Source organism: Chamaea fasciata, unplaced genomic scaffold (genome assembly GCF_029207755.1).
Source record: "Chamaea fasciata isolate MVZ Bird 193981 ecotype frontalis unplaced genomic scaffold, bChaFas1.0.hap1 SCAF_19, whole genome shotgun sequence".
NCBI lineage: Eukaryota > Metazoa > Chordata > Aves > Passeriformes > Sylviidae > Chamaea > Chamaea fasciata.
This window is the reverse complement of record NW_027094104.1, coordinates 3,799,851-3,870,317: the sequence shown is the minus strand read 5'-3', so window position 1 is coordinate 3,870,317 and position 70,467 is coordinate 3,799,851. Positions and strand designations below refer to the sequence as shown.

General features: G+C 52.1%; 1 protein-coding gene across 1 annotated transcript; it reads right to left on the bottom strand.

Annotated features, from left to right (window-relative positions):
* Positions 1-14,685: 14,685 nt before the first annotated feature.
* MAP2K6 (mitogen-activated protein kinase kinase 6) lies at positions 14,686-69,888 on the bottom strand. The gene is made up of 12 exons (XM_066200870.1): positions 69,696-69,888; positions 44,398-44,464; positions 43,177-43,225; positions 40,315-40,428; positions 38,822-38,941; positions 37,966-38,082; positions 37,120-37,171; positions 35,056-35,183; positions 33,852-33,929; positions 32,211-32,350; positions 28,935-28,980; positions 14,686-25,830 (listed from the first exon to the last, which is right to left on the bottom strand). The coding sequence occupies exons 1-12, from the start codon at positions 69,709-69,711 to the stop codon at positions 25,753-25,755; spliced, it is 1,005 nt and encodes a 334-aa protein (XP_066056967.1). The 5' UTR covers positions 69,712-69,888; the 3' UTR covers positions 14,686-25,752.
* Between the last annotated feature and the right edge of the window lie 579 nt (positions 69,889-70,467).

The following is a 70,467-nucleotide window of genomic DNA, read 5'->3' as shown; positions in this document are numbered from 1 at the left end:
CCAGCCTCCATCAGGGATGGGAAAGAAGCTCTGAACAAGGAGCTTGGGGCAGGCAGGGGTAGGAGCAGACTCCTCTGGGAAAGGAGCTCCCAGGTAGAGGCTGAAGATTTTGGGTGATTTAAACAGCCCTTGGCCCAGGTGCTCCTCACCTGAGAAGACTCCAGGGTCCCATTTCTGCTCCCCCACCCAGCAGATTTTGGAAGAAGCCCCACAGCCAAACAGGGAGGCTCTGTGGGAATGCGGTGCCCAGGCTCACTCCTTGCAGTAAAATTAGAAGTACTGATTTTTTCTGCCCCACACTTCTAGTCTTAGTGAGGCTTCCCCAGTTCATGCCAGGGATGTCCCTGAAGGGGATTATTTGGGGAGCCTGGTTCTGCCCAAACTGCTGGAGGCATCTCCCCACCACAGCAGCCCAGCTGGGGTTTTACTGAATCAGGGCTGTTAAAATTCCTGCTGTCCCTTCTGCACCCCGCTCTGGTCCTTTCCAAACCCTGCCAATCCTTGTTTCCACCCAGCAGCAACGATAAGAATCGCCAAGGTAAAAATCTGCGGGCAGAAAAATCAGCTCGCGAAACCCATTTACATTTTCTCCTGAGAAACTTCAGAACACAGGAAAGAATCGACACCCAAACAGAGAAAAAAAGAGGAAGAAGATTTATGTCTCCTGTGCTGAGAGGATCAAAACCAGCCGTGATGTAATCTGTGATGGAGCCCACAATCCCCTTTTGATGTCTGCAGGAAGGAAAGAAGATGCTGAGAACTTTCTCAGCTCTCTGGACGTTATTTCCACAGCCAAGGTCAAGAGGTGGTGGAAAGAAAAATAAAGTCCCACGGGGAAATGAGGAGTTGAAAGAGCCCTTTCCTTCCCTGGGGCTGCTGGGCAGGGGCAGAGCTGTGCCCAGGGCTGGCGGGATGGGCGGGCAAATGTTGGGGTGAGTGGGAACCACCGTCCCATTCCCAGCTGTGCCAGTGGCTGTGCAGCACCTGCACAGTTGAGGGCCCCTCAAACAGCTGTGGGAGTTCACAGAGGGATTTGGGAAGGCAAAATGTTGTGGCCACAGGTTGACCTGAGTGTCCCCACCACATCCCCTCCCACAACAGTGTGTGATCCCACCAGGCCACTCACAGGGAATCCCTAAATTTAGACCCACCAGCTGTGAGAGGCATGAGAGGCATTTAAGGGGCTATAATTTTAGACAAAGCATAATTGTGAGATATATTTAATTGTGTTCAGTGGGGGGCTGAGCCATGCCAAGTATTTTCCATGGTTATTCCTGTAGGTCTTGACGTGAGTTAGCAGCAGTGATCCCTGTGCAGAGTCTGTGTCACGGGGACAGGAGGCAGAGCTGAATTTTGTGTTTCACCCCAGCTGGGGTTTGTGAGGGAAGCACTCCGGCATCCAGGGGAGCGGGGAAAGGAAAAATCCCCCCTGCAAAGGCCAGGTGTGAATCCTCGGCAAGGCTTCAGCTCCCAGCACTTCCCAAATCCCCCACCCGGTGCGGGATGAGCAGGGCAGGCACTGGAGCTCCACAACTGCACTTCCTGAGCTGTCCCGACTCCCTCCTCTTGTCCCCCTCCCTTCTTCTTCTCATCTTCTTGCATTTCAGGAGAGAGAGGAGGAGGAGGAAGGGAAGGGAAGGGTAATTTTGACTGATGATGAGGAAACGATTTGGTGTAACTCGAGCCAGGTTTTTGTCAAACACTCAGCACCCAGCATCATTTTCCCCAGCCCGGGGAGGCTCATCTTTCCCGACTACCTGGAGGGTGTTTAACCTCCCTCCATCCCCCCAGCAGGTCAGAGTTTTCCAGACATCCAAGAAAGGGGGAAATCTGTGTTTTGGGTTTTTGGGGTTTTTTCGTTTGCCTGTTTTCCAACACCACTTGTCGCCTCTGCCTTAGGGCAGGCTGGGGAGGAGCTCCTGAGCTGGTCCCACTCTGGACCCCTCTAAGCAAGAAAAAAAAAAATCCCAACACATGGAGAGCCTTAAAAATTGCCATTTTAGCTTTTGTGCTGAGTTACCTTCAGCAGGGCACAAAAGGGGGAGTGTAGGCCCGAGTACTTGTGCTGACAGGAGAGACCAAAGTGGGGAGAGGGAAAGGCTGGAGAGCCACAGCTGCACTGGAGGGACTTGATGCATCTCCGGGAATGGGTTTAATAGAAGACAGGACAGAGGGAACTCAGATCAGGAGCCTAGGCCAGCTCACATGGGCCACAGGGTAAGAAAACTCCCTTTTTTTCTCTGAGGGCAACTGAACCTCATTTTTGGCATCTGTGGCCCCTCCAGTTCAGCTCCTGGGGCTCCCCCTTACCTCAGAGGTGCTTTATTTCCCCAGCATCTCCTCAGTGATGGGGGCCAAGGCTGGGAGCTCCCCTAGCCCCGCTCTGGCCATCCACTGCCCTCACTCCATGTCCACAGAGCTGGATGGGAACAATCTTGGCTGATGAAATCTCCTCCAGGAAGGTCTGGACAGAAAGGTGAAGCAGCTCAGAGGAAGGACAGCAGGAAGAGGAGAGTCACTGCCAGCTCCTGAGTCACAGGTCCAGGCAAGGCATTTGCCTGCATTGTGAAGAACACCTCTTCCTTGGCTGACTGAAAAAGGATGAATTTTTTTAAAACCCAACTGATTTTCATTATTAATGTCCTACCTGGGTGCCTCACGCTTGCGAATAAAATGGATTTGGGTTTCACATTTATCTTCAAGTGGCTTCACATCAAGTGTTACAGAGATAAAGAGTGGCCTGCAAAGAAAGCAGACTTTTATTTAAAATATGTTTGCCATCGGATGGTTTCATGGACATGTTGTTCTCAACCCATAGAATCTCACTAATTTCAGTTTTCATATATGATGTGTGTTTTGAATACAAAAAAATTGGAATTTTGGGGGTTTTTTTAAATGATTTGGGACAAATAGAAGTACACAGCATCTGGTAAAGCTGTGTGGGCATGTGGTTCCAACCTGCCTCGGAGCAGTTGCAAGTGTGTTCTGAATATTTATCAGGTATTCTAACACAATCATTCACTGCTAGTCAATAAAAAAGGAATTATCCCAACAGCTTCCCTGTCACGCATGGGATCACAGCGAAATTAGGAAGGAAGAGCCCACGGTTAATCACTCCAAATGCCTTCTGGGTGTTTTACAAGGTACCTTTTCCAGGGAGAAGTGGCATCCTGAAGATGCTGTGCCTCTGGGCCAAGGAAAAGGTGACAGGATCAAAATCAAGCCAGTGTCACCTTCCTGCAGCGCTGGCAGGGGCATGAGCCTGCCATGCTCTCCAGCCCCTGCTCCTTTGCCACAGAAACCACTGGGAAGGGACACAGCCCAGAGGGTTTGGGACCTGAACGACTTCTGCAGGTGTGGGCAGACGTGCTCCTGTCTCACAGCCAACACACAAGAAAACTGAAGCCGAATCCCTCGCGTTAATCCCGCGACGGAAAAAGGGTTTGTGCAGGGAAAGCAGAGAGGGGCTGAGGGTTTAACTGGAGCAGAGAGGGCCAGCAGGGATGGTGCCTTTTGGGGCTACCTGAAAACAGGGGCCAGACAGAATTAAGGGAATAAAAAGCAGTTGTGTTTATTGAAGGGCCTTCAGGTACATTTAGGGCAGGTGAAGCCCACCCAAAATGGACAACAGGTCACGGGTTTTCACAGTTTGATAACTTTGGTCCATTTGCAGATTGGGGGTTAATCCTCCAGTTACAGCTTCAGGTAATGAAGTCATTTACCCCAGGTTTGCTGCCCCCAACTCACTTTTCTTCCCATCCCTGGGGGCCTGAGGCAGTGAGGTGTCCTCGATCCCCAGGCCTGGAGGGGAATTGTTGTGTCTGCCCAAAACGGGGAGGCGGCAGCTCACACTGTGTGTGGAGTTTAGAGTTCCACACTAAAGAACTGCAGGAGTACAAATAGATGAAAACCATAAAAGCTAAATTCCTGAAGGCATCCGGGATGACCCGGACAATGGCACAGAGCTGCTCCCTGTCCCTGCAGGGCCCAGGGGGTGACACCGGTGCCGGGAACAGCAGCGATTCCCAAAGAGGTGCGGGGGAAGCTCAGTGAGGGGCTGCAGGCTCGTTGTCCCCGTGGGCTGCTCGGGTGGATGTGAGAGAAGCCCCTCCGTCATCACCCAGCTCCGTTTCCTCCTTTCCTGCCCCATCCCGGGGCGCTGGGATCGCTGTCGGAACTGCCGCTGGCCCGGCTGGGGGCCTCCGCCCGGGCTCCTTCCAAGCACAACAAAAGCCTGGACCACCAGCCCCAGAAGTCTCTCCTAATTAAAGGCTTTGGGGATGGATGTTCCAAGAGCCGCCGGGATCCGGTGGAAGCGGGACAATGTAAACACCTCGGGAGAGGCCGCGGCTTCCAGACGAGCTCCCCACACCAGGGCCAGAGCCACCGGAGCACACCAGCAGGGAACGGCCTGCATTGGCCCTGGTGCTGCTCAGACGGCAGGGAAATGGAAAAACTCCTTCCCTCCTGATCCCTCCTGATCAGCAGAGGGCCAGAAATTTGGCAGCTGGGAGCTTTTTTCCCCTCAGCTTTTGTGTGTGTCTATTACTGTTACTCATTCCCCTCCTCGGGCACCGAATTCCCGGCTCTAGGATGGCTTATAACACCTAAAAAGCAAAAGCTTTCCTTGTCCTGTGGGCAACAGGGATTGGGAACACTTGGTCCACCTTTTCAGTGTTGTCCAGGGATTTTCCTCTCTGAGGGAGGCTGTGCCCTTGGGCATCAGGGGCAGTCCATGATGTTGTCTTCCATCAGAGAGCACTGAGGCCGTTTTTACAGTCATTAATTAAACCCCATGTGCTGCCCGCGAGGTGGATACAGGCAATCCACCCCAAATTGACCTGGAAAAGGTTAATTGGCTCCTTGGACCTGCCCAGCACCCAGATAACCTGGGACCAGGTTATTCGTGCTGGTGCCATTCCCTCGAATCTATCACAGACCACACAGGGGAATCAAGTGAGCAACACCAAAAAAAACCAAACCCTCCTGCCTATATCCATCATCTCCTGCTTCCCCTCTTGCTTTTCTTAGCATCCAGAAGAAAGAAAGGGGGAAAAAAAATTAAAGGCAACCTGAAACCACTCCACACTCCCAATGAGAAAATAAAAATGGATGTTGCAGGCTCATGTGTTCTATACGTTTCCAAATATTTCCATCTGCTCCTGAAATTTCCATTAGGAGTTGCCAAAAACTCTTACAGAATTGTTAACACGATGGTAAATTTAGATTCTTTTTATGGAGAGACGTTTCCCCACCCTCATAAAAGTCTGGTATCAATTTGTCCTGTCACTGATAAGCCAGAGGTATTGCTGGATTTGCCCTTTTGCTCCCTGCGATGGGATCAGGGAAGAGAGGCAGCACCCATGATGCCTTGGGAAGGCTGAGCTGGAGCAGAGGCTGGACAGAGCTGGAGAATAAAGCAGAGATTTATCCAAAGGCCTCCAGGATCCACCTTGGGCAGGACAAGAGCCTGGCCAGGGCTACACCCAAGCTGGGCCCAAAATGGTCCCCAAATGGACAAAGGGTCACCAGGTGTGACACTTGGATGAGTTTTGGTCCATTTGCACCTTGGGGTTGAATTGTCCAATGGCAGCTGCAGGTTGTGAGGTCCCATCCTTCTTGTTCCTCCCTCCAGCCAGCCTTGTTTGTGCTTTGGGGCTGAAAGTTGTCCTTGGTGTCCCTTTGGGAAAGGATTTGTTCTGTGTCCCTGCTGTGTGCAGAGCTGAGTGACCCTGACTGTGAGCTCAGAGCTGCACCCCTGGGCAGCACAGGACCTGCAATACAGGGAAGAGAAAACTTCAGGCGTCACCCACACTTTGAGTCTGGGTCTGTCCCCTCCATCCTCTGGTGTCAGCACAGAAATACCTTCCAAGGGAATCACCATCCCCAGCTGCTCTCCCCATGGGTTGTTCTTCAGTTTGGAAGCTCCCAAATCCCACAGGAAGGTGGGCGGCTGTTGAGGTGTCCTGCCCATCCACCACCCAGACCCTGATTAACACTTTGGTGTTAATGAGCAGGTTTCACACTTCAGGTGGATGCAGGGCAGGAGTGTGGAGTGACAGGACAAAGGGAATGGCTTCAGGCTCACAGGGAGCAGGTGGGGTATTGGGGAGGAATTCCTCCCTGTGAGGGTGGGGAGGGACTGGGATGGAATTCCCAGAGCAGCTGTGGCTGCCCCTGGATCCCTGGAAGTGTCCAGTGCCAGGGTGGACAGGGCTGGGAGCACCCTGGGACAGTGGAAGGTGTGAGTGCAGCTGGGAACTGTGGGATCTTTGAGGTCTCTTCCAACCCAGGTGAGTCTGTGAGGGCTCAGGGGTGACGGAAACCCCAAAAAAACCCCTCAGGGTGAGGTGGAGAAAGCAGAACGAGCCCTGAGCATGCAAGGAACACTCTCATGAGCATTTCCAGTTGCAGCGACACATCCCTGAGGGAGCAGCCAGGGCTGTGTCACTGGGCTGCTTCGCCAAGGCTGGTGGTTTGGTTCGAACACCATTTTTCCAGTGTAACGGGGCATTCTTTCCTGTCAGAAAGGGCCTTTTCGGGCTGGCTCCTGTGCCTGCTCCATCTGGTGAATTACCAGTGCCATCACTCAGGGCTGATCAAGCTGTTGTTGGAGTTACTGAGCGAGAGCACAGCGAGTGCTCTGCTCTATTATTTTAAAGCACTTAACTCCCTGCGACCATTTAATAATAATCCCGTTCCCACAGCAGAGCAAATAAGGGCCCTTTTCCAGAGGAGGCACTTAGTGGAGATTAAAGATTCAGAGCCCACACAAAGAGGCAGAAAGCACCAATCCCTCCTCTGGGCTGATGTGAAGAACCCACGGAGCCTGAGCCTTTCTTAACCTCGCTTTGTACCTCCAGACAAACCCCCGTGGCTCAGCCAGGTGAAATCCCTGCTCTGCCCGAGCTCCTGGGTGACATCAGAGCCTTTCCCTGCACTCCTGGCAAGGTTGCCCCATTTTCAGGAGCATTTCTCCACGTGGAAAAGGATTTTTCTCCCCTCCACTAGCCCCAGGCTGCCGCACTCCGTCTCCCAGGATTCAAAACGCTGCCCCAGAGCTGATCAGCAAAACCCCCCAGAAAACCCCCTTTAGTGGTGGGGAAGCCCTGCTGGAGCACCCAGAGGAGTGGGGTTGCTGCATGGGCACTGCGAGGGCTCTCTAAGGCACTTGGGGATGTTCTAAATCATCACCTAGTTAATCTGAGTTTTACTCTGCCTTATCTTCCTCGAGGAAGGAGGGAGAGCTGCGAGCCTGGGTTCTTGCTGCTGGGGGAACAACACAACAATGGGGTCGGGGAAGGGCAATTAAAGATGCCTCGTTTCATATTTTTTTCCACTTTCAGGATACTCCCTGATGCCCCCCCAGGGTTTTACCCATCTCCCAGCTGACTTCTCCACTCAGCTCCTGGCTCCACACGAATTCCAGGGGCTGGGGACAGGCTGGGGGGGGTGACAGGGAGAGAAGAGCCCTTCCCACCAAAAAGGAAACCCATCTGATCTCCTCCTGACCCCTTCCCTGCAGTCACATTTCCCTGCTGATGGATTCCTTCTTCGAGAGCAACCTCCTCCGTCCGGATCCCGGGGCTTTTCAGGGAGAGACACCATCAGGAATAAACGTATTGCCACCTGCAGCCTGCTTGGAAAAGAGCTGCTGGAATCAGCCCTGCAGGCTGCTCTCACAACCTGCTGCTTCCAAACCCCTCGGTTTTTCAGGGAGGACAGGCAACAAGCCTCGTTTTGTCGTTGTAGAAGTTAATTAGTTTATTTTATTTCTAATTTTATAGCTTGATCCTCGTCCTGGGGTGGGAGCTCGCGGGGGAAAGAGGGAAGTTTCCATCTGGTGATGTTATTTACAGCCTGGGCTGGTGTTATCCAAACCTTGCTGTAAAAAAATGGGGTTAAAATCTCCCTGGATTTTAATGTTCGTTTTTATTTTGAGACCAAAACTTCCCTGTTTTCAGTGTTAAATTCACCCAGGGATCCACAGCAGCCTCCTCGGATCTGCAGAGACGGGAGCAAGTGTGTTTATATGTATTTTAAGTCATTTTACCTTTAAAAAATGCAATGTTATGAAACATTAACAGTTAAAGTATTAGTGACTGAGCTCTTAGCCAGATCTGCTTTGTTGGTTTTTTTAATACATGTAGGAAAAAAAAAAAAAAAAAAGAAGAAGTCGTATTTTCCTGAAGAACACGTCAGAACTTGAACAGATGGGAGTTTTTACCAAAAGGAGTCTGTTTTGCTCAGACATCGTTCCCTTTCCAAAACCTCAAGTAAAGTTTCATATCTTTCAGCAAATCTTGGAGTGGGATTATAAATTCAAAAATAAAAATACAGAAATTTCCTATGGCGAGCTTATAAATGCCACTTTACAACATTTTCTGGTGTCTTAATGAGAGCCATGTGACCAAAGCTATATATTCTAGGAAATAGCCAAAAGGCACATGTGCTTTTACAAGCCCATTTTAAAATGTAGGGGACTGATTTTCACAGTTTTAACACAAGAGGTTATTATCCTTTTTTAATTAAAAAATTACTGGGTTGTTTTATTTTATTTTATTTTTCCATTTTCAACAAGCTTTGCACTGCCAGAGAGAACTGAGTTCTGTCTCCAGAGACCCAGTGCAGCGCGGGGATGTTGATATTCCCCTGGCAGCTCCCAAAATCTCAAAGTCACCCATTTTCCATGTTTAAATATCCCTGGCAGCTCCCAAAATCTCAGCCTCACCCATTTTCTATGCTGATATTCCTCTGGCAGCCCCCAAAATCTCAGTCTCACCCGTTTTCCATGCTGATTTCCCCCTGGCAGATCCCAAAAAAGTCACCCGTGATCCCCTCAGTGTTGCTTTGGTTGTGTGAGTGTAGCACCAATGATGATTTGGGACTGCAGCAGCATCATTAAACCGGATTTATTTTACTTAAACCCTGCGAAAAAAGACAGTGACCCTAACGGCACATAATGGTGTCAGTGGGGGAAGACTCGGGGCTGTTCCTAAACCTCTCCAGTTGTGAATTGTCACTTTTGGTGTCACAGCAGGGCTGAGCTCTCCGCTCCTCCCAGCCTGGCCCCGGTAATTGCCCCCAGCCCCTTTTCTGTTGTCAATAGGGATGTTCGTCCCTATTGAATGTCCCCATAATGGGTTGTAGCCTCCAGCCACCCTCCCTCCCCATTCCCAGCTCCGGGAAAACACGCAGATGAGGCCAGGCACTAAAAGGGTGGGAGGCTGTGGGAGATCAAGGCACAGAAAATTCTCAAAACCTCGTTCATGCAGGCCCAAATACAGCAGAGAATACAGGGCTCCACCTGAGGCCTTGGAAAAGCTTTAGAGACCATAAACAAGAATGTGGGTTTGTAGTTTAGACAGAAACATGTTAAGCCAGGTAGTGGAGAGTTACAAGGTTTTAAAGTTAAGATACAGAAGTAGTTATAAAGGTAATAAAAAGTTTTAAGGTGTGGTTCTGTAGGATTGTGTGTCACTACATGGTTGGATAAAATTGCAGCAGGACGGGTGATACAGTTTAATTAGCCATTGGTGTGAAAGTTGAAACAATCTGAGTGGCAGTAGATTATTGGCTAACAAACCTTTAAAAGACCTTGTAACCTCTGGTCTTGTGACCACTGGCCACGAACTCTGGTGTGTGTGGTGAAGATGTTCTCGCCCTTCGTGATGACGCCTTGGGAAGGCTGAGCTGCAACAGAGACTGGACAGAGCTGGTGAATAAAGTAAATATTTATTGAAAGGCCTTTATGATACACCTTGGGCAGGACAAGAGCCTGGCCAGGACTACACCCAAGGTGGACCCAAAACGGTCACGAGGTCCTCCCTGCTGTGTGAGGCAGCCCTGCTGTCCTGGGGATGGCTGAGCCCCTGCCTGCCATGGGAAGTGGGGAATGAATTCCTTCTTCTGCTTTGCTTGCATGTGTGGCTTTCGCTGTAGTTATTAAACTGCCTTTATCTCAGCCCAAGAGTTTTCCCACTTTTACCCCTCTGGTCCTTTGTGGGGCCGAGCTGCTGGGGCTGGGGTTAAACCAGCACAGCTGGGAAGGAGCCACAGCTGGAATCTGTGCTGGCACCTGGAATCTCCGAGTGCGACCACGAGACCAGCACGTGACCCCCAGACTGTCCATAGGAGCCTTCAGTGGCACCAATTTAATTGTTAAATGCTTGCATGTTTCCAATTAAAGCTGAGCCCAGGAGACTCTGCAGGCCTGGGATGGGCCATGGATGTGTCCTGTGCTCCCCTCCAGCACTGCCTGGTGGGCCAGGGAAGCGCTGGCAGTGCAAGAGTTAAGGGCTGGGGGCTGGGAATTAATTAACATCTTCCATCTTCATCTGATCTCAGGTGGATACTTAATGTTTTTGTCTGCAGAGGTTTATTTTCCTCCAGATTGATTGGATGAATTGTGTTCCCAGAGATCAGAGAGTTCAGATGGCAGAGGATCCTCTTACCAGAAGATGAAAGCCAACATAATCAACTGCACAACTTCAAAACATGCAGCTTGTTCTTGTTGGCTGTGCCTAAGTTTTCCCTGCAGAGAAGCTGTCGACAATGATTTGATATCAATCCAGTAACAATCCCTGGTTTCTAATAATAATTTGCACTTCAGTAGAAATGTTCATGTGAGGCTCTGAGAGCATTTAGCAGATGGTCATTAGCGAAGCTCCCCAGTTCTCCTGCGAGGAAGAGATAACAATTACGAGCCTTGTTTTACAGATGGTGACACCGAGGTGAGGCACTGAAAGGTGAAATAACTCTCCTAATTTTCCATAATGAGCCAGTGGCAACAGATCCATGAATGAAACCCAGGCATCCTGCTGAGATTACTCCACAACCCCTATATCCTTATCTTTCACAGGAAAACGTGGTCAAGGAGGTGAGCCTGGAAAGCAAAAAGCAAATGACTCAAAGGCAGGATTCATGACACATTTCTGGAAATAAGGAATTAGGTCTGGGTCAATAAATAACTGGGAAACCAGGGGGACGCAATCCGAGAGGCATGTGAAACGAGGATGCATGGAAAAGAAAGAAGATAATGGAAGGGAGGGGAAGGAAAACAGAGCAGCTCTGACTTTTTATTTCCACTCTTGGTTTCAATCAGCCTTGTAAAATTAAAGGTTAGGCTCTGGGAGAAAGGAGAAAGCTCCATCTGCTCCCGTGGGGATACATCCAACGGGTGAGGCTTCAAACAGGAATAACAAATCCCTCTGATGGCTCGTCACTTTGCAGCCAAGTGCCAGCTGTGGGGACATTGCTTGTGTTTGGGTACCTCAGAGACCCTGGGGAGGGCAGGGAAATGGGGCTGGAGCTCTGGGAACACTGGCTGGAGCTCTGGGAACACCGGCTGGAGCTCTGGGAACAGCGGCTCTGCCCCGTGGCATCACCCACCAAACCGTGGCGGGGCTGGAGAGCGCTGCAGGCTGGAGGTGTGAGGGCTGGAGCTCCAGGGGCTAATTTTAGGCTTGCACTGACACTGCCTTTGCCTTTCTCACCCAGCAGGGCCGCCCTGCCAGCGCTGAGGCACTGGCTGGTGCCCCGCGCCGCCCCGCGAGCGTCGCGCACACGCCGAGGGGAAGGCGGCCCGGCCGTGCAGTTTATAAAACAGCCAAGTGGAAGCCAAAAGACTTGAGTCTAATCCCTCCAGTTAAGTCATCTAGATTCCTTCTCGCCACCAGCCATCTGATCTCAATCAGCAAATCTTGGCCTTCCTCTCCTGACCCAGCCGAGAGTCGCGGTGCTGAGGCCTGAAGTAATCTGCATGCAAAATGCTTTAGAAATGATTCCTCCAGGAGGGGCTGCTTTGATTGTTACTTCCCAAAAGCCCTCCGATGTGAAAGGGGTAGGCAAACAACAAAGGTGCCTCGGTAATGTTTGCCATCGATAATTTGTCAATGCTCTGAAATGTTCCTCCATTTATTTTCAGCCCCAGTGGTTAATAGGAGCCTATTGAAAGAGACCTATTTATATGCAGGCCTTAAAAGCAATCACTGGGTATTAAATGGGATGTGCTTTTAGTCTGAAGGTGCTTCCAATTGTCTATTAGTAGGATTCAGCAAGTGAATGAAACAGAATTGAACATCTGTGTTTTTATCATCCATAAACTGCTGCACCTCGAGGTGCAGTGTGTGCTTCAGAAGCGTTGCAGTATCTTCACAGATTTATAAACTCACAGAATGCTTTGGGTAGGGAGGGGGCTTAAAGATCATCCAGTCCAAAGACACCTTCCGCTGTCCCAGGGCGCTCCAAGCCCCAGTGTCCAACCTGGCCTTGGACACTGCCAGGGATCCAGGGGCAGCCACAGCTGCTCTGGGCATCCTGTGCCAGGGCCTGCCCACCCTCACAGGGAACAATCCCTGCCCAATATCCCATCTCTCCATGAGCCTGAAGCCATTCCCACTTGTCTAATCACAATTATGTTGATTTCACCATCACTCCAAGCACTTCCAGCACCAGAACTGGAACCAAAATTGTGTTGGAGTGGCAACACCAGGAAAAACTGGGAAAGCAGCGGCAATGTCTGACGGGCAAGATCTTGACTGGAAAGACTTGGAGAGCCTCAACCATGAGCACAGCCATGGGCGCTCCCATTGCAGGTGTCCCTCAGGGGCACAGGAGCTTGGTGGAAGCTGCTCAAAGGCAGCTGGGTGGTGTGAGAATTGGGATGGGGATTCTGGAATGCTACACTGGCATGTTTGCACTTCGGAAGCCAGTATTACTGCCCATCCAGGAGGGCTCCCAAAGGAGAGGAGAAAGGAGAGGATGACGAAGGGCAGCTCTGTTCAGCCCCAAGGACCCCAACTTTCCCTCTCCTTTTCTTCACACCTCAGCTTTCCCTGTCCTTTTCCTCACTTCCCTGTGATGTTAGTTGGGATAATGCAGGAATTACTTCACAATTTCATACGTGGAACAGGCAGGGGAGGCAGAGGAAACAGGATCTGCCATTTCCAACCCAGATAATTACATTACAAAGCTCAGCACGGTTTTCATTATTGTGCCGTGTTCAATCAACCTCCATCCCAAAGGTGCACACAAAGATCTCAGGCTATTCCAGGCCTTGGCAGCTGCTTCGCTGTACTTGCTCCTTTTTTATTTATTTTTTTTTTTTTTTTTCCATCTTGGGGCTTTTAAAATTGATGGGAGGCTGAAGGCAAGAGCTGATGCATTGTAGATGACAACAAAAGAGGCTCCATAAAATTGCTTTTGGCATCTCGTGTGCGTTCCGTCTAGATCTTATAAATTACTGCTGCATTACAGCGATAAAAATAGGTTAGTATTTGGAATTGATTACAGTGAGATAAAGCTCTAATAAAAAAAAAAAAAGCACTTATGCATAAATATTCTGAGCATACAGGGGTAATTTGATTTGATAAAATAAAAGTATGGCTCTTAATTTCTTCCTTTTAAACAGAACACACACGCATGGGCAGCGCAGGGACAGCTTCAGCAGCTGTTCAGTTTGGGATTCTCAGAAATGGGTCTGTGCCTCTTGCAGCTCTTCCCTTCAGACATTTTTATGGCAATCTCTGCATCACCAGCATTCCCACTGCTGGGTAACAGTCCTGCTTCAATCCCAAAGTGTTCAGCCCCGGCCTCTGTGCTTCTTCCTGGTGATAAACATTGATTTTCCTCACACCTCAACTTTTCCTGTTCTCTTCCTCACTTCCATGCCACATTAGTTGTGACAATGCAGGAATTACCTCCCAGTTTCATATGTGAAACAGGCAGGGGAGGCAGAGGGAACAGGATCTGCCATTTCATCAGCCCAAATAACCGCATTACAAAGCTCAGCGTGGTTTAAAACCTGTGCCCCTCAAAGCCCTTTCATTGACCGCGCTGTTTCTCTGGAGTTCACTGCGCAGCACATCAGCTCTGCAGCCAGTGCTCTCGCCTTCCCTGGGACTGCAGGATCAGCAGAGGGAGCTGGGATATTGTTTTCTGCTGTTCTAATATAAGTGGAAGGATAATTTTATTTACACGAGGAGGAGGGAAGCAGCGATTCATGTTTCAGCATGACCAGCCCAACACACTTCACTCCAGGAAAGCGCCTTGGCTCGGACCATAAATTCAGGGTGAACACTGGCCTCGCATCAGGACAAAAGCACGGCCTGAGAGTCTCCTTTTAAAGAGAGGCAGGTTAATAGCAATGGGGCTGGTAGGGGAATGCAGGATGCAGGACCGGGGGGAACAGAGCAAAGCACCACATCTGTTCTGCAGCCCAGCAGCTGCACCCAACCCCTTCGGCCACATCACCACGAGGCGCTGAGCCTGCGAGCCCAGCAGAGCCCAGCCCCAGGAGCAGCGCCCCGGAGCAGTGCTGGGCACGGGGCTGTGTCCCCTTGAACCCCTGGAAAAGCTGGGTTTTGGGAGGGTTGGGGGCAGGAAGCCGCTGCTCCCATCCCTCTGGGCCGTGCCTTTGATGTGGGCTGGACGGGATGTGGCTGCGCCTGCTCCCGCCAGCCCGAGCAGGGAAAGGGAAACCAGCGGCAGCAGGGCTGACAATTATCCCTGCCGAGCAGCTTGAGCAGCCCTGAGCTCTCAGTAATGCATGATAAGCTGTTGGGCGTAAGATGATCCCCAAAAACCTCCCAGAGGAATGGCAAAAGCAGCCCAAAGCGTGTCTCGACACCACTGGTAGCACTTCCCCTGAGGGAAACACAGGTAGGCCGAGAGAACGTTACTTTTAAATTTCATTTATTTATTTTTGTGTACATTTTTCCGTAATTCGACTGACATACCATTGCTATAAAGATGCCCTGCTCTTTGAATATTTCCATCCAAGACCACTAGTTTCAAGTGTGGTTATGAAAAGTCACGGCAAACATATGACTGGAAAGAGGTGGTTGGTTTTTTGACTTCCAGGCAGTTGTTTGAAGCATTTCAGAGATGCACACGATATTCAGCAGAACACACGCACGCACAGTGCTGGGTTACACACACACACACGCACACACACACACATCTGGAAAACTGTTACAGTGGTTGAAGTCTCCAAAAAGGTCTCCTGTCCCCTCTGAGCAGCAGTGAAAAACCTCTGGGTATCCTGAGAAATCAAATCAAAGCGCAGTAAAGAGGAGTAACTTATCCCATCAGCAGGGTTCGGGGTTGTTTGGGTTTGTTTTTTTTTCTCAAGTCAAATGTATTTTGCCAATCTATATGAAGTGAAGAGGGTGGGGAGAAAGAAGCTGTGGCAGTGAAGGTTAAAGAAAACCAATTCAGCACGGATCCTAAAAGCATCTCGTTAAAACAACACGGAGTTAAAACCTCTCAGACTGTCACTGCTACTGCTGCTCGTCTCCAGAGCGCCAGGAGCAGCTCTGAGATGGGTGAACACAACACAGGGTGGAGGAGGAGCCAGGGGAGGGGATGTGCAGGTGGGCAGGAGGGCAGCCAGGTGACCACGGAAGGGAGAAAGAAGCCTGTGACCGATGGAACCTGGCAGAGTCTGCACCGGGCTGGGAACGGGAGCTCGGGGTGGCAAAGCCCCCAGGACAGTGACAACCACCCAGTGCCACCTCTCCCCCACATCTGCACCTCCTCCCTCTGCAGTAACACCCTCCAAGCTGCTCTCTCTGGCCAACCCACCCTCCCCAAGGCCGTGACTCGGGGTGCTGCCTTAGGGTGTGGGTTCTCACACGGAAAGAGCTCCCTCGACAAGGCTAAAAGTTGAGAATCACCCACGCCGCACTGTGCCGCCTTTAACCTAGCACACCTTTCCATTTTCTGCACTGCCTGCACCCCGGGGCCTCTCCTGAGGGGCTGGAGCTGCCCCGGGCCCTGGCTGCGAGAGGGGTTGTGTGAGGTGACGGGCTGCGAGGAGCAGCGGAGGAAACCAGCAAAGCCTGAGACAACACAAACAAACACCAAGCAATTAAAAAAGAAGGACGGGAGATGTGGTCTGATGTACTTCTGCCAAGAAATAAATATTTTACGCTGTCTTTTTTTTTTTTTTTTAGAAAAAAAGCACTTGCATTGTGTGGGTTGTTTTAATCTCAAAATGGTTGAGTTACCCCCTGCGCCCCCCCAAGCACAACACGTGCTCACACACGCACACAAACACACACACACACCTCTCACACCCTCTAATGCACGTAATTCCAGCTTTGCAGAGCTACTGGATTCACTTTGAGACAAGTTCCTTGTGCATTTGGACAATTTACTTCGAGACAAGTTATTTGCAAGAAGGCAAAGTTCATGCATGGCTTTGACAGCTCCACTTTCTCATAAATGGTTTTTGAAAAGCAGAAAGCAAATGAGGGCCAAAGCTCCATTTAAAGTTCACCTCGGATGCCTGAAAAGCATTTATACCCACATCCTTCTGAGGTCCCTGCTTTATGAACTTCTAATCAATTCCACATTCTGCTACCCAACGTTTCTTATACGTTGGGGAAAGAAAACAAACCAGAGAAGCAGCGTGAGCTGTCTGAAAACAGCTGCACCACAGCACCCGGGCTGCCCAGGGAAGGGCTTCAGTCACCCTCCCTGCAAGGGTTTAAATCTGTGGATGTGGCACTTGGGGACACGGGTTAGTGGTGGCCTTGGCAGAGCTGGGGTTTTTGGTTTGACCCGATGATTTTAAAGGTTTTTCCACCCTAAATGACTCTGTGGTTCTCTATTATTCTTTATCAGAAAGGCTGGGGAGGCTTTTGAAGCACCTTTCCAAGGGGGGAAAGGGGATAAAAAGAACAAAACCTGATGGGTTTTGAGCCCCCAGTCCTGATTCTCTCCCAAACTTCAGGGATTCCTCTCAACATCCCCTACAGAGCAAGAAGCTGCTCATGAATTGCTCCATTATTTCTGCAGGACACGTGTCCTCCCTCCCCAGAGGTGACACTTGGCTGTCCCCAGCCCTGCCTTGGCCAGTCCTGACCACCCAGGGCTTCAGCAAACTCCATGGAAATGTGACAGAGGAAAGCCTGGCACGAGCCTTGGACAAACCAAGTTTGTCAGCAATCAGATTTGAATTTTCGGGTGGAAAGTGGTTGTTTTGTCAGAATTCAGGGTGATTTTGATGATGTGACACAGAGCTTTTTACCAGTTAAAGTGAACCCTGGTGCTACTCAATCCCCTCCCAAAGGAACAACTGAAACCCACCTCGTGCTTCCCTATAAAAACATAAAAGTGAGCAGGTTTCTTCAGACACCCTCAAGGTGGTAAAAGAAAACTCAAAAAAAAAAGAAATTTAAAACCCGAGATTCTTTATCCCCATCCCTAATTCTAGAGCAAAACAGGACACTAAAAAGAAAAACAAAAAATCTAAATTGCTATAAACATAATTTAGAATCATAATTAGCTGTCTACTGCCATGCCAGCTGTTAGGAGATACCACAGGGATTCCACATGGGAAATACCTTCAGCACCTCTTGGATAGTACCAGAAAGGGATAAATAATAAATAAGAAGAACATGAGGAAGAATAATCGGCCTTCCACGGGGATGGAAAAACAGAGATTTTCACAGTTAAGAAACCAAATGATGTTACTGTTAAAAAAAATCCTAAAAATAAAGTAAAATAAGGACTTGCATTACATCAGGTTGGAAAGTCTTCCCCTTCCTAACACATTCATGTGCCCTCCTCAACACCAGAGACCACTGGGAACTGGGTGCTTTTCCATTTTTTGCTCATATTTTGGGGTTTGGGTTATTTTTTTTTCCCAGCCAAAATGATGTAGAAATATCCTTGTTACAGATTTCCCACCATGTCGAGAGAAAGCTTCACACCTCAAGACAGAAAGTCTAGAAATGCCATATACTAATGCTAAACACGAATCTTTGCCAATGAAACTGTAATTCCTTCGATTGAAGGTTTTGGACAATTTTAGAGAGTTGTTTCGTTTTTCCTGCAAGAAATGACAAATTTTACTCCAACACATTTCCAGCTTACAAGAAGCTACATTTAGCAGCTTCCCCTCGTTGTATTGCTATTAAAAAAAAATGCAGAATTCCAGCTATTTTGGATGTTGTGACTGCTTCCAGCAGCCCCTGGCACAGGGACAGCTCTCACCAAGCACAAACCGCTCGATTCACCAAAATAAAAACAGCGGCCAAGCCCTGGAAATTCACTTTACACACGGATTTTAAAGGGAATATTCCGAGCCAAATCCTGGGGTGGGGGATATTGGATTTTGAGCCCCAACCTGCCAGAAACCCCCCAGAAGGCACAGTCCATGCTGCAGGTGTTTATGCAGGATTTGTGACTAAATTTGGGCTAAATATGGATGGAGAGCTCTGCAGCTGTTACCTGGATTTGGGAAAACTTGATCCTGGCTCAACAGCTCTGACACAGACTGGGATTTATCTTTAAACACACCTTGTTTTTCTTTTTTGGCTTTTACCAGGCACTTAATCCACATTTCTTCACCCTGGCTGTGCAAATCAAGGACACCTGGCCCTTCCTGACTTTTCACAACACCCATCCTAAAAAAAAGAAAACAAACCCAAAAGCCATAAAAATGCTGGAGGCTTTTGGGTGTTCTGGGACACACTCTGAGGTGGCTGAATGTTCTCTCCTAGAGGGAAAAATCCCAAGATATGGCAGAATCCAGCACCTCCATCCCACAATTCCTGGGGAAAGTGTGTCTGTGTGAGTTTTTGGAGGCCACAGATACTCCAGGCTGCTCTTCCAGCCTCCAGACATTGGCTCCTCTCACTGGAGCATTTATCTCCATCCACCTCCTGGAATGGTTCGGTGTGTCAGGTCACAGCCTTTTGGAAAGATCCTGGTCTGCTCTCTTTTATTTCCTCAAAAAGGATCATTATCTAGGGGCAAAACCAGACTGAATTAAAGCCTGAGCTGGCCTGGAATTATTCCTGGAAGATAAACCAGGAATCAGCAGCTTTCCTGATCGGTTCAGGAATACTCGGGGTGTGTTTAGTCTTTATTCAAAAATTACACCGCTCCGAGTTTCCTGGATTTATAGCTAAGCCCAAAAGCGAAAGTAACAGATCAAAACACCCTGAAATAAAACTTCTAGGAAGGGTTTTCAGGTCTGGCTAAGACCAGAGAGCTTTGGAAATGGCCGAAAGACGTCTGATCTGCTGAGATTTCCATCTCCACTTCCAGCGCGCTCCGGGCGCGTCCAAGCTTTTCCCGGCTTGTCCCCGCGGAACCTCGCGGCTGCTGGACGCTCTCCCCGTCCTTCAAAACCTTCTGGAGGAAGGGATTGTGGCCCGTCCCGGCTGCTGCCTGGGCTGAGCCACCTCGGAGCAGGGCTGCTGCAGCCCCAGAGCTGCCCAGCATTCCCAAAGGGAATTGCAGTGGAATGGCAGCAAAGGAAGGGATGAACTCCGGAGAGCTGCAGGGCGGCTGTGTAAGTAATTCCCAGATGTGGAATTAGGGAGCAGGGAACTGGAGAGGACAAGGCGGCTCCTTTCTCTCCCAAAGCACTCCGTGGACAGCTGGCTGCAGGCCCCTTCCCCTTCCTGCTGGCTGCCAGTAAAATCCCAGACATGACAATAAAAACGTGGAGGTGCCCGGGATGTCAGGTGTCCACAGGGGCCAAGGGCTCCCCAGCATCCCAGGGCTGCTCTGAAGGAGCCACACCACGACCATCCTGCAGCCCCAAGTGCTCCCTGGTGAATTCCCTCCTCCTGGTGGCCTGAAAATTGGCTATTTCCAGCATTCAGCTGCTTAGAGACCACCTTCAACATTTCCCCTCTCCTCTCTCAGCCACAGAGGCCTCTCCCAGGCTTTTCCCACCATCTAAGGCCCTGCACCGTGCCTGGGGTTCACTTGCAGGTTTTCCCCTTGTGGGGTTTCTTTTGGGGTTTAGATTTTGCTCCCCTTTTTGGAACTGGGGGACCCACTGCCCACAGACCTGGGCCTGAAGGAAGATGTGGGGAGGGAAGGGGCAGCCAGGCTGCTCTCAGGCTGTGCCCTCGATGGACCTGTGGCCGTGTCCTGCCTCTCCTGCTGCTCCAGACCCTCCCTGGCAGACTGGACTGACACCAGCTGCCCATCAGAGGACTCATTTTGTCCCTGTGCCATTAAATCCACCCTTAAAAGTTCACTGCACTCTCAGAGTCTGTCGCATTTATCCAGCAGTGGACCTTTGTGCCTGCAGCACTGGCACCACCGGCTCCTGGCTGTGTTTATTCATCTGCAAACACCTCAAAAGTGAGATGCAGCTTTTTCTGGCCCTATTTATTAACAAAAGACACTTTGTTAATTTGTTTTTATGGAGTGGGGTTATGTGAAGGAGCAAAGTCCTTTCAGCCTTCAACAGAGCTGCCACTCCTCCAGCCATGCTCCAGGGGGGAATCTCCCAGCTCGGCAGAGCAAAGGGCAAATTTCACATTCTCCATCTGCTCCAGCAAAGGCTGAGCTGAAATATTAATGAGGAGATCAGATCGCTTCTCACCAGCAACAATCTGGGTTTTATAGCCCAGGCAGAGGCCAGAGGAGCAGGCAAAGCTCTGGGATCCATCCTCTGCTGCTGCAGAAACAACCTGGGGGGAGGACACAGAGTGTAAAACGTGGACATCTGGTGAGTTCTGTGTGCTCTGCCCACCCTTCACCTCCCTAGGCCCAGCCCGCTCCTCTGTGCATGTCCAGAGCAGGGAGAGGAGCCCGCTCTGACATCAACAACCATAACGTGGCAATAAAGATTAATGAGCAAAACTTGCCATTTCATGTCTAATCCATGAGGATTTAGCATCATTAATCTTTATTAGTGTGTAATAACTGTTTAGACATTAAGGACAGATTCTCAGCTGGACACAACTGGCTCCATTCCAGCCAAGCCAATGGAGCAGTGCCAGTTTACACCCTCCATGACTCCAGCCCTACATGAGACCCATCCCATCTGTAGGAATCACATCACTGACAGTATTTCCCCAGCAGCAGGGGCACAGAAGTGAAGGCAACTATTTGTCTTTCCCTGTATCCCAAAAAAAGAGAGCTGCATGTGTCCAGGAAGCTCAACAATAGACCTGTCAATAAACACGAGGAAATTGAATGAAAAAGCAACGGCAACAAAAGGAACCCCGAGGAGCTGGGAAGTGGATGGTTTTAGAGGCAAGACTGTAAGATCTGGTTTGGCAGGAGCAGAACTAAGAGGGATCTTTGGCATGTGAAAGAGTGAAAGCACCAAGACAGGCTCCCAGTGTTCCTCTAACAGGAACAAGATGGAAGAGGGAAAAAAAAAAAAAAAAAAAAAAAGGAGCATCTTGGCTTGTTTTTCTGAGAGAGGAGTTTGGGGGTTGTTTTGAATCAAAAAAGATTTATTAAACACGGGAGCTGGTGGGAACCTTGACTGAACTACACCAGACCAGGCACTGAAGCAATGCTGTGCTGACCAAGCAGGATTTCCTCCTGCGGAAGGTGTAGGGAAGAAGGGAAATGTGCAGGTACACACCTGGCTGGCAGCTAGCAGGGAGAAATCCCAGCTGAGGCTGGGCATGCCAGGCTCTGCCCTCGGCCCCTCCCCACCAGGACAAGGTGCAGCAGCACTGACCCAGCAGCACCTGCTCAACGACAGGGAGATGAATTGAGATTTTTTTTTCCAGAGATTTTTCCCAGTAGAGACCCACCAACTGCCTCCCGAGTCACACACCTGCCCCCAGAAAATGAAGTTCCACCTCTTTAACAAGTCAGAGTTGCCTCTTTGTCACCAGTAAACTCACCAAAAGTCAGGGGAAAGCACAGAAGTACAGTACAGAGATATCTGTGTCACGGTTTGTACACCTGGAAGAACTCCAGGAAAGATGGGCATTGCACCCAGTGCAGCAGCATGAACCTGGTGGTTAAAAACAGGAACCAGAAAATGCCCTCCAACTCCTCTTGCAGACTGAAGGCTCCAAAGGGCTCTTGGGGACACCTTTCCTGCCAGTGACACTTGAGAGCTCCAGCAGTGGCCAGGCCTCCCGCATCCTGGAGATGGCAGGAGCACCAGGAGCTGTGCGGTAGGGGAAAGAGGAGGATGGACATCACCCCCGGGGCTCCCTGGGGATGGGCTGTGCCTCCTGGTGACCTGTGGCAGGCTGGAGAGGCCCTTCCCACAGCTGCTGCAGCTCAGGGCTGAGCTCCCAGCAGCTTTCCTCGCTCTGCTCCCTGCCTTTGGGGCTCTTTCAAGTTTATGGCCTCTGAGACCTGCTTCTCTAAAAATCCCACTCTGGGGCAATCCCAAGCCCTGTGCTGTGTGAACACAGAACCCCCTTGTGAAGAAAACCCCTAAGCCTCAGCACCTGGGCTCTTCAGGCTGTCAGGAAAGGTTCCATGTCCCCGAGCCTGTGTCCGTCCCTGTGCTCATGTTCAGGCCAAGATCTGAGCAGCAACCAAAGGCTTTTCATCTTCACAGAGGTTACAAGTGAACAGCAGAGAAGAGCCTGACTCTCCTCCTGCAGCCCAGCAGGGCTTTGAGGCACACAGGAGTCCCTGGCTCTCCTCCCTGAGCTGAAGCCACCAAGCTCAGGCTTCTCTCTAAGGAATTCCTCTTTCAGGAATCCCTTTGTGGGCACCACGAGGGATGCAGGGACAGCCCCAGAGCTGCCACAGGTGCCCTCAGCACTGGGCACCCCTCACAGCACTTTCCATCCTCATCCTCAGACGGCTCCACACTCACTCCGGGCTGGCACAAACGGCTTTAAAAGGAACAAAGTCACGGAGGAGGAGCAGGGAAGTGATTTGTTACGTGCCCTATTGTAATGCCATTAAAACAAAGGGATTAGAGCAGAAAGCAGAAAAGCAAGCCCTGTGTGGAGGCACGGAGGAATCCTTTCAGAGGGTTACTCGCTGCAGACAACGCTGCCATTAATTCTCCATTGGAAAACGCTGGTGACATTAATATCTGCTATTAATACTGAGCTTTGACAGTATCTCTAAATTCAACCTGTCAACTACAATGGCACTGAAATGAAGGTGCTCTGAGGTCAAGGAGATGCGGTGTCCAAACGAGACTTATATTGCAGGGGGAAAGCAGCAAAAACAATCTTTAACAAAAGCATCAGATCCATATGTAGGAAAACCAAAGGGTGGTTTTAAATGTCATGTTTTTCAAAGTGAGAATTGATGCTGGAACCAAGTCTATAAACTGGCTGGCTGGACTTTCAGCTGCAGCTGAGGACAATCAATCAAAACAGCTCTGTGACTCTGAGAAAGTGAGAGAGAGAAAACACACACACACACACCATGGAATATGAGAGGGCAGATCATGAGCCATGCGAGGCCTCTTAAAATTACACTGTGAAGTCAAACATCCTCGTGTTTCATCCGCCACAAAAAACCTGAAAGGTTCCCCTCGGCACAGAGAGGGATGTGGAGCTTATCCTTCCCCAGGGCTGGGCAGGCTCCTGGGGCAGGGCTGAGCAAGGGGAACCTGCTCCCCAAAGCCTGACGAGCCCCGGATCACACCCTGATTCCTGCAAGGCCTCTGTGAGCCCCCTGCTCCGCAGCCGAGGGCACGGGGATCGATAAATCCTGATAAATGCTCCCCTGTCCCTGTCACTGCCGGCCCCAGGGCACGGCTGCCCCGTGCCAGGCTCAGTGCCACCCCTGTGGTGGCAGTGACAGTGGCAGCCCAGGCACTGGCGGTGTCTTTGTGCGCCTCTTGGAAGTGTTGGCGTGTCCCCGGCACCGGGGGTGCCACCACCCCACAGCCCTGCTCTGAACACTGCCCTCCCCATCAGCCCTGCCAGGGGATTGTTCCCCAAAATCAGACTGTTCCAGCCTGCACCAGCAGAGCCTGCAGCTGCTCACCTGGCAGAGCAAGGTGGAATGACATCCTGCACAGGGTCAGGGACACCCTGCACAGGTTCAGGGACACCCTGCACAGGGTCAGTGACACCCTGCACAGGGTCAGTGACATCCTGCACAGGGTCAGTGACACCCTGCACAGGGTCAGTGACACCCTGCACAGGGTCAGTGGCATCCTGCACAGGGTCAGTGACATCCTGCACAGGGTCAGTGACATCCTGCACAGGGTCAGGGACACCCTGCACAGGTTCAGGGACACCCTGCACAGGGTCAGTGACATCCTGCACAGGTTCAGCACTGCAGAGCAGGGTTCAATGACATCCTGCACAGGGTCAGTGACATCCTGCACAGGTTCAGCACTGCAGAGCAGGGTTCAATGACATCCTGCACAGGGTCAGCACTGCAGAGCAGGGTTCAATGACATCCTGCACGGGGTCAGTGTGCAGAGCAGGCCGTGTTTCTGGCTCTGAGGGGCTGTGCCCAAGCGAGGGGTGGGGACGGAAGCGCGTGCAGGGCACGAGGCACTTGGTCAGCCTCCCCAGAATGCACAGGCAGGCCCCGTGCCAGGGCTGGGGAAGGAGCCACGGGCAAAGGCAGAGGAGCTCACGGCCAGGCCAGCAGCTGGGGCTCAAAGCAGTGTTAATGTGGAGCCAGCGGCCTCACTCTGAGCTCAGCAACACTCACAGTGGCCCCTGCTCCAGACAGGGACTGACCCCAGGGCACACACAATGATCTCCAGCTCCTCTCCCACCTCACCAGCCCCTTCTCCTGCCCCCGGCCAGCAGCAGGGAGCTCCTGGTCAGGCTGGGCTGTGGTGTCCCTGCGTGCTTTCCCAGGCTGCAGCCCAGGGCAGAGCCCAGTGCTCCTGGCTGCCTGCAGCACCCCAGCTGGGGCTGGACGCAGCCCAACCCTCCTGGGAGCGCTGGCACTCCCACACTCTGTGGGAAGCACGGGGGGATTGCTGCCAATGCCACCAGCCCTGGGAACCAAGACTAAACCACCCCATTTTTCAGGGGGGTGATGCCGTGCATCCTGTGATCCTGTCCCATCCCAAGAAGGAGCGGGGAACTCCCTTTGAGGCCCAAAGCAGCTCATCCCCAGCCCAAGGGAGCCCCGGGCACTGCAATGCTGCTGGGCAGGTGGGCACTGCCCAGGGCAGCCTCCTCCTCTTCTTTGTGCAACTTCTCTGACAACCTCCTTCCCTCTGGGCCTTTTGTCCCAGACATTGTCCCAGCAATTCCCAGAGCTCCCAGCCTGCCTTCTCCAGCAGAGCAGGGCAGTTGGACAGGGCTGGCCCAGCCAGAGGCCGGGCTCAGAGCGCGGTGTCCGGAGAAGAGGTGACCACAGGGGACGCCAGGGCTTCCCTCCCTGACACAGCTCCAGCAGCTGAGCTGCAAGTCGTGCTTATCAATTCCTTTCATGATGCACATTAAATATATTCCACAACAGAGACACTTCTCCTCTCCTCTCTCCTCTCCTCGGACACCTTTTCCCCAGCAAAGCCCTACAAGTGCTGCTTGCTGTGGCCTCATTTTGCATCATCATCATCATCATCATCACCACGCACTCATCCTCATATAAAACAGAAATCTATTCCATCAAGCACTTAACATAAATATTAAAATAATGGAAGGGACAAAATATAAATCTACATACAACTTCATGACTACCATAGCACCTATTACCATGACAAAGCAAATTCTGGTTCAAGGGGAAGGGAAGGGGGATGAGGAGCAAGTTAGGAAGAGGAACTTCGACTGTCATTAAATATGTAAATCACTCTTTCAAAAAAAAAAAAATTTTTTTGTTGTTTTGTTTTTGTTTTAAGGTTACCAACCTTCTTAAAATTCATTCCACTAACCAGCTCGTTCTATGTCACTATGGATACCAAAGAACCCTTTTAAAAAAACTCTCGGGCGAGGCGGGGGTTTCTCAGAATAAAAACAAAACAGAACAAAACACGGCGACTTTCTGTTGGTGCTTCCATGACAAGTCCTGCCACGCGCCCCTCCCCTGCACCCACCAGTCCACAGAAGGGCAATTCTTTTACAAGTCCAGTTCTCAGTCTCCCAGGATGAGCTTGACAAAAGAGGCGACGTCTGTCTCTTTGGATTCGTGCAGGGTGAAGAAAGGATGTTGCTGGGAAAGCAAAGAGAGAAAGAAAAAACAACAGCAAAGTTGATTATTCACCACGCTGAGCAAAAAAGCTTTTCAGACAATCCTCTAGACAGTGAAGAAGGTTTTCCCCTTAGCATCTTAATATTGGGCTTTTACAGCTGAGGCAAGCTGGGGAGCACAAGGGCTCTTCCATGAAATTGTGATGCCCTCCTGGGTTCCCCCCAAAGCCTGCCCTGGCTGGGAGGGCTGAGCTGAGCAGCTCTGGAGGCAAGGGGAAGGCTCAGAAAACCCTCTCCATCTGCCCCATAACACCCCCCAAACCACGGTTACCCGTCCCACGTGCTCCAGCTGGAGCAGGGAAAACCTTGCTGACTGCAGCGGTTTCCCCTCAGCTTTATCTGTGTGTTTACCCTCCGGTGACTCCTGAGTCTCATCTCTTCCCTGAACTGCCCCTCCTCACAGCAGCAGTGGCTCCTCCACCCCAGCCACCACACAGGAAAGCCATCCCAGCTGGAAAACCATCCCCACTTGTGTGTTTAACCACTTCATCCTGACCCACACGGGGAGACAGCCTGCCAGAAAACCCTGCCGGCATTTCAGCATCAATGGAAAAACACGGCTAAGGAGAAAAAACACAACCAAACCCCCCCAACAGCAACAAAACCCCTCTCCACCAGGACCAGTAACTCAGCTGGGTTGGTTCAGCAGCACCCCCAGCTGAGATCCCACCTGAAAAGCCCCAAAACCCTGTTTGACACCCACTGTCCTGGCAGATAATCGGATTTATTCATATCGAGGGTCTCAGAGAGAACCAAAAGGCAGCCAGAGCCCTGCAGGGCTCACAGTCATCTCTGCTCTCTGCAAGGCTGGGGGTTTCATTTCCAGCCCTCTCGTTTCAAGGCAGATTTTTAAAGACAGTTTGGGGTTTCCAGGGTTTTTTTCCGAGCTGCCCCCTTGAACATCAGCTGTTTCAACGATCGTTAATGGCAGGGGCCAAGTGGAGGGAGGAGAAGAGCAAAGCAAAGAAACTTTTCAAGGTGGGCTTGAGTGAAAAGTCACCCAGGGAATGAGATGAGGCAGCTCTGAGTGGCTGGGAAGTGATCCAAAGACACACCAGTAAGGAAGAGGAAGCACAATTATGTGGGAAACAGGGCTGGAATGGGCTGAGGCAAAGTTCCAGGCAAAACTTAAGGTCTCCCTAGGTCAGACACTCACAGGAACTGAAGTGTCCTGGAGAACTCAGAGAGGTGACCCCAATGCCTTGTTATTATCCCAGCACCACGTCCCTGCTTTCACATCCCACTGAGGTGACACCCAAAGCGCAGCTGCCACAGCCTGGGAGCACTCAGAGCTGTGCCAGGGTGGCAGCAGTGCCCTCCAGGCCTGTGCCCCAGGGAGGCCAAGCCCTGAGCCTGGCACGGAGCCCCCGTGCCAGGCAGGACGTGCAGACCACCGCTCCTGCAGTAGTTTCACGCTCCACTTCACCTGGGGAAGTGGGTTTTTAAATGAAATTAAGCACCCCTATCGGCTTTCCTGATGCTCGAGATAGCCCAGAGTCATTTTTTCCATGAGAAACCTCAATTCCACAGGAAAGCAAGGGAGCAGTCTTGGTCTAAATGACAAGTCCAATCCAGCACCGCAACTTAATGCCATCAGAGAGAGGAAAAAAACCCCAACAAAACAGCAACCCTCAACCACAGGACCTCACAACATCCCTGTCAGCCATAAAATACCACAGCATTGAGATACTCCGCAGGGGTGATCCAAGAACCTAATTCAATAGAAATGCACTCCCTTGCCAATGGGGTATTAATGCTGCAGCAGACGGAGCTGCTTCGGTGAACCTCTTTTGATAAAAGGCCATTTGGCAAAGTGCAGAAATTTGTTTAAAATATACAGATGGATTTGTTCAATAATACACCACCCCCCTCCCTCCCCAAAAAAGCCATAAATCTCAGGTCTCCCTTTGTCTGAAATCAGTCTGGGGGCAAGCTGTGTGTCAATCTGATCTATTTATAGTTTAATTGCATTACAGGGCCCAGCACCAAATGCCACGGGAATTATTCACTGCTTATAGCTCAGGGTCGTGGGTTTCCAGCGTGACTTGCAGGTAAAAATCACCTTAAACCTGGCACCTTCTCACCTCTGAGCAGAAGGTGTGAGGTGGTGATGGGTCTGACCCTCTGGTGGCAGAATGTGTATCCCAAAAATTGTGGGGTAGGGAATACCAGTGCCTAAAGAAAGCCTGCAGCAGTTTCCACCCTTAATCCAGGTGATCTTGACACTGACACTGGACCGGGGTGTGAATGCAGGGTCAGGATCTTCAGAAATGACAAATTTAGGCACCTTCCTGCCTTTGGAAAGCTGCGAATTGTGTGAGAACAAAAAAGGATGAAATGTCTGCAGGAGTGAAACACCCACTTCTGGAGCTCTCCTGCTTTTTGGCAGCATTTGGGAGCACCAGGATCAATACCAGAAAGTCAGAAGAGAGAGAGAGAGAGGGCATGAAAATGTGGAGGCCAAGCAGAAAACATCTGCTCTTGCCAGCTGCAGCCCAGAGCTCTGGCCGGACACAGATCAGTGCCCTGCATTTCCCCTGTCACCAACCTTTATTGGCATTTTCCTCCTCAGTAATCCCTCCCAGCAAACAGTCTCTAGGCAGCAGATGAAATTCAATAACCAGAATTATTAGTCACAGACTCATCTCTGTCCCCAACATCCAGGAATTACTCTGTCCAAAAATCCTCCTCTCCAAGGCAGCAAAGCCCAGTTGGGCTTTGAGCATCTGTGGCCAACCGAGGTGTTTGAATTGAACACACAAACCCCAGAGGAGGATTAGAGCCTCACCAACTGATCCTTCACAGCCTCATTCTTGTCCACTACCTGCTTTAACATGTATTTTCTCCCTTGATCTGACTGGAGAAGCACCTGGCTGAGATTTCAAAGAGCATCTCTGATTTGCAGCCACCCTCCCAGGACTCGGAAGTGTCCCAATTCTCCCATCTGGTATGGAAAAAGAGACGCAAAGCATCCCCAAACACCATCACTACTGGAATCTCTGCCTTCAGCACCTGGCTGTGACCCATTCCAGCTCTGAACACACTGCCTGATGCAGCCACACTCACCATAAGCTCTGGGTATGTTGGCCGTTCTTTGGAATTCTTCTTCAAGCTTTAATTGGGAAGAAAAAGAAAAAAAAAATAGAATTTACATTCTGTCAGCAATTTAAGTAAGGCCATAAAACCATACCATGACAAAAGTAAGGTTCAAAGACTCTGCAGAAGAAGTTCAGCAACTCATCCAAGCTGAGGGAACAATTTAGGCCTTGAGGACAGCGACAGCCAACAGTGCTGCGTGCAAGAGCTCAACGTCCACCAAGAGATCTGGAGCCACCAAAATCACCACTTCAAACACTGCCCCTTGCTGGGGGCCAGGTCCAGCCGGGAGTTTGGGTGCTCTCCAACAGGCCAGTGACTCAGGGAACAGCTTCAGGCTCCAAGCTCTGCCTGGGAGCAGTGACTGAGTGGCTGCAGAGCACGTGTACAACTGTTTGTTTATCACCGCGCCGTTATCAGCGGGGACGCTTCCATGGGACATCCTTTTTTTCTCCTCTCCTACAACAGATGGCCCTGGAGGGTTGTAACTGCGAGTTATTTTGGTTTCCCTCCAGCAGAAAATAGCTTTTAAAAGACAGGACGTAATCTCTACTCACTTCCTGGCAGTGTATTTAGGGGAAAGACACTTGGAGCAACTTGAAAAGATCTTCACACACGTACGCGGCGGTGGCGGGGAAAAGGTGTCACACTGAGCAAAACAAAAGTGAGAACCTCTGCTGGGATTTGCTGGGGCCCAGAGGAAGCAGAGGACACACACTGAATAGATATTTCCTGCTTGCTGTGTGTGGAGGGCTCGTGTTTAGTGTCATGTTGTGAATGAACAGAGGAACCCGGGCCCGATACGTGCCAATATCGCCGGCCCGAAGGTACGGGATGTGTCACATCCTCCCGGCTCAGGAGCAGCCCCAGCCAAGATGACAAGGTGAATTTGAAGGTTAGCTGCGTCCAGATTTGGTGTAATTCTCTTAATTTAGACCCTCCACGAAACAAATTCATCCCCAGGTTACTAATAGCAGGAAATCTGGTGATAAATTACTGAAATCAATGCAAATTTTCAGGAATGAGGAGTTATGCTGGGATCTGATCCTGACTCAGATATCCCAGAAGTCTTCCTGCAGTGCCTACAGGTGATCAGACTTCACTGGCCAGGCAGCAGACGGATAAACACAGTCCTAGGCCAGGCTTGAGTGGCTGTGACCTGCTCTGGTGTCAGAAGGAATTCCCAGACCCCAGGAACACAAAACTGGTGCAAAGTTCACCACTCCAAGTCCTCTGCACAAAACTGGTGCAAAGTTCACCACTCCAAGTCCTCTGCACAAAATTGGTGCAAAGATCACCACTCCAGGTCCATGCCACTCTGCTGGCAGTGAGGGATCTTCAGTGACCCTGGAGGATCTGCAAAGACAGAAATCACCACGTGCTCCCCAAAGTGGCTGTGGATGTAAGTCCTAAAGCAGCCACGGCCTGAGCTGCAAGGCACAGGGCTTGGAAGAGCAAATCCCTCCGAGAGGAACAGCCTGCCTGGCACAAGCAGGCAGCTGGCAAACAGCAGAGCCAGCAGCACAGTCTGCAGGAACAGCAGCTGCTCCAAAACCTCAGTGTGGGCCTTGCAAGAACGGGGGGCATCTGCTGAGAGGGTTTTTCCGAGGCAGCTCCCACCTCTCCCACAGCCAGGGCACAGTGGGCATGGCAGGTATTCCCCAGCGTGGCTCAGGAGCTGAGCAGCTGGAGCACAGGGACATGAAAACGTGTTTGAACAAGACTCTGAAGAATCTAAACATGGGTACTGAGAGTCCCCAGGAGGAGCAGCTGATAATTCCCTCGGTGGGTCAGCAGAGCCGGCCGGGCCCCGGCGCTGGCAGCTCGGGAACAGTCTCACATTTCTCTGTTTGTCCATCTGCCATCCTTTGTGGGCACCACACAGACACAGCTGCCAACTTGGCAGGCGGGTGGGTGGCACTGCAGCCCTGGAAAATCAAACCCTGCTGGCTTTGATGGAGCTGGAGGGAGCCACAGCCAGGGCAGGCTGTGCTGGGCGCTGCCTGAGCTCTGTGCAGCCTGCAGACAGCAGCAGGGCTGCTCCAGCCCCTTTCCCACAGCTCAGCCAAATGCTCCTGCTGCTCCAGCTCCCAGGGAAGCAGAGCAGCAGCCACAGGAGAGGGACAGGCACCAGCCAGAGGGGCCACCACAGGGCCAAATCTGCCCTCAGGGGACAGAGCCATGTCCCTGGAGAGAGGATGCAGCCATTCCCTGCCCTGCTGCCCTTTCCAGACTCAGGGACACGAGCTGCCTGGCTGCACCTGCTCACAGCACGCCTGTGCTGCTGGCGTGGGGGCAGTCAGGGTGAGGAGCCTCCTAAATCCTGTGTGTCCCCTCAAAGCAGCCCAGCCTGTTCCTCAGACAGAGCCCCACAGCTGCCCCCAGCACTGCTGTGCCTGCACGGTGCCAGGCACCTGCACAGAGCTCAGCGAGGGCACAGAGGCCCAGCACTTCCCAAAGGGAATGTTCTGCCCAAAACTGGTGCCAGGCACCTGCACAGAGCTCAGCGAGGGCACAGAGGCCCAGCACTTCCCAAAGGGAATGTTCTGCCCAAAACTGGTGCCAGGCACCTGCACAGAGCTCAGCGAGGGCACAGAGGCCCAGCACTTCCCAAAGGGAATGTTCTGCCCAAAACTGGTGCCAGGCACCTGCACAGAGCTCAGCGAGGGCACAGAGGCCCAGCACTTCCCAAAGGGAATGTTCTGCCCAAAAGTGGGGGCTGAGAGCTGTTGCAGCAGCCCTCTTATTAGAGGGCAAAAATGAGCTGAGGCACAGACTCCTGCTAAACACAGCATAAAAAGGGTCCTCGTTTATTCCTCTTCACGGCTTAGGCATCTTAACTCTTAACTATTCCCTGACTCTGGCTGCAGCAAGCTCCTGCTGTAGGTTTCCCTTGCAGCCTCTGACTGCAGGTATCAGTTTGCAGCTCTAAATGCAGGCTTTTACCTAGCCAGACTATGGCTGCAGGTTCCAACAGCAGGCTCTAACTGAGAGAGAATCACAGCAGTGATCCTACTTCATCAGTCTCTCCCTCATGCTCCTCAAGGTTCCTCCTCCATGATGATGCTCCCCTCAGCAGCTCACCCCCTCTTTTATCTCCCTCGTCCTTATTGGATGTAGCTCTTACTGATGGGGGCAAGGTCACCTGTGTTCCCTTCTCCCACAGAGAGCTGCCTGTGGAGACCGGCCCCAGCAGGGTGAAGGTGAGCAGGGCCGAGGGGAGCGAGGGAGAAGAGGGAACTTTACCATTGCGAGGTAAAATCGACGAACTCTGCCGAGAACTTCTCTGCCGGGAGCTGCGGCGACGGCTCCTCCACCACCTGCTTGAGCTGCTGGAAGGGCGTCCCCCAGGAGTCGTAGGGAAAGCGCAGGATGGCCAGCTCGATCTGGGGACACAGGGGACACACAGCCCTGCCTCAGCACGGGCTGCTCACCCCGCAGCCCACCCACCCCACGGGTTTGGGATGGCCACGTGTGTTTGTGTAGGCTCCACACAAACGGGGTTGTTCAGCCTGGAGGTGGGGATGTTACAAGATCTTAGAACCCCCTGCAGTACCTAAAGGGGCTTTCCAGGAAGGAGGGAGAGTGACTTTGGACATGGGCAAACAGTGATAGAACAAGGGGGATTGGTTTTGAACTAAAAGATATATATAGATATATAGAGAGATTATATATATAGATTATATATATAGATTATATATACATATAATGTATGACATATATTTACATATATAGGTATCTATATTATATATAGATACAGAGATATATAGAGAGATATACAGATATAAGGATTTATATACAGATTAGATAGTAGGAGGGAATTCTTCCCTGTGAGGGTGAGGAGACCCTGGCACAGGTGCCCAGAGCAGTTGTGGCTGCCCCTGGATCCCTGGCAGTGTCCCAGGCCGGGTTGGACAGGGCTTGGAGCACCCTGGGACAGTGGAAGGTGTCCCTGCCCATGGCAGGGGGTGGAATGAGGTTGTCTTTAAGGCCCCTTCCAACCCAAACCATTCTGGGATCCTGTGATATTCCCACCTCACCCGGCCACAACACATTGCTTATCCTCCCCGAGCAACAGGAGGGGCTGGAGGAGACCCAGCCAGCTCCACAAGCAATGCCCTGTCACCTCCTGGGAAAGGCTGGGAGTTAAAACCAGCCCCACCCCGCACAGGGTTAACCGCAGGAGCAGATGGACTCCCCAAAAACGCTGCGTGGGAGCCGCCCCTGAGAGCGGAGAGCATCCCTGCTCTCCCGAGGGCGCCTCGGCGAGCTGCCGAGCGCCGGGAGGGTTTTCTGCGCCGTGCCTTAGCCCATGCTGCCATCTCCCGGCAGCTGCAGCCCCGCAGCCCACGGCAGGCAGGAGCCGACAGAGCAGCTCCCTCCTGCCGCCCTCCAGCCCTGGGGAGCTCGGGACTTCTGTACCACTAATACGATGGAGCAGAAGCCGATTTATTGTTTACATTAAACGCGCTTTAAGCCTACTTGTTGGCGTGACTGTGCATTATTTGATTGGTGCTTCGATCAGTTCAGTACACGCTTTTCAGGAAGCATGGCTGGTCACAGTCTATCGTTATGTTGGGTCTCTTTTATCTATTCCTTACATTTTTAGTGTTCTGTTTCTTAAGCTCTTCTCTCTTAATTTAATACTGTTTATATCTCAGTAACCTTGATAAATTTCCAAGGGTTTGATAAAAATAACTATCAGCAGTTTAACTAGAGCACATGATGGTCTAAGTTATTTAAGCACATTACTACACTGTGGCATATTATGCCCCGTGCCCTCCTGAGCTCCTCCTGTCCCCACCCCGTGCCACCAGTATCACTGTGGGGAGGAGAACGAAGCCACAAGCCCCCCTGGCTGTGCTGAGAGCCCCCAGGTGACCCTACCATGGTGATCCCCAGGCTCCAGATGTCGGATTTGACGCTGTATCCCTTCTGGTTCAGCTCCGGGTTAATTCTCTCAGGCTGCCAACAGACACAGAGGAGGGTGAGGAGCAGGGATGGCCCCAGTGCCCTGCCCACACCCAGGGTGGGTCTCTCAGGGTGCCAGCCCGGCACCCCTGAGCCCACAGCTCGCCCTCCTGGGTTGTGCTGCGCCCAGCTGGTTCCCCATCCTCACCAGTAAGGGTGTGCCTTAAGTTTTAGCTTTCCTATTCTCCGGATTCTGCACTGCATTGGTATAGAACTCTGAACTTCATATTAAGTGTTAGCAAGTCCTCCTCACAGTTCAGACAAAACAATCCTTTTCCAGCCCCAGAACCAAGGACACCACTGCAGCTTCAGGCCCAGAAAGTGCAAACAACAGGGGATTGAGGAGAGCAAACTGAGAGGATGGGACTGCATCACCTGAAGCTGTAATGGGACAATTAACCCCAATATGGAAATGGACCAAAACTTATAAAACTGTGAAAATTCGTGACCCACTGTCCATTTTGGGTCCATCTTGGGTGCAGCCTCAGCCAGGCTCTTGTCCTGCCCAAGGTGTATCCTTTGAAGGCCCTTTAACAAATCCCTACTTTATTCCTTTAACTCTGGCTACCCTCTGTTCTAGGCAGCCTCTCAAGGCATCAGTGACATGGGTCACCACAGACCAGGGGCTGGGCTGGTGGAGCTGAGCTGGCGCAGCTGGCACAAAGGGGCTGACAAGCCTCAGCTCTCCAGGACTGTTTTCACCCTGTTCAGGTGCTCCACAAATCCTGCACAGCAGTTCCCAGGAGAGGGACCTGGAATTCCTGCTTTCATTTGAGGCTGTTTTTGTGCTCTGCTGCACTGGTGCTCAGGGAAGCTCATGGAAGGGGTGAGGATGGACTGTTCTTCCTCCCCATGCTGAGTACTGCTGTCCCCATGGGGCAAATGGCAATCAGGCAGGAGGGAGCAGTTCCAGAGCCTTCCCCAAGGTCACAGGCTGGCAAGAAGGCAGCAGGAGATGTGATCTGAGCCATGAGATCTGTCTCCCCTCCCAAGGGGACTGTATCCCTGAACTTCAGGGCTGCATCTTCCCAAAGGAATCCCCAGGAGAGTTGCCGGAGGCTGATCCTTCCCCCCGGGCTCATGTTGCTCTGGCTGCTCCCCACGCAGCTTCTCCACTTACAGCCATGTAGGGTTTGCATCCTGCATCCATGGTTTTAGCAACAGAGTCGACGAGGTAACCGCTAATCCCAAAATCGCACATTTTCACCTGCCCCTGCGTATTGATCAACACGTTAGAGGGCTTTACATCTGCAAGAAGGAACACAGACCACAGTCACTGTCACGTGGGGGTGGCTGGGCCAAGCCACAAGCAGCCACAGAGGGTCCCAGCAGCAGAGGGCAGCCAAGGAGCCCAGCAGAGCCCGGCGCTCCAGGCGTGCCAAAAACCCGCTGGCTTCGGCTCCGGAGCGTTCAGGTGACAGCCTCATGGGCCTGTCATGTGTCCTGCCACTGTCCCTTCACTCACACACTCCCCTCTGTGATTTAGGGCAGCAGGAGGTGACTCTGCCCATCACCATCTCATCCCACTGCTCAGGGAATGGTCAGGGAGCTCCCAGGGAGCAGCTCCGAGGGTTGGGGGTGATCCCATGGGGTGACTGGCTCCGGCAAGGCCCCGTGGGTCTGCAATCATGGCAGCAAAAGGAAAAACCCACGGGGGAAGGATGTGGGGGCAGGAAAGGGTGAAAGGGCTGCAGGGCAAGGAGAGAGCAGTGAAGAGAGCCAAGGATCAAAGGTTCAGGAACGGCCTCTGACTTTAAGGACACAAAGCCCGACTGCAGCGTGAGCAGCAGCAGCAGAGTGGGAGCTCCACACCCCACGGAAACCAGGCCAGAGTCTCATCTATCTGTTACTGCCAGATTTCTCTCTTCCCACTGTGGCTTTACAAATCCCTGGTGTGCCCATCAGGCCCGTGAGGGCAGCTACAACCCCCGGGAGGAAGAGAAATGAAGGCACCCAGAGAAGCCAGGGAGTGATACCCAGGAGAGCATGGAGGTGTTCTCCTGCAGAGCAGGCAATTGCTCTGTGAGACTAATCCCAAATGGAATTTCAGCACAGGTGACCCTGCATCTCTGGGATGCTCCAAAGGGAGCAATCCTTTCCCTGCTGCCACCTAGAAATAACAGGTCACTTCCTGAAGATCCTCTGTCTCCACATGATAAAGAATTAAATACAGATGAAACAGCCTTTGAAGGATGCCAGGAGCTGTGTTTGAGTCCTGCTTATTGGAACTGTGGGTTTACAGCTCGTTAACATCTGCTCTCTAATCAGCATTCTGCAATCAAAAGCCTCAGGTATCCAAAATCCTCACCCATCTGTTCCTACGCTGAAATCAGACAATTTTCAGTGGAAATCAAACAAGTATACACAGAAACCCAGCAGCCAAGAAGGGTTTTCCACCTCCTGTAAGCGACACAGAAGGCAGAAACTCAACCCCCGGCCACAGGAAGAGCACAGCCAGTGCCACTGGCTGTTCCAGCTGAACTCTGCTGCTTCCCAGGCACTCAGGGAGGGCTCTTTCCTCCTCGTCACAAATTGAAAAGGACCCTTTAAAAATGAAGGCGTCAAGCAGCAACTGCAAATTTATTCCTGAGTGTGCTCGCAGCAGCTTTGAGACGCTCCACAGGGGAAAAGAGTCAGAAGAGTTTGAGGAGGGAATTCCTGCTTTCATTTGAGGCTGGTTTAGGTGTCAGAGTGCTCTGCTGCACTGGTGCTCAGGGAAGCTCAGGGAAGCTCAGGGAAGCTCAGGGAAGCTCAGGGAAGGGGTGAGGATGGCTGGAGCAGTGCAGGAGGACGAGGCTGGCAGGGAGATCCCTCTCACTGCACATCAGACACAGAGCTGCAGGACAGACCCGGGCCAAGCCTGCTCCAAAATTTCCCAAGGTGAGGGAGAAAAGCCTGAATTTCACCCAGGTGATGAAGCAGACCATGGGTTTAGGGGAAAGCAAGCCCAGGGAAACAGCCCTTCCTCTGCCAGCCCCTTCTCCTGCACTCCAGGGAGACACTGGGAGCAGCAGGCAGATTTTAAGGAGCAAAGAGCAGTCATCTCCTCTGCCTGGGTTTTGCTACAAGTCATGAGATGCTGGGGAGCATTTCTGCTGCCGAAGGCTCGCTTTATCTCGGGTATTTTGGGCTTTTGGGAGCCCTTGCCAGGCTGGGAGCAGGGCAGTGTGTGCCTGGCACTCACCTCGGTGGATCACGGAGAGCTTACTGTGCAGATGTTCTAGTGCTTTCACAATCTGAAACGACAAATCCACAGTCAGCCACGGCTGGCAGCAGCACCAGCAGGAGGAAATGACACATGGCTGCAGGGCAGGGAAACCACAGCCCCCACATCCCTGCACCCTGAGGTGTTGGTGGGCACCCAGGGATCTTCCTGGGGGCGCCAGGACCCCCATGAGAAGGGAAAGGGGCTGCAGGAGCCTCCCACATCTCACACTGGGCCAGCTCTCCATCAGGGGCATGGACAGGCACAGTTATGGCTTGTAAATAACACCCCTTAATAACACCCCTTATATATATTATATAAATAATATATTTATTATATTCAATTTATAAATATTTCTATTATTTATATATTTATATATTTATTACATAACTATTATTTATATTTAGTTAATAATAAAATTAATTCACTAAAAGTAAATAAATTTATTATTATTTATATTTATTATTTAACATAATTGATTATATTTATTTATAAATTAAGAATAAATAGATTTATATGAATATTATATTTATATATAAATAATTCATATATTTATATATTTATGATATAAAGTATATGTTATATATTTATAATAGATAATATATAGTATTTAATTAATGATAAAATAAAACAAAACTAGTTGTTACTTATATTTATTATCATTTATTATATTTATTATTTAAAAATATTATTTATTATTATAAATAACACAGAGACATGTGAGGCCAGCTGTGTGCACAGACAGCAGGGAGCTTGGGCCAGGTAGGACTTGGCTTATAGGGGAAAAACCCCTTTCCCTCCCCTCCCCACCCTGCTGCTACTCACAGAGACTGCGATTTTCCCCAGGATGTCCTCGGGAATCGTCAGGCCTTTGTCAATGACATGTTTGTAGAATTTGTCCAGTGAGGTATCCATCAGCTCCATGCAAATCCACACGTCTCCCTGCAGAGTAAAGCAAGCAGATACCCGGATATTGGAACAAAGCATCTCTTCTTTCCTTCTCCTTCTCCTTCCCTTCTCCTTCCCTTCTCCTTCCCTTCTCCTTCCCTTCTCCTTCCCTTCTCCTTCCCTTCTCCTTCCCTTCCCTTCCCTTCCCTTCCCTTCCCTTCCCTTCCCTTCCCTTCCCTTCCCTTCCCTTCCCTTCCCTTCCCTTCCCTTCCCTTCCCTTCCCTTCCCTTCCCTTCCCTTCCCTTCCCTTCCCTTCCCTTCCCTTCCCTTCCCTTCCCTTCCCTTCCCTGTTTTTTAAAACCCATTGAGCAAAACTGTCCTGGGCTTTCTTTTCCCTGCTCAGGAATTCAGTGCTGTTCACATTCCCTACCATTTAGGGCTCTTCCCAAAGCAGACCCACAGTGATTTAGGAGCCCAGTAACTTATCAAGAACTGAGGCTCCCAATGCCCAGCCAGGGAAAGTTCAGCTCTGCAGAGCTGTGCTGGAAGCTCTTCAACAAATCCTGCTTTTCAGAGCTTTCCACACTTTTCCTCCACATGGCTGAGACCGAGCCAGGGTGATTTGAACACTGCAGGACCAGGCTGTGAGCTGGTGGCTGTCCCACCCTCACAGCCACAGTAAGTGACACATCCTCAGGCCAGGCCTAAGCAAACCTCCGTGAGCAGGTGGAGGTTAAACCCCTGGCACTTGGAGGAAGTGCAGGAGCGGGAATTCAGCCCCAGGGAGCCTCACCTCTCGGAAAAGCGCCCCGTAAAAGGTGACGGTGAAGGGACAATCCACCGTCCTCATGGAGATATCCAGATCCATCAGCAGCCTCTTCTGCTCCTGGCTGTTCACCGTGGCTCGGATCCGCTGGAACACAGAGTGTCAGGGCTGCCTGCCCGGGGCCTTGGCACCACACCTGGAGCCCTCCAGCCCCCCTGGTGCCACCCCTCTGTCACCACCTTTGTCACAGGCACATCCCCAGCCCAGCACCCACGGCAGGAGCACCCAGGGGTCCTCTCGCCGCTTTGCTCTTCCCTGCAAACACCACTCTTTCTGCAAGAGCCAAAAGAAAGAAGTGCCTTGGGAGAGGAGAGAGGAGCAGGAAATGGAATTCCAGGCTGGTGGAAAGCTGGGGCTTTTGGAGTCCAGTGGACATGTGTTACATCAGCAGGTTTTGGGAACCAGAGAGGGCTCCAGCCCTGCACCAGAGCCCATGGTTCCCCACGGCTTTGGAAAAGGGGCATTTCCCAGGCCCCCAGGAAGAGATGTCCCTGATGTGAAATACCTGGAGACCTGCCAAACACCACAACAGGGCACACACAGGTCCCACACATCTTCCAGGCTCCTGGGCCAAAGCCACTCGAGGTCAGTTTTGGGACAGAATGAAACTGCTCAGCATCACAAAGAGCCTGAATGCTCCTGCCGTGCCCAGCTGAGATCTTCCATCGCCCTCAGAGAGGTCTTGGGCAGTTCGGTGAACACCAAAGCAAACAAAAAGACCAAATGCAGAGCACAGAGGCCGTGGGACCTGGCCCAGCCAGCACCCACAGAAAATTCTGCCCATAACTGAGGAGCAGAGAGTTTGCTCAGAGCTTCCAGATCTTTTTCTCTTACTCTGAAAGGAGACTAAAATTCAGCCAAGCAAAAAATGGTCCTTCCCAAGCTACAGATTTTCCCATGACCATTTCCCTAATCTCCAAATTTATGAGTCTAAGCTGTTGTTATGAAAACTGTTCATGATAGTATCTCCAAGCCTGCCATGAGTCAAGATCCCACTGCGGCAGGCAAAACGTGAAAATCCCAACAAAAAAACTTCCTGTTCCAAGGAGACTGAAAAAGTCCCACATGAAAAGTCTCTCGTGCAATTATTATTCTTCTTTATAATTATGAAGTGAATCTGAGGGGCTACAGCAGAAAAAAAATGTAAATTTTTATGCGTGTGTATATTTAAAAAATGATGGGATATTGAAGCCTAGAGAAACAGGAATATTGTGGATCAAGGTGAACAGCGTGACTGATGCACTACAATGCCGCAGCATCCCACTTTTACAACACCCCCCCTTTCCTTGGTCAAATAACCCAAATGACCCTTGGTTAAATAACCCAAATACCCCAAACCTCAGGCCCTGTGTGGAAAGAGGATTTCACGAGGAAAGCAGCAAATGTCAGGGAAGGAACCAGGTGGGATTCCAAGTGTGCCCAGCACCCCAGAAAGGACAGAAGCCCCAGGCTCACTCTACCTTCACTGCCATGATCTGCCCGCTGGGCATGTGCCGCATCTTCTCCACCACCCCGTACGCACCTCGTCCCAGCTCGGAGATGGGCTCCAGGTCATCGGCCTTCACCTCAAAGTTCTGGGGGACAAAAGCCCAAAGTGGCCCCTGGGTGTTTGCTGTGTGCAGCCCTGAGGGGCACAGCCCCCTCCCCGGCTGAGGAGGTGCAAACACCACAACGGGGCACACGCGCAGCTCACACACGTCTCCTTCCAGGCTCCTTGGCCAAGGAGCCACTCCAGGTCAGTCATGGGACAGAACTGAACTGCTCAGCATCCCAGAGAGCTGCACAGTGGTCACAGAGCTCGGAGGGGATGTGTCTGTGTCACAAAATCACAGTCACAGCACGGGGAAGGGCAAACAGGGCAAAAAGTCAAATCAACTTCCGACATCCCAGAAGAGACAAGAGAGGTCACTTCTCTCATTCTGCACTGCACAGGAAGCAGAGGGACAAACACCCACGGAGCAGTGGGTATGCATTTGGGGTGCAGAGATGTCGGTCTGTCAGAGGCTGCCCTGTGGGAGCACTCCTTAGCTGCAGCCTGCTCCCCCACTGAGTTCTGTGTCAGGAACAGCTGCAGCAGCAGCAGCTGTCCTGTGTGCTGAGTACCTGGCACTGGGCTCCTCCCTGCAGCACCGTGAGGCATTCAGGGACTGACATGCCCCAGGTGTGTCCCTGTCCTCCCCTGGGGCCATCTGGGGCCATCTGCTCCATGCTCCCTGCCCAGGCTGTGTGGAGGAGCATCCTGAGCAGGGCAGGCACAGCAGGACCATTCCTTCCATGGGATGCTCTGCCTGACAGCCACCCACCGCCCAGAGTCACGGAATCCCGGATCACAGGATGACAGAGCCCTCTGAGCTGCAATCATGGAATGGTTTGTGTGGGAGGGACCTTAAAAATTTTACTTTGCTTTATTTTCCTTCCATCCTCTTCTTCCCCCAAACAATCAAGGAAACATCTCCAGATTTTTTTAAACTTATTTCTCCAAACCTGCAGGTGGGCCAAACACCAGCTGAATGTGCCCTCTTTTTAAATCAGGGAGGATTTCTTTTATCCATCACCATTTCCTCCTACTTTTGCACAAGGGATGGATTTGTGTGGACCCTGCATCCCTACCCTTCTCCTTTCTGCCACGATATCGTGCAGCCACTCTAATCATAATAATAACAATTATTGTTCATTTTTGCATGTTTTAAATCTGCCTCTGCCACTAAACCCAGCCACTGTGCTTGCTGCAAGCACCACCCCAGCAGTGAATCCCCCTGCAGTGGGTGAGGGTGAGCTGATTCCCAGGGAACAATCCCACACGGCTTTCTGCCGGCGCGGCAGAAAAATCCCTGCAGCCTGCAATGAGCCAGCTGGGCATGCCACAGAGAGCAGGGAGACGCTCTGGGAATGTGCACAAGGAGCCCTGACTAACATTTGGGAGTCACAGCAGAGATTTGGGCAGCTCTGACTGCCTGACAGTGCTCCTGCTGCTCACCAGGAGCCTCTCCAAAAGCGCGCTCGGAGCGTTCTCCTCGAAGGAGCAGTGGAGTTTAAAGGGAGAGGAGGGATCAGGGGGAGTGTGGGAATGCTGGGGCCCACCCTACAGGAACCTGGCTGGATAAACAGCTCATAGATCCATGGGAAATGCAAGCCAAGGCGTGCCAGTCCCCGTGAGGCAGCCACTGATCCGTGCCTGGAGAACTCTGGGGGCTGTGAGTGTGTGAGTGTGCAAGGGTGAGTGTGCAAGGGTGAGCTCCCCTTGCACCACCCAGCCCGGCCTCACTGCCTCCTGCAGGGAGCATTTTTGGAGCACTGGAGCCTTCCCTCAGCGCTGGGACTGCAGGGGAGAGGTGATTTTCTTGGAGCAGGCATTTCCTCTGCCTCCGTGCTGCACCACTTTGCATCTCACGCTGTTCCCACCTCCCAGGCCCTGCTCCGAGCCAGGGGAAATACAAAATGCAAAATGAAAGGAAAGCCTCCAAAATCAGGCATTTTAAACCACTACTGGATTAGCATTTCACTGCATAAATTACCTCACTGACACCAAGGCCTGTCTTTTGCACCTCATAAATTTATTGCCCAGCTTTAAAGTGCTTCTCTGAATTCTGCTCTGCCTTTTTCTCTTATCAAAATAACCGTCCTGGGGTTTGTTGTTTTTTGGTGTTTATTTTTTTTCCCCTGGTATTTTTTTTCATTCAGGTGGGCTGGTTTCCATGCTGTCAGAAGGATCTGCTTCCAGGGCAGGAACATCTAACCTGAGTTCAACTCTTGACGAGACGACCTTCAACATTAGCAAAGTGAAATCTTTTGGGTTGAAGGCTTTAAACCAGCAAAGGAACTGCAGAGAGGAGAGTCCAACGACTCTGTTAGCAACCCCCTTGCTTTACAATGGTTATTTCCAGGGGATTAGCTGCACCTTAGTGCAGCAAGGAAGGAATTTCCATGGTGGAAAATATGAAGGGAGCCCACGTGTCATGGGAAGCCAAGGGTGAGTGCTGGGGGCACGTTCAGCAGGGCAGTGCCAACCAGCAGCTCCAGCTGGGCTCCCACCCACACAGCCCTGCCTGCAGCAGCACAAACACCAGGTGCCACGTGGATATTTATGGCTGGACGTAGCTCACAAGCCCCCAGAGCTCACCAGCTCCCAGGCTGGATCTTCTCAGCTTTTATTCACCCAGAAAACTGCTTTGTCTTTCAGGTAAAATGGGCTGCATTATTTACAACAGCTAGTATTTAGTTACGTGCCCTTTTTTTGGGGGGGTGAGGGGGCTGAAGCGAAGCAATCCCACAAGCAGCCAGCCCAGCACGGTCACCTGGCGCCAGAGGTCCCCCAGCCTTACCTCCTCACCAATAGAGATGCAGGCTTTGGAGTCCAGATCTCTGGGTGGCCTGCACAAAAGGAAAGGGAAAAGATGTGAAATGTTCCCTACAAAGGAGAAGAGAAGGCCCAGGCACCACGCTCCAGTATTTAAAAGGTGGCTACAAAGGAGATGGAGACTTCTGTTTAGTGGAGAACATTAGGGGTGATGGGTACAAGTTAATTCCTGGGAGATGCTGAATGGAAAAGTTTTCAGTGAGAACAATCAGCCCTTGGAATAATCTCTCCAGGGAAGTGCTTGATTCCCCCCCATTGGACACCTTTCAGATTTAGCTGGACAGGTTGCTGGGCCATCCTGTCTAGACCAAGATTTTACCATGCTGTTACCAAGAAAGGTTGGACCAGACCATTCCTGAGGACCCATCCCAAGCTGCATTTTGTGATTCTGTTAACAAAAGATCAAATTTTCCCTCAGTGAGTAAATCCAAGCCCCAAGCCATCCCCTCACACCTTCAGACCAGCAGCCCCTGCAGCCTCCTGGCCTTGCAGGATCAACAAAAGTCACCCCAAAAAGGGCTCAGGAAAAAAAAAATCAGCTGGAATTGGCATTTCTCACAGCCAGCTTGCCCCTGCAGGAACCCAGAGGGATTCACTGGGAAATCAAGGCAGGTGGCAAGCACAGAATCTCTGCCAGCCTGCAGGAAAAACAGATTAAATGGGCAGGAACATCTAAACCTGCTATAAATCCTCACCTCAGCCACACAGAGCAGGTTAACAGGCTGAAAACACTCAATCCTCACAGAAGCAAAGATGGAATTGCACAAAGTGCCTTTAAAACAGGGATTCCTTCTGCCAGGCTGAGTAGGCAGGGCAGGGGATGAGTTTTTATGCCTGTTACTCAAACTGCTGGCCAAAGTGCCACACCAGTCAAAACTGGGGGCCCATTCTGGTTTTTTATCTTTTGCTGCATCATTAAGCAGCACAGGAGACACAGATGGGTGGAGGGTGATGGGCTGAGGGTGGTGAAATTATCACAGAATCCCAGAGCGGTCTGAGTTGGAAGGGACCTTAAAGATCATTTAATTGCACCCCCTGCCATGGGCAGGGACACCTTCCACTGTCCCAGGGTGCTCCAAGCTCCATCCAGCCTGGCTTTGGACACTTCCAGGTGCCAGCCGAGGGCTGGAAGGCAGCTGGGCTTGGCGGTTTGTTTTTCATTCTGCCTCAGTGTTTGCTGACTTACGTGGAGCTTGTCTGTGGTTGCTCAAATGCTTCTTTAGGAATTTTCAGCCCAGGGTTTCTCTTCTTGCCTGTGAAACAAGAAAGGGGCAGAGTTAAAGAAAGGCACTTTTTCGTTGTTGTTGTTGTTATGATTTCTTTGGGGTTAATTTGCAAAACACAGCTTGTCTGTATTTGTTGACCTTATTTAACAGAAATGCCCAGCCAGGCTGGTGGGGCAGACTCAGGGCACAGAGTTCAAACATAAAGTGCCTTTGTTCAGCAAGATTTCATTTAAACCTGCGAGCACTTGGCTGCCAGCTTGGTCCAGAAAACAGGCAGGAGCTCTGGCACAGGCAGGCCATGAGAACATGCAAAGGGAAAGGTATTTCTCCTCCTACCCACGTAGGATCCCTTCAAACACTTCTCAGATTTAAAACCATTTCAGATACACAACTTCAAACCCTGGCAGGACGAAACACCTTCTTAAAATCGCATCTGAAAGCGCAGATTCTGATTCTGTTTCACTGCATGTTTCATCCCCTGGCCATTAAAGTTATGCAAACCCAGCAAAAATAAAGCAGAATTCAAGTTAGCAGGCTTCAGAGCCATTTGTTTCTATTCACACTGACCAGCCAAGCTTTTCTGAGCTGGATGCAGCTCAAGATGTGAGGCAGCTGAGCTGCAGCTCTCCTGGAAAGGGGGTCCAAACCAGCAGCCACGAGAGGCAGGCAGAGCAGAGAAACACAAGAACCTTTTTATGACTGCACACATCCAGCCCCATTTCAGCACGGGGCTCAAATTCAGGGAGAAAATAACCTGGAAGCATCAGCCCCGTCACCAAACCCCACGGTAAACATCTGGGTAATAAAATCCCTGCTCCATCCCCTCCCAAAAAAGGCTCAAGCATCTAATTTAGGCATTCAGCATTTTTAACCTAACGTTTTATATCCACTACTCTTTATTTTAAGGACGAGTTTTATTCTCTGTTCCCAACCCTCTCTCTCTAACCTCACCTATGCGTGTCTGAATTTGTTTTTCCTTTTGACACATCAATAGATGCCTGTGCATCCCAGTGCCAGAGGGGTGCTGGATCAAAGGGCAGGCACCCAGGATGGAAAATGACCTTTATGAATCAATTGATCAATTCAGATTAGTAATTTTTTTTAGGGTTTTGGGTTATTTTTTTTCTTGTTGTTGTTGGGGTGGTTTGGTTTGTTTTGTTTTTGTTTGGGGTTTTTTAAAGTTTGTTTGCTTGGGTTTGAGGTTTTGTTTTGGTTTTTTTGTTTCGCTCTTGTTTTTAGTGGATTTTTTGTGGGTTTTTTTTTTAGTATTGTTTTTCCTTGTCTGTTCCAAAAGATGGGCTCATGCTCTCTCCTTTTGACAGAGTCATTCCGGGATGGGGCAGGCTGCAAGAACCCAGCGGACACCTCATGGCAACAGCATTTACTGGAAACCTCTGTGCACCCTGACTAGAAATGAACAGAGCTGTGAACGTACATAGGGGAAGAAAAATGAGGAAAAAAAGCCAATTCTCTGCTCCCAGGAGCTCCCCAGCCCACACAGGAAAAGCAAAATAAAAGCAGCAAGGTCACGGAGAGCACAAAGAACAGCTCCGAGTTTTCCCAAAAAGTAAAAGCTGGTGTTTAAGGAAGCAGAAACGCTTCTAAAAACCAGTGAGGAATTCCTGCGGTGAGCAGAGCTGCTCTGTGCCCCTTTTCCCCCCAGTTTTCCAGCTGTATCCAGAAGGCAGAAGTGAGGAGCAAGCCCTGCTGTGCTGGGTGCTCCAGGTTCCCTTTCCTGCCCAGGCTGTGCCAAGTGCACCTCAGCTCCGTGGGATGTGAGATGGGGAGATGTTGGCGCATTACCCAAACAAAGGAATCTCAAAAAGACAGGTCTGGCAGTGCAGGCAAACAAAACCCCTGCTCCTCTGGCATTGCCATCCCAATGACCTCTCTGCCTCCTGCCTGCATCCTCAAGGAAACGAGACAGGCACGGGAAAAGCAGCTCCAAACTGACTTTGCACGTGGAAAAGACACAAAAACCCACCAAATTGCCTATGGAGGAACTGCTTCTTTTAGGGCTGAACCGTCCCTGTTAACACTCAGCAGCTGCCTGCTGACAAACCCCAAGGATCAGCCCTTCACTCAATGCTGGCACAACCAAAGTCAAACAAGAAACAGGCACAAATTTGCTCTGTTATTCCCCTTTTTTCCCCATTTTATCCTTCATGGCTTCGCTTGCACCAGCCCATGTGCTGTCCCTGAGCCTCAGGAACCCGGCTGTCCCTGCCCTGGCAGGGAGGAAATGAACCTACTGGGAATGAAGCTGATTTGAACTGGACCCAGAGCAGGTTGAATCTCACCGTGCTTCACGAGTGGCGTCAGCAGAACCAGGGAGCAAAACGCCAAACCCAAATAAACATTTAAAAGCCTCTCCTCCTGGGGAACTAAAATCTGCACTTTGGGGAGTTTATTTTCCTTGTCTCTTCTTCACAGAACACAATATTTTGAAACTCTGCCATTTTTTTGAAGCACAATCTGTCCGTGCCTTCGAGCTGCCAAGGCACGGGCAGAGTTTAACGTTCTTCGGGGTTTTCTTTTCAAGAAAGCAGAAAGCAACAACAGTGGCTTGAAGAAGACGTGGATTTCACGATGGCACCAGGAGGAGGGATGGGAAACGGGAATTGCCACGGCCAGGACCTGCACCTGCAGCACCCAGAGGTGCCGAGAGGGGATGTGCTGACCCTGTGGTTATTCAATGACTCCTGGGCTGAAATCAGGCGATTTCATGGCTTTTAACTGGATCAGGGCAAATTTCTGAGCTCCTTTTGTTCCAACGTGCAAAGCGCTCGTCTTTCCAAGCCTCTGGGGCCAACGTCCGCAAGCGGTTTGCAGGAAGCCTCAGCAGCCCTGAGCGTGGCCCTGCTTTGAGCCCAGAACTGAGCAGCAGAACCAGCCCGGCAGGCTGCAGGAACCAGGATCCCCCTTCACCCCAATCCCCAGCTCCAGATCCAACAGCTCACACACGAATGACTTCCTCCCCAAACGCAAACATACTTAAAATGGCTTTTTTGATTTTTTTTTTTTTTAAAGGAAAAGAATAATTGGAAGTCTCGAGATCAGCTCCGTTCAATAGGAGCTGCCAAGCAAGTGTCTGGCTGTCAAAATAAAATCCCCCAGTTTGCCAGAGCAGACGTCGGCTCGGGGAGATGACGCCGCACTGCAATCCTCTGCACAGGAGCTCCAAACGTGGGGGCAGCTCAATAACACCCAAAATTGGGCTGGTACCTGTTCCATCCACCATAAAAAGCAGTATTTTCCACAGAGTTTTTATGGGCCATGACTATTTTTCGCTTTGTTTCCTGGACAAAACCACCGCGTGTGTTTATCTGCCGGTCTGTGTCGCTTGTGGCAGGGGCAAAGCCACGGGCCCGTCTCGGCCCCACCTGACAGAGAAACTTTTGGAGATTGCAAATCTGAGGAAAGCAGCTGGTTAAATAAATAAAGGAGTCCCCAGCTCAGGGACTGAGACACAAAAGCCACCCGTGGCGGGCACCAGGCATCCACACCAGGCTCCAGGTGCCTCAGACACCAAAGTGACAGCCCAGGGCTCCATCCTGAGGCACGAAACACCCCTGCAGAGGGTTTTTACTGCAACCCCCTGGGAGCTGCAGTGAGGAAAGCCCCAGTGAACCACCACACGCAGCACAAGGTCTAAAGGTGGCTCCTTCAGCAGAAGGTTCTGCTGGTGGCTCAGCAGGTGGGATCGTACATCTCCTCCGCAGCACCCAAAAAAACCATGAATTTTCTGTGTAAACAACCCCTGGAGCCTTGCTGGGCCCTGAGCCTACGAGCTAAAGCTCATTTGAGAGCTCTCCCTGCAATTTGGCACACACGGAGACATCCACAAGCACTTGGCTCAAAAGCCAAGTTTTAAGAATAATTGATGGGGAAAAAAAAAAAACGAGCCCGGCTTGGAGTGATGCTGAGAGACATCTCCAGAGCCCTGTTCAGATAAGCAAAACTTCCAGGGTTTTGTGACATTGTGCTTAAATTTTACTTTCCTTTAGGAAAAACTGACCCACAGAAAACACTGAACCGACTGGTGCTGAAGAAGGTGATGAGGAAACAGCCTCAAGCTGTGCTTGGGGAGGTTGAGATTAGAAATTAGGAGGAATCTCTTCACCAAAAGCGTGGTGAGGCATTGGAAGAAGCTGCCCAGGGCACGGTGGGATCACCATCCCTGAAGTGTTCAGAAGACGTGGGGACGTGGCTCAGCGATGGGCTTGGAAGGGCTGGGTTGATGTTTGGGTTCCATGAGCTTGGAGAGCTTTCCCACCCTTAATGCCTCCCTGATTTTGTGGTTCTGAGGCCAGCAGTTGGCTGCAGCATCACCTGGCCCAGCACCGACCCCGACTGCTCCTGCAGCGCCTGGACCAGCCCGAGTAACCCCGAGAGGCAAACCAAGCCTGAGAGCAAAACTGGAACGGGGAAAAAGAAACCCTGACTTAATGAAAACACATTAAATGCTTCCCTGAGAAGGTCTTAAACACGATTCCTGAGGGAGGGGAGAAGAAGAAGCTTCCAAGGCGCTCGTTAAGCTCTTCCCACCGGCACTGACAGAGCCCAGGGATGGATGTTGTTAACCCCCTTCAATCAGGGCAGCGGTAAATATCAATATTGAAAATGGAAGCTTCGACGTTTCGCAGTGAAAAGAACAGAGAATAACAAAGAAAGGGAAGACAGAGGAATTTGCTGCCCACACGGGCTGTAAGAGAAAATAAACTTCGACTTCTGAAGGAAAATCCCGCTCCCCAGTCTCCAGGCTTTTCGCTGCAGTCAAAAACTTTTTTATGATTTAATCCAAAATAAATAGTTCCTTGCCACAAAAAGCTCCTATTTCCTTCAAAGGATATTAACTAGTTCTGTCTTCACCACAATTTATTATTAAAAATGTGTTCAATAGCCATGTAGCAACATTTCCTTTCAAACAACACTCTTAGGCATAAAACTTGCTGGTAAAATTTCACAGGCGGGAAATGCCTCTTTCTCCCATTTTTTTAGGAGATAAAAGTGGCTCATTTACGATTCCCGTCTCTCCCAAGGATTTTTTTTTTTTTTTGGTCTGATTTCTTGGAAGGTTTTGAAAGCTAAATGATCTGGTTTTCCCCTATCAGCTGTGCTCTCTGTGTGAGCAAACCCCCAGCCCTAAAATGAGGACAAAATGGGAATGTTTGGCGGGTTTCCATGGAAGAGGAGTGAATTTTGGAGACTCATGGGCAGCTCCCAAGGCTCCACAACCCATGTCTGGCCTGATCCTGGAGTGCCACTTTGCAGAGGGAGAGGACCCAGGACCATGGCTTAGGTGCAAAACTCCCAACTCAGACAGTTCAGGCAAAACCAAGGAATTAAGATTATTTCTTTTGTGTCCCAGGCACCCTGGAGCCGCCCAGCAGGAGAGAGCTCTTCATGCAAAACCTCGGTGTGTGCAAGTGCAAAGGGCATCTTTTATCCACAGCTCAGCTCCAGCCCACATTTCAGCAACAACGCTGGGTTTGAGGGGCTCAAAGAGAACTTTAAGCCTTGCAGGACACCTGGAAAATCCCAAATCTCTGAGAAATTCACTCATTAACCTTCCTGGACACAAACACTGAGATATCTCAAAGCTGCTGACAACACCCAAGGCAGAGCAGGGTCACCCGGAGCAACTGCTGCTGTAGGTGTAGCAACCTTGTACTGAAAAACACTTGGACAAAATGACCAAAAATTACCAAAGAAGTGAAAAAAAAAAACATTTTTAACAAATATTACAAATCATCTCACAGGTTCAATTATTGATACTTGCAAATTCTTATGGTTGTTACACAAACCATCTTGGCGCGGTGTGAGGGCTGGGGATGGATTTGTCCGTCTCCTCCAGTCCCGTCACCTGCCCCAGCACCAGCTCATCACCACTGCCCAGTGCTCGAGGTTTAGAGCCTTTGATCCCGCCCAGGTTGAAAGGTTCTTCAAATCCCCCCAAGGAATCCCACACGTGGGCACATCCCAGCCCAGCGGGGAGAGGAGCAGGAACATTCCTGGTGTCCCCACAGCCAAACCCTGCCCACTGCAGACTAAACAGAGCCTGGGGCTCCCTGCCCAGCTGCCGTGCTGAAAAATAGAAATACACAGAGATAACAAAGTATGTTCTCAAGGAGTGGGCCTGAGGAGAGGCCGTGCTGCTGGAGCCCTACCCGGGCTCCACTCCAGCTGAAATGGAAATCAAGCCCTCAGGAGAACACAAATGGGGGAACATCCCCCAAGCAGCCACTTCTGGGAGGGTCTGCAGTACAAAACCCTGGTGGCCACATCCCCACGTGTCCCCCCACAGCGATTCCTGCACCATCACCTTCCTCCCACGGGCTGCAAATGGGTGAAAAACCCTTTGAAATTTGGGCAGTCCAAGTGTGGAACCAGGCTATGGATTTGGGATTTGAATGCCTGTGGGATGGAACTGCAGGTGACAGGGAGGCAAGTGCTGGTGACAGCGGCAGGGAGGCACAAGGGAAGTCCTCTCACCAATTCTGCCCCCGTGGTTGGGGTGTGTGCCTCAGTGATATTTTGGTAAATAAAATCCCCTTTGTGCCAGGGTGGATGAATGGCTGAGCTGTGCCCACCATCCAGTTTGTAAAGAGGGAGTTTTAGCCAAGCCCTAACTTCTGGAGAAAACCAAAACCCAGGTGTTCATGTAAGCACCAATAATGTGGAAAAGCGGGTCTGAAAATCTCCTTTCCAACCCTTCCTATAGCCACAGAAAGAACTTAATATGCAAGAGATGTTTAAAAGCTGTAGAAGCTTCAACCAAAGGCCAAGGGACGGGATGAGGTGAATTTGTGCTTTATTTCTCTCCTTGAAACCTGAGGGAGCTGCTCTCTCCTAAGCCCTGCCACTAAATGGCCAAGTGCCACCGGCTGCTCCTCCATCACTGCCAGGAGGAGCTGGATCTGTTGGAAGCCAGTGGAGATGCTCCAGGGATGATGGTGTGTGCTCTGTGCAGGACAGGGACATTTCCCACACGTCCTTTATCTGCCTCTTCCCTCGCGGCCGTTTGCAACAACTCCTTGGAAACGGCAAACTTGAAATGTGTTTCCTTAACAACATTTCTGGGGAATGGAGCTGAGCCTGCTGGGGCCCAGGTGGCTCCCAGCTCCCGTCTGGATGCCAGGGAGCTGCTGGCACAGCTGGCACATCCAGCTCTGAGCACACCACGGCCCCACGGTGTCCACACTGCCACTCACACCTTTCTGTCTGAATTAAAGCGTTATTTGTTTTCCTTTCTGTCCCCCAGGAGTCGTGTTTTGGGCCAGGCAGCAGGAAAGGCAAGAGCGTTTTTATGGCTATGGTGAGTTTTTCCAGCGTGTACCAGAATGCGAGCACAGCAGGAAGCCCTGAAACGCTGGCACCCTACAGGGGCAGACAGTGCTGCAGTCATTACATTAATTCAGTCGGGAATTAAAATCCCAGTTTAATTCCCAAGGCTCCTGAAGAGAAGAGCATGGCCTGGCATGGCCTGGGCACAGCTGTCCCAGTGACCACGTACCAGCTGATCCCCAAGTCCCCAAATCCCTGCTGACACCGTCAGCACTCGCAGGGGAAAGGTGGGGATGCAAGTCACCGTCCTGTCCCAAGAGTGGCCATGCCCAGCACCTGTCTGTGCCCCAGCACCCAGATGTGCCCCAGAACCCAACTGTGCTCCAGCACCCAGCCATGTCCCAACATCCAGATGTGTCCAAGTACCCAGATGTGCTTCAACACCCAGCTGTGTCCTATCACTCAAGACATGCCCCAGCACCCAGCTGTGCCCCAGAATCCAACTGTGCTCCAGCACCCAGATGTTCCCCAGCACCCAGCTGTGCCCCAGCACCCAGCTGTTCCCCAACACCCAGCTGTTCTCCAGCACCCAGCTGTTCCCCAACACCCAGCTGTTCCCCAACACCCAGCTGTTCCCCAACACCCAGCTGTGCCCCAACACCCAGCTGACCCCAGCACCCAGCCGTTCCCCAGCACCCAGCCGTGCTCCAGCACCCAGCTGTTCCCCAACACCCAGCTGTTCCCCAACACCCAGATGTTCCCCAACACCCAGCTGTTCCCCAGCACCCAGCTGTTCCCCAACACCCAGATGTTCCCCAGCACCCAGCTGTTCCCCAGCACCCAGCCGTGCTCCAGCACCCAGCTGTTCCCCAACACCCAGATGTGCCCCAGCACCCAGCTGTTCCCCAACACCCAGCTGTTCCCCAACACCCAGCTGTGTCCCAGCACCCAGCTGTTCCCCAACACCCAGCTGTTCCCCAGCACCCAGCTGTTCCCCAACACCCAGCCGTGCTCCAGCATCCAGCCGTGCCAGCAGTTGCCCCGGGGTTTCTCCGTCGCAGGGCTGAACTGGCTCCTCTGACTCAACCCCGCAACCTGTAATAAACCGGGGCAGGAGAGGCTCCAAACCAAAATAGCAGGGCTGTGCCGGGAGCGGGCGAGGTGCCCCCGGTGACCCGGGCCAGGTTGGGCAATGCCCGGGTTATTTGTGTCCCGGTCCCGGCTCTGCCGCGGGAGCCGCGCTCCCGGCCGCCGGCGGCTGACGCGGGTCAGCCCTGCTGAGGCACGAACACGGCCCGGACAAAGATCTCCGGCTTTGCTGCGAGGTAAAATCACAAGGTCAGGGCTTGGTGCCTGCCTCAGAACGGCCTCCAGCAGGAGAAGCTCTGAACAGCGGCACAAGAAAAGGCTGGAACAAGGCAGAGCAGAGAGCTCGGCAACACGGACTCCAGCAGACTTAATCTGCGGCTCCTGCGGCGCGCACATGGACAGAAATGTCACCGAACCCTGCAAACATCAGGACCTATTTGCCCTCCTTTCAGTAAGCTCTGTCTTTCAGTAATTCAATTTTGAAGGTAATTTCCTGATGCGGGCTAATCTCTCTTACTCTGCCCATTTTCCTCTTAACACACCCTGCAGAAGGGCTGCAGGCTGCTGGGTTACTCCTGTCAAGACTGAAAGCAGAGGGGTGCAATTTCTTCTTGTTTATCTGCACATTTTGGTTACCAGAGTCTGTCACTCTGATAAGAGCGGATTTCCAAAACTCAGAGGAGTTCAGACCTGAGTGCAGAGCGGAAGAGACACTTTGATAGAGATCAGATGTGAGCTCCCGAGCTAAGACATGCCCTCAAGGGGGGCTGAGGGACCCCGGGGAGGGCACAGGCAGCTGACACAGCTTTGGGGCAATCCTGTGCCCCCTGGAACCCCCCACCAAACAAACCTGAGCCCCCCCCGCAGCTCCTGCGGGGAGCACTGGGCTAATCACAGGCTGGAGCAACCATCCAGCAGGTTTTGTGCGACACCAGCGCCCGGGGCCAGTCTGCAGATGAAGGCTGGATGTCTGATGGAGAAGACCCTGCAGGGATGGGTGTTCAGGATCCTCTGTGTCCCGTGGACACCTCTGACACCTCACTGAGCTGTTTCACGGCCTCCCACACTGCCTTGGACATTCCAGCAGCGTGGATTTCACTTCCCAACTGGGCTCTGCCCCAGTGACTTTCCTCTGCCCCACTCCAGTGCTGGCCCGCAGGAAAACCAAAGTGTGGGGCACTGAGGGCCCCATTCCATCACACTCCGAGATCAGCAAAGAGCAGCCACATGCTCCCTCCTGATGCTGACGGGGAGGTGACAACAAACAGCTTTGCCAGACGATGTCCCTTCCCAGTTAATGTCCCCTCCCAGCCCAGACATTGCATCCCTTTAAGGGAACGCTTCAGGGCCCACCCGTCCTGTTCCTGCCGAGCTGCTGGCAGCACCACGCTGGCACCCGCAGAGGTGACAAGGCCAGGCTGTCCCCGGACACCCTGCCCTGCCCTGCCAGGCAGCCTGGGGAGCAGCCAGCCTCCCTCCAGACAGCAGCTGCAACGCAAAGCAGCCCCAAATCCTTCATCCCCGAGGTGCTGATGGGAGGTGGGAGATAGGAGCGCTGCCTCCAGCTCCCAGCACAGGCCACGGGAGAGAGGGATATTAAAAACCCTGTTACAACACTTTGGCTGAAGCCATCTGGGGTGTGCATCCAGCTGCTCCTGCTCTGATGGCCTGGGGGAAAGCGCACAGCTCCTCCCAAACGGCAGCACCTCTGTGCAGACAGCAGCAGCGTCACCCTGCGCGAACAGCGCCCCATCCCCGGGCATTTCACACACCTGAGCTCACCCCAGCACCGAACACCCTCCTCCCAGCTGCTTCCTCCCCTCTGCACTGCCCAGAACTGTAAAATCCCATCTTTAATAACTGAGATATAAAAATAAGCAGGTAAGCTCTTGCGAGATTAAAAAATAGCAAGAGAGCTGCGTGATGGTGTGGCACAAAGGCGGGACAATCAAAGCCTTGACCATATTGAAACGTAATCACAATATTTGGCTGAGCCTTTTGCCGAAATTCCCTGTGACAAAATGCAGGGAAGCAGATCCTCTGCTTCAGTTCTCTCCTGATTCACCTGTGAGGGACAGGCAGTGCCTCGGATCCATGGGATGAAGAGGGGAGGAGGTGCTGGTGGAAGGGATGGAGCACCGGGATGTGCACACGCAAATTTCATCCCCAATAACCCCATCCATGGCCACGGGTGACACGGAGAATCACAAACATCCCTGCTGGAAGGGACCCACAGGGATCTCACCGACTCCCAGAGCTGCACAAGCCTGGGCTGTGTGTCCTCTCTGCCTGCTGCATGCAGGGAGGAATCCAGGCAAAAAACACCTCTGCTGCTGTGGGCTCTGAGTCACATCCACCAAAGCAAGGGACTTCCATGGGCCAGGATTTCTGCAGCTGCCAGAGGATGCAGACCACAAAATGCAAAATTCCAGGCACAAAATGCAGAATTCCACACTCTGTCCACACACCCTCCTATCTCCAACAGCCTGCCAGGCATCCCTTCAGGACCAAATCCTCTTCCTTCTCCTCACCTCCCTTTCCTTAACTGTTTTTCCAGCCAACAACTTGACCTCACTTCCACTCCTCCCATCACAGCATCCCCAACGCCCCCAAATCCTACAGATCACAGCTGCATAACAGGGAAGCTGCAAGAAACACGCAGCCAAGGTTCAAGGGAATCCTACTGGGGTCCAAGAGGTGCCCTCAAGGACAACCAAGGTTCTCTGCTCCTCGTGGTCCTCGTGGCCTCCAGCAGTGGGATGGCCAGCTTCTCCTGCTGCTCTGGGGAAGGTGTGAGGGTGATGGAGATCCTACAGAGCAACACAGGCCACGGGAGCCTCGTGGTCTCTCCGCTTCCCCCACAGCACTGCAGCTCGGGGAGTGAGGGGATGGGGCAGGAGCTCCCCCAGGCACCAGCACACCATAAATCCCCATTTTCCCTCTGGCTTCACTGCCTCCCCATCCCAGAGCCTGCTTCCTGCGCTGCTTATCTCCAATCTGGAAATCCACAGGAGTTGCAGGCCAGGGAAGCTGTTAGAAAAGAGCCTCCAGCCCTGGCTGGTTTGGGGGTTTTTTTCTTTCTTTTTACGAGGGACTTTTCATTTCCCTGCCACTTTGTTTTCAGCCCTCGCCTGTCTTCTTGCAGTGGGAGTTTGCTGGAACCAAAAACTGGAGAAAAGCTCTTGGAATTCACCCGGGGAACAAAAGGGCTTTTGTGCAGGAGGATTTGGAGGACGAGGCTGCTTCTGCTGCTGCTGCTGCTGCTGCTACCTCGGTGTCTGTTTTCCCCATGCCAAAGAGCATCTGGCCTGGCAGAGCAGGAGGAGGGATGGGAGGAGGTGGGCACAGGAGGGGCTGAGCTCTGCCTGGGCACACACACCTCCCACACCTGCAAAAGCAGCACAGAGGGCCGAGAGCTTCCCAAACATCCCGGCATGATGGCTCGGCCAGGCCTTTGTGCCTGGCTCTGCCCCTCTGACAGCAGCCAGGGAGGGCTCTGCTCCTCCCCAGCACCCCGAAAGGTCTCTCCAGAACCCTGCCATGCCACTGGGTGCTCCCCATGGATGTAGGGATGAAGCTCCCAGACCGGTGGGTGAACTGAGGGGATGCTGCAGCTTCGCCCACGAGCTGGGCATCGCTCCCAGTACTCCACCTGCTTTTTTTTTATTTGCCCTTACCCACCAAGATTTCACCTCTGAACAGCACCACGAGTGACCACGGGACTCTGAGCAGCTTCCCACAGCAACCCTGAGTAGGCAGCAGCGATTGTCCCATATTTAACACAAAAGCAGGTGCTCCATCTGCCTCAGCCACAAGGGGAGCAGGATTTAAATCCATGAGGCCCAGCCCAGCTACAAACACCTCTGTACTTCCCAAACCCACTGCTCCCAAGGCTAAAGCACCCATCCCATACAATTATAAATATCCCGAGTTGGAAGGGACCCACATCATCAAGCTCAACTCCTTTCCTCACTGCCACGTGGAGCCCCAAACCCCAATTTTGTTAGGGTGACAAGATGCACTGGCATCAGACACCCCACGGACACGTTTTTGCTCAAGGTCTCTCTCCAGTCCCCATATTGCTTTTCAGGTTTTTAACCCGGGTGCAGCTGGGATTTTCTCCCAGGGGATCTTGCAAAAGCGGTTTTGAAACAGCACAGTGGGAGCTCTGCAACAGAGCTGCAAACACAGAGCAGCTCCTGCCTCTGCCCTGGCTGCAGTGCCCGAGCCAGGGTGTTCTGGAGGTGTCAGCCGTGCTGCCAGCACTGGGAAATGCAACGGCTTTGGGAAAGGAGGTGACATTGCCACCCTCCCGCTGATGCTGCTGCAGGCACAGCGGGGAGGGCTCTGTGCCTTGCTCACATGGAAACACGTGCTCAGCCTGAGCTCACCTTCCCACTAAGGCTGGCCTAAGTGCCAGGCTGGGCTGGGTCAGGGGGGTAAAGGCAGTGCCAGGCTCCTGGCTCAGCTGCAGCACCTGGTTACAGCTTCCAGCCCCAAGAGGGACAGCCTGGCAGCCCACACAGGGACACCGCTGTGTCACCATCACCCTCCCACTGCTGCCCCGTGGGCAAGTGCTGAGGCTTGTCCAGCCCAAAGGAATCAGGAGGTTTAAACCCGGGAAATACAGGGCTTGGGTATCACAGGGGTGGGATTGGGTCAGGAAGGACCCGCCTGGAGAGCTCTGGGGTGTCACTGTCCTCAGAAGAGCGTGCACAGAGATTTATCCTCCAGCTCCTGCTCCCCACACCCACTGCAGCCCCATTCCCCCCCAGAGCGGCTTTTGCTCACTGAGCACCTCCCCTGTGGGATGATTCCTGTCCTGGTGCCATCACCCTCTCAGCAGGCTGCGATAAAATCCAACTGGGGCAATGTGAGGCAATACAGTTTTATTTCTGTTCCAGGGGCTCCAGGCAGCCACAGGAGTCTGGTTTTACCAAGCACAGATTGGGTTTGTTCAGCATATTGTAAATGTGGACATTCCAGCTGCACTGCCAGCAGACATCTCCTGCTGATGCTCTGCACGTGAAACTTGGGAGATATCATTTCTGCTCGGGAGTAAAGATACCTTGGAGTGAAATGGGCCGTTTGTGCTCCAGAGAGAGAAAACTGCCCATTGATCTGGTCGTGCTTTGGGTTATTAAATATCAATAACTCTTAGAGCCAAATGGGAATACCCATGGGAACAGAGGACTGTGCCACAAGCCATTTCTTTACTGAGCACCTTCACCTCCTGCAGAAGGCCCCGATGACCAGCAGGGCTGTGATAATCCATGTGCAGGGCAGAAATTAGGTGGGAACTTTGCCCAGAGTTTTCCTTCACGAGAGGAACACCACAACACCAGCAGCTCTGGCATGGAAGGAGAGGATCTGCTTCCCTGCATTTTGTCACAGGGAATTTCGGCAAAAGGTTGAGCCAAATATTGTGATTAAGCCTCAGCATGGTCAAGGCTTTGATTATCCTGCCTTTGTGCCACACCATCACACAGCCCTCTTGCTATTCCTTAACGATGCAAGAGCTTACTTGCTTATTTTTATACCTCAGTTATTAAAGATGGGATTTTACAGTTCTGAGCAGTGCAGAGGGGAGGAACCAACTCCTGCTCCCTCTGCTGGCAATGCCTCCAGCAGACGTGGAGGTCCTGCTTTAAAAGCACCCAGGAGCACCATCCCCAGGGAGAAGCCACAGGAACCGCAGGAAAACCAAACGCGCATCCCCCCTGAGCCCTGGCACCACCCAGGGCTCCAGCAGAGCAGCTCTGGGCACTGTCCCAGCACGGGGCAGGCCAGGAGCTCCTGGCAGGAGCTGACTCCTGCTCATGGCGCTGCCAGCAGCCCCCAGGGCTGGGCCAGGAGCCCAGGGCACAGGGGACAAGGACTGGAGCTGCTGCCCCACCACCACGGGCACCTGCCACAGGAGGGAGGCTCCCGAGCTCCAGGCTGTGCAGGGCAAGGTGGATGCAGCTTCCAGGGAAGATCTTTCAAGTTCAAACCCGTTTAAGGCAGAGGTCAGAGAGCACGACCTGCCAGACACCTCCTTAGAATCCACCTGAGCTGGAAAGGACCCATCAGGATCATCCAGCCCGGCTCCTGGTCCTGCGCAGACCCCCAACAACCCCACCGTGTCCCTGGGAGTGCTGTCCAGACACTCCTGGAGCTCTGGCAGCCTCGGGGCCGTGCCCATTCCCTGGGGAGCCTGGGCAGTGCCCTGCACCCTCTGGGGAAAACCTTTCCCTAAAACCCATCCCAATCCCACTGACAGGCTCCAGCATTGCCTGGGTGCTGTCCCTGCCACAGGGAACAGAGATTAGAGCTACACCTTGGGAAGGAGCTGCAGATTGCTGAGATCTCTCCTCAGTCTCCTCCAGGCTGAAGAGCACATGCTTGCTTGTCTGCCACACGAAGAACACAAGCCATACATAAAGAACAAAAGGTTTTATCACGCAATTTTATCTCAATTTGGAAAACACACTTTAAAAAATCCATGGCGGCACAGTACTGTGACAGACTTGTGACAGCAAGCCTTGTCCTCCCAATAAAGCGACAAAAGTGGGAAGGTTTTTTTCCTCTCTACATATGTCCACATGGATCAAAGCCCATCAGGTCACGTCTCTCCACCCAGCCTTCTAAAGCAGAGGCTGAAAATACAAACTTCCCTTTCTGAGCCTTTCTGTCAAAGCCCCCACAGAACTCCCCGTGCGAGGTTTGAGGCTGTAGCTTCACTTAGACACACACACTCCCAAAAAGGATTCTGCTTTCCACGTGCCACCAGCAGATAAGCAGAACTGGGAAAAAAATTGAAAGCAGAAACGGGGAAAATAAAGTAACCAAGAGAAGCAGGATAACGTAAATCATCAACACAGATCTATAATGTCCACCCCACTTAGCAACCAGGACAAAAGACATCCCAGCCTTGTAAATTTTTATGCGTGTGTGCTCAACCCCAACCAAGCACACTCAGTCCCACTGAGTCCTGCAAAAGGACTTGGATGCTCTGAGTTCACCACGTGCACTTTCAGGATGAAGACCTTTAAAAAAAAAAAAAAAATCCTATTTAGCCTCTCCTTTAAGGGAAAAGAAAAAAAATTCTTCAGCCCCTTACTGTTCCAAAGAGGGCCCTGCTCTGCACCAGCCCTGAGTGAAGCTCAGGATTGCTCCTGCCTTCCTGCTGTGGCGATGCCTCTTGAAAAAAAACCCTTTTTAGAGCAAAGTGCTGGGAAAGCAGCCCCCCTTGGCAGGAGATGCTCGCACAGGATGGGCCCTAAATGAGATTATCCGAGGTAAAGCGGGGCTGGAAGCGCTGGCATTGTTCTGGCTTGGCGCAGGAAGAGCCAGAGGAGGAATTCTCCCCTACTGCAGGAAGCTGCTCCAGCCCCTTATCAGACAGAAAGCTCCTGGTTTCTTGCGGGGGAAGTACCAAATGTTTTTGAGGGGAAAGAATAAAAAAAGGAAGGAAAAAAAAAAAAGAAAAAATGGCATGCCTGGCTCTAAAGGAAGCTGCCTGGTGACATGAATGGAGCTGAAGTCATGCTGGGAGGAAGCCTGAGGTGCTCAGGTGGCTCTGAGCAAGGGGACACTCCCAGGGCACATTCCCTTGCCGTCACCTCATGGGGTCCTGCAGAGGTGCAAGCCCTGCGGTCCTTCTCTCTGCCTTCTCTCTTCAGCCTCGTCCCATTGCACAGAATCACCCAATGAACCAGGCTGAAGAAGACCTTTGAGATCATCAAGTCCGACCCATGACCCATCACCTCCTCACCAAGTAAACCCTGGCACCGAGCACCGCGTCCAGGCTTTGCTAAACGCACCCACAGCGACCCCACCAGCTCCCTGGGCAGAGCCTTCCAGTGCCCAGCCACTCCTTCAGTGAAGAGTTCTTGCATTTCTGGTCTCCAGAAAGCGACTTGTTTCTCATCACCTCTGAACGCAGCCCCTGTGCCACCCTCCCCAGCTGCCAGGGGCTATTTTGGGCTCTGCCTCCAGTCCTGATGATGCTGTCGGGGGCTGCTCTGGGATGTGGGATGTCCTTCCATGCCATGCACGATCTGCTCTGTTGGTTAATTTATGGAATTGATTGCTTGGCAGGGATCCAGGTTTTTCTGTGGAGACGTTCCAAAGTTTTATTAGCAGTGAGCAAACTGCTGCCGTCCTTGGGAGAGGTAAGGAAGTCAGAGTCTGTGTTCTTTGCCTTGATTTTTTTTTCTAGAGGGTCTCTCCCAAAGGACAATTCCATGTCACAGAGCAGAGCTCTCTGCCTGCACAAGGACCTGCAGATATGATGGTTGTCCTGGCATATTGCATAGGTACCTAAAAAACTTAAATTTTAGGTATGTTCACTATTCTATCAGATCTTCTGCCTTATTTCAGCCAAGAACTCCTTGACTCAGCCTGGTTTCTCCTGGCAGGTTGTTAGGGGATTGTGGTTTTCATCTCTTAGGAGTTAAAAAGCAGAAAAACACTTTGGAACAGGTCAAAACCCAACAGTATTAGAGCATTGCCTTTCTTCTCCTTTAATAGGCTACTCTGACAACCCTCTGCTTGTTAAATGAGAGAAAAATCTGTGGGCAAGCAGTGAAGGTCAATCTTGTGGTTTTTGAAAGCATTTAATTAACACGGTTAAGCATCAAAGTCCGCTTGGGAGGGAACTTCTGCCTTAACCAGCAGCATCTTTCTCTTCAGAGGAGCAAACCTGCACGAGGGGACCGAGTGCAGGATTTACCTGCATCCCCACGTCCCAAACCTCATGGTGCTCAGATTTAGGTGCAGCAGCTCCCCTGTGCTGTTGCTGCTGCCAAGGCTGCGAGGAAATCAGGGTCAGAGCCGTGTCTGCACCTCTGGCTCCCAGCTGGCCAGACCCTGACCTCCTCCTGTGGGCTTGGGGTGACCCCCTGTCCCCCCAGGGCTGCCAGGGCCCCGTGCTGTGCCTTGCACTTCTGCTCCAGGCGTTTTTGTCAAGCGCTTAAACAAATCTACTTAAGATGTAGCTTAGCCCAAAGGGGTTTTGGCATTTTGATGACAGCCTGTAAAGTCCCTGCCTCTTCCTTTAGCTATTCTCAGCTCCTGCAGGTGCTCCTCTCCTTGGATAAAACTACAGTAAACATCCCATATCTGTGTGCTTAAACCCTGGGCAGCCACATGCACAAACCCCACAGGCACAGGCTGACAGCTCCTGTCTGAAAGGCCACAGCATCAGCCGCTTGGGAGAAGAAATCAATCCCAGCCCTCACAAAGCCAGCCTGGGTTTGATTTCTCCGTACTTCTGCAGCACTGGAGACCCCTAATTGCAGGCAATTAAAGCAGCCCCAGGAAAAAGGGCTGTGTTGGAATCCAAGCTGGGAAGCGTGGCTCCAACTTGGGGGCAGCTGCCGGCGCTGGAGAGGCGCCCCGCGAGGAGGAACCGCGCCTGGTGCTGCCAACAGGACCTTCTGAGCTGCTCTGGCAGCGGCTGGGGCAGGGGCTGTGTCCTCTCCTACGTGCACGGACTCCAGGCAGTGGCTCCAGCGGGCTCGGACTGCGGCTGCCGCTCACCAAAGGTGTGAGAGCAGATCCAGGGAAAGGATCGCCCAGCCATGGAAGGGTTTGGGCTGGAAGAGACCTTAAAGCTCATCTCATTCCACGGGCATCTTCCACTGTCCCAGGCTGCTCCAAGCCCTGTCCAGCCTGGCCTTGGACACCTGCAGGGATGGGGCAGCCACAGCTTCTCTGGGCACCCTGTGCCTCACCACCCTCCCAGGAAATAGGTTTTTCCTAATATCTAATCCAAACTTCTTTAGAACATCAGGAACCAACGCTGGGTTTGCCTTTAAAATATTCCTCCTCCCTTCCCTTTTGGTGCCAGCTCTCTGGGAAGGTTTGTCTTTGCTGGATTGGCCCTTCCATCGCTTTAGAGGCTGTCAGAACAACGAAAGACTTTTGAGTCATTTTCTACATCTGACCTTGAACTACTGGAGAAGCAATAAACATTTATAAGAGGAATGCTACCACGGAGTGAAACTGTAATTTTTATAACTTGTTGCTTGAGCGTGAAACAAGCCCCGCTGCAAAGGCAGGAGCGAGGGAGGTCGGGGATCAGCCCCCACTGCAGGATGAACGGGCACAAAACCACGGCCCGGGGCTCACACAGAGCAGCCAGCGATGCTCCGAGGCCATTTGGCACTGCTAAGCGTTCCTCATTGAGTGCAATTACCGATTTTTTGTTCAGAAGAAAGATTCTCCTTCAAAAGCAGCTCCCAAGTCCGTGCTGACTCAGCCTTCATTAAAGGCCTCTTCTTGCAGACACTGAAGTGTTGACTCCTGCACTGATTTTCTATTGCTGCCTTATCTTTGGCATCTCATCTGCAACTTCTGCTGGGTTCTTTCTTTCTTTTTTTTTTTTTTTTTACCTCCCCCCCCTCCTTCACTGTTTTCATCTGAATGCAGTGAAAGTGGCTGCTGCTCAGGCTCCAGCTCTTCTCACGATTTTTGATCTGCCTGGGCGCAGGCTAAGCAAACCCAGCCTTGATTATAAAATTGCAGGCTAAGTAGGCTAACAAAACAGCACCAGCAAGAAACTGGATCAGCTCAGCTCTGTGAAGTTTTCCTGCTCGAGTAGGGAAAAAAAAAATAAAAAAAAAGCTTTTTCTCTTACAAATGTGAAACCCTATCCCAGCTGCAGAGGTTGTTTGCACCGGGCTTCACAGGACTCAGACTTTGCAGCCCAACAAGCCACAGCCACTGCTCCAACAGCACCTGGGGGATGTGGCCAGGGGAGCTCCTACCCCTGAGCCTTTCCTGATGCATCTCTGACCCTGCCCCTACCAATCCAGGCTCCTGCTCGAGGATGGGATGCCAATCCAGAGGGATTTGTCACAGCTTTGACAGCACCAGGGGACCTGGATGCACGAGTGGCTACTCGGAGCTCCCCCAGAGGATGCTCAGAATCCCTCTGCACCACATCCAAAGGCAAGATGACTCAGAAATGCTTTAGCACCCCTGAGACTTCCCTGGTTCATCACAAAGGATGAACCCTCTGTGTTTGGAATCCCCAATTTAAAAGGATGGGGAGATTGGAGGGATGGGTTTAATCCTGGCTTTGGAGCAAGAGAGAGCCCTACAACAGCCTCAGACTTCCCCTCTCCAATCTGCTTTTTACTGAGCCAAGGCCACTGAGCAGGAGTCAGTTTTCCATTCACACTTGTCAAGTGCAGAATATTGTGGATTTGGAGGACAAAAGCAAAAAAAAAAAAAGAAAATTTAAAAAAAAAAAAAGCCCCAATTTTTGCGCAACGAGCAGAGATGGAAATTGCACCGAATGGCCTTCACCACCACAGCCCATAATATCTGCCGTGGCACAGCTCCAGCCTCCTGGATCCGCTCCCCTGCTAACCCTGCTCGAGCTGATAATGCTAATCCTTTAAACTATCCCCAGACAGGCTCCAAGGAACTCCACAGGTAATGAAACAGATTTTTATTTTTTTTTTAATTATAGCTCTGTCCACGTCTCAAATGAAAAGAACGCTCCAGCAATTCCTCTGGCCACTGGAGGCTGACTCAACGTTTTACCTCATGATGCTGCTGGTGGCCACGCTGCCAACTTGTGAATGCACCCCAAAATGGTCCCCCCAAAATGAGAGGGACAGCAGGAAAGGAGTCCTGGTGAGGAATTCTTACTCAGAATGGCTTGTGCCACCCGCTGCCATCACAGCTGGGACGTGCCCTGTGAGGGACGGAGCTTTGCCTCTGGAGCAGCACCAGGAATGGAAGTTCATGGGGTGAACCCCTTGGGGCAGGGCTGGGAACCATCACAGTGACCAGGGGAAGAAGCTCGGGGCCTCCAAGTGCGTTTGCAGAGGGCTGGAAGAGCATCCCCACTCCTGTGCTAACAAAACTCCCACACCATTCTTCTTTCTCCGCCTTAAAAAAAGGGATCTTTTCTCAGGTGTGTTGGTTTCCAATCCTTCTCAGAGAGGCTTCTAGAGGTGCTGTCACAGCTCTTTTCAGAAAGAGAAAAGGCCCAAGTGACAACAAGCACAGGCACCGTTTGGGGGAAAAAGGCGACTTGTTAGACACTTGAGTGTTTTCAAACACAGGACGCAGAATCTGCAACTCTGCTGTAACCACATTCCACGGCTCCATATGAAGTGTCCCATCCCTCCAAAACACTCCTGTGGTTTTCATGGAGCATCATTTGCCTCACCTCAGCAGCTTGTGCCTGTGTCAGGGGAGGGAATTCACCCCTGAGGACACTCCGAGGTTTTTGGTGACAGAAACAACAAAAAAAAGGAGCCACGCTCGGGGTGGCACTGAGGAGCCTGGCAGGAGCACCCAGCTCTCTGCTCCCTTCTTCCTGCAACTTGGCACTTTTATTGCTACAATTGCTTCTAGTTGGAGCTTTTAAATATTTATGTCCTGTCTCTACCGAGAGCCGGGTAGCACTGAGGAGCTGCTGCCCTGACCAGTGGTGTTGGGATGCGTTGGGACATGTTGGGACACGGCAAACAGCTCCTCGGGGCAGCGCAGGGCTCAGCCAGGTGTCTCAGCCCCTCTGGCTCACCTGGGCACAGCAATCAGTGCTTTGCTTCATCTCCAGCCACTTTCTGCCCCAATCCCATTTTCCTCTTCCCAAGCTGGGTGATTCCTCCAGCCTGGCACTGCAGGAGGTTTTTACACCTCTTTAGAAACATTTGGCCCCTCTGGAGCCAAAGCAGGCACACAGGCACCTCCAGCACTGCACCTAAACTAATCCAACAGGTCACCCTCAAAAAAAAAAAAAAAAAAAAAGAAGAAATTAATTCAAAACAAATCACCAACAGGAGCTGAAATGTGCAGCTAGTCCAGGCTTTGCTAGGCTTGCACCTGGCTGAGCGTGGCACGGCTGTGCCCCAGCCAAGCGCCTGTGTCATGGGAGCGTGTGAGTGGGGAGAGGCTGAGCTGGTGCTGATGAGGCAAAATGCACATTGCACAACCCACAGGAGCTGCTGGCAGGTTAATCTTACACCAGCAACAACCTGCCACCTACCTAGGGCTGCAAAAAAAAAAAAAAAAACCCACCACCCAACGACAACAGCTAACACTGCAGCTTTACAGCTGCTCCGCCGAGACTTCTGGCTGGGGAAAACGAGAGTGTTTCACATAAAATCCTGGTATTTGGAGTAGGTGCAGGGCCCTTGGTCAAAGTCCATAGGGTGCACGCTCAGCCAGCGTCACGTGGAGTGTGCTGCTCGTAATCTCAGCCTCCCTTTGCAGCTGGAGCACTGAAAATTGCGTCTGAAACAACAGACTCCGAGGTTTAGGTGTGAGATCAACAGGCAGCAATGCCTAGTTCAAATATCATTTTAATGTATTTATGAATCAGTGCTCTCACGGGTGCTGCTCCCCCTTCCCTTTTCTTATTTCAATGGAGAAATTTGCATATTTGCAGGTGTTTTCTACCACGTGGGCTTTGCCAGGGAATAATTCCTCCGTTGCAAGGAATTTGGGAGACTCCTGGATGTATCTGCTGTCACCAGAGTCTGCATTCACAGCCTCAGACTGTGCTTGGCTTGAAATTAATATGGACTTCCGTTTGTTTTTTTTTTTTTTACCCCCCACTCCTCTTCCAAAATAATATCCTATTAGTCATGACAGCCAAATGGGCTGGATTTGGGCAAGGATTCAACTCCTGAGCTCCCATCAACATCAAGGCCCTGCTGGCCAGAGCAGCCTCATCCCTGAAGGTGAGGAACAGGCTGCAGGAACCTGCTGTGCTGCAGGAAAAGCTGATTTGCTACAGGCTGCTACATCCAACAGAAAAAATACCAGCCTGCAGCTGAAAAGAGGGAATGAAGGTGGGAACAAGCACAGGGGGAAATGCAGGGGTGTATTTTGTATTTGGAGCCCATCGGGGACAGGTAACGTGGCTCAGAACCACGAGCACAAACGCTGGAGGCATCTGCTCATTCCTGCTACAGAAAGGGCCAGAAGAAAAGTGTCGTTTCTGAATTCCAAGCAGAGTTTTAACCTTCACAGATTGTGCAGGAAGCAGATCCCCTCCAGGTTTTTTTTGCACTGCACAGGTAGGGTCCCTCTGAAGCAGGTGGGATTCCTTGCAGGGAACAAGAACAACTCTGCTGCTCACATGTTCCCCTGACACGCTGCATCGAAAAAAATTAATCTCTGGCAAATTCTCAGAACAACTCTGGAAAGGATTCAAAGCAGGCAGAGGGCTCAGCAGCTGGCTGGGGCTCTGGGCTGTATTTTCCAGGGCTGCCGAGGAACCTCCTGTGCGACACGTGAAAGCCGATCCCGAAATGCAGATTATCCCAAATGCACGACACCTCTGGAGCCGAAACCCCTTCCCCAGCAAAAGGCCGGCCTGAACAGCTGAACTTGGAAAAGTTATCTGCGCCAGGAATGCAGGCACTGGGGCTGCACAGAGCGAGGAGGGCGGCAAAGGGAGTCAAGAATGATGCCATTCATTGAGATCATGTTTTGTGGGTTGGCTGCTTCCATCTTCCCTTTTTCCTGGTACTGGGGAGGACGCAAAGGGCCGTGCTGGGGAGCGTGGGGGACACTCAGCAGCCCTGCAGGGCCACCAGCACAGCTCCCTGCGTGTCACACCGCCTCTGCACGCTCAGCCTTTGCCACCCCCGGGGGTTTTTGGGGACCCCCTGTCCCGCCAGGGGTGTCCCAGGGACCCTCCTGCCCGTGGCAGAGCGCTCTGGGTATCACCGGGTTCAATCCTGCATTATCAAACTTCCTTGGCTCCTCGCATCGGAAACTTTTACAATTCCCCGCTCGGCTGGAAAAGATGACTGCAGCAAACCCAAATTAGGAATAAATTATACAACAACTTTACATTTTTTCTTTTACAAAGGGGAAAGAAAAAAACTGTGTGGCAAGAGCCGTGCAGGCAGGCACCTCCTTTCCCGACGTCCTCCCTTTGCAAGGATTATGGTGGAAGGCTCCACCGACGGCTTAGTTGGAACACATAAACAAATAAACACAACACGAGGCAGCTCCAAACCCAGTTTGGGACCTGCTCCCGCCGGGCCACGCGCTGCCTGTCACCCCCCCCCCCCAATCCCAAATATGTGCGGGATGCAGGCAGAGCCGAGCTGCAACATCCGACCCAAGCACTTCAAAAAAGCTCCCAGAGCTGCATCTGCGCGGCCGCTCGCTGACATATGGGCATCTATTTTCACAATGAATGGCCGCGGCACCTCCTCCTTAAAGCCCTCCCCGCCCGCTCTTTGCAGGGGCTGTTGCATTCCCGCAGCATTTTTTTGCAATATTAAATTCTCCACCTCCTCCCACCCTGCTCCCCCCCCCTCCCCGCCGCCCTTGCAAGGGCACAAGGCAGAGCCGCTCCGGAATAAGCAGCGAGTGAAAAAGCAAAGAGCGAGAGCGCTCTTTGCCACCACCACGCTGGCAGGAATAAATCACTGCTGTCCCCTTCCCAAACCCCCTCCCGCTGCTCCTCGGGGCTCAGCTCCTGCCCTTTCGCAGCTCCTCAGCGCTCCGGTTTTGCCCTTTTGCAGCTCCTAAGTTCTCAACTTTCTGCAGCTCCAAAAGGCTCAATTCCTGCAGCTACACGATGCCCAATTCCTGCCTCTCTGCAGCCCCTAAATGCTCCATTTCTGCCTTTTTTGCAACTGAATTTTCAACTTCTGCCCTTCTGCAGCTTCCAAATGCTCCAGTCCTGCAGCTCTTAAACGTTCCGTTCCTGCCTTTCTGCAGCTCCAAAGTGCATAATTCCTGCCGCTCCAAAAATGGATAATTCCTGCAGCTCCAAAATGCATAATTCCTGCTCTTTTGCAACTTCGAAATTCTCCACTTCTGTAGCTCCAAGATGCCCAATTCCTGCCCTTTCGCAACTCGAAATTCTCAACTTCTGCAGCTCCAAAATGCTCCATTCCTGCAGCTCCAAAAATGCCCAATTCCTGTCCTTTTGCAGCTCCTAAATTCTCAACTTTTGCCCTTCTGCAGCTCCTAAATGCTCCATTCCTGCAGCTCCAAAATGCTTCCGTTCCTGCAGTTCCAAAACGCTCCATTCCTTCCTTTCTGCAGCTCCCAAATACCCAATTCCTGCCTCCCTGCACTTCCCAAAACGCTCCATTCCTGCCTTTTTGCACGCTCGGAGCGTGCTGGTGTGACAAACCCCACCGCTGCCTCTGACCAAAAGTTACCAAATATTAGAGGGGAAGGGGGGGGGGGGGGGGGGGGGGAGAGAAACGGGTGGAAAATGATCTCAGCGCTGGCGCGAGAACAATACTTTCCCATGGAAACATAGGTATATATTTAATTCCTGGTAACTCCACTCCAGTTTCACCTTTCATCTCCCTCGCGGACTTGTTTAAAAGTTTGCTTTTAACCCCGCGCCGAGCCCCGGCTGCAGCTGCTGCTCCAACACCCGCCCGGTTGCCGGCCGTGCCAAAGGCAGCCGGGGGGCTCGCTCGGCCCGGGAGAGGCTCCCGGCGGCTGCAGGAAATGCACCGGGAGCCGCACAGGGAGCTGCACCGGGAGCGGCGACCCCCGGGCAAGCGCGGGCGTGCAAATGCGCGTGCACCCGCAGCCCTGCGTGCACGTGCACCCGCGCGTGCACGTGCACGCGCGGTTGCACGCGCACCCGCGGCTGCACACTGGCGGCCGCACGCGCGCGGCTGCACCCCCCCGGCTGCACGCGCACACGCGCGTGCACCCGGCAGGCTGCACCCGCGCGCGCACGGTTGCACAAGCGAGTTGCACGAGCGAATGCGCGCGCGCCCCCCCCCCCAAGTTGCACAAGCACGCGCGCCCGCAGCCGTTGCACGCGTGCACACGCGCGCGCGGCTGCACCCCCGAAATGCACGCGCGAAATGCACGCGCGCACGCACCCACCCGCGGCCGCGCGCGCGCGCGCACACCCGCGCGTGCACGCCGCGCTCACCTCGGGGCTGAGACATCGTCCCGCGCCGGGCCGGGGGCAGGGCGCGCGCACAAAGAGCGTTCCCCCCGCGCGGCTCCTGCCAGGGGCGAGCTGCCCGACACACAAAAGATGCGAGGCGCGCGCTCCCCCCCGGAACGCCGCGCGCGCTCCCGCCTGGGCGGCGCGGGGGGCTCGGGGCGCGCCGGGCCGGGCCGCGCCGCGCCGCGCCGGGCCGGGCCGGGCCGGGCCGGGGGGGGTCCCTGCGCGGCTGGCGCGGGGCCGGCGCGGCTGCACCTACATGATGGGCCGGGGCGGCCGCCCCGGCCTCCGGCGCGCACGGGGCGGGGGGGGCGGGGGGGCGCACTGCGCGTGCGTGGCGCCGCCGCAGCGCCGCATGGGAGATGTAGTCCCGCGGCCTGCACACACATACACATACACACACACACCCCGGCCCAGGGGCCGGCAGGGGGCGCGGCCTGCGCGGCGGCGTTCGCTCCTTTCAAAACGCTTCAAACCGCTCCCAGCCGCCTCCAATCGCTTCAGACCGCTTCCAACCAATTCAAATCGCTTCAAACAGCTGCAAGTCGCTTCAGAATGCTTCAAAGCGCTTCAAACCCCTTCAAGTGGCTTCAAACCGCTTCAAATTGCTTAAAATCTCTTCAAGTCGCTTCAAACTGCTTCAGATCATTTCAGATAGCTTCGAATCGCTTCAAACCTCTTCAAAGGGCTTCAAATTGCATGAGATCACGCTTCATTGCAGAGCATCCCATCACATCCCACCGCTCGGCGCCGC

What these genes read in the sequence shown, in the direction of transcription:
- MAP2K6 (XM_066200870.1), bottom strand. An exon ending in TGGGGAAAATCGCAGTCTCT is followed by an intron (nt 37,172 to 37,965) that starts GTGAGTAGCAGC and finishes TTGTCGTTTCAG; the next exon opens with ATTGTGAAAGCACTAGAACA. An exon ending in GATGCAAACCCTACATGGCT is followed by an intron (nt 33,930 to 35,055) that starts GTAAGTGGAGAA and finishes GTCTGTTGGCAG; the next exon opens with CCTGAGAGAATTAACCCGGA.